We start from the raw sequence: 65,218 nt of genomic DNA on the forward strand, positions 1-65,218 counted from the left end.
GTCTGTGCTCTTTTGCCCATCTTAGTCTTTTATTTTTATTGGCCAGTCTGAGATATGGCTTTTGTTTGCAACTCTGCCTAGGAGGCCAGCATCCTGGTATTGCCTCTTCACTGTTGATGTTGAGACTGGTGTTTTGCGGGCACTATTTAATGAAGCTGCCAGGTTAATGAGAAGGGTGTGCTTGAAAGGATGCACATAGCTCTGCAATTGTGGGTTATATTGGAGAGAGTCTCAGTCTTAAATAATTTTCCTCACACAGTCTGTGCCTGTATTTAGTTGTCATGCTAGTGAGGGCCGAGAATTCACTCTCACATAGATACGTGGTGCGAAGGACATCAGTGTCTTAACAGCGCGATTTGCCAAGGCAGGATACTCTGAGCGCAGCCCTATCCAGAAATCTGGCAGTGACTTCTGATTAAATTACCACTTGTTGCAATTTCGATGAGGCTCTCTTATTCAGATATCGGTAAGTAGACTGGAGGCAGGGCATGAAAAGGATAACGAATCCAGTTGTTTGTGTCATCTGTTTTGGGAAAGTACCTGCGTAATTGCGCACCCAGCTAATCAGGTGCTTCGCTATGTCACATCTGACATTGTCCGTAAGCTTGAGTTCATTTGCACACAAAAAATCATACAATGATGGAAAGACCTGTGTATTGTCCTTGTTAATGCAGACAGAAAATAGCTCCAACTTCTTAATCATAGCCTCAATTCTGTCCCGCACATTGAATATAGTTGCGGAGAGTCCCTGTAATCCTAGATCCAGATCATTCAGGCGAGAAAAAACATCACACAGATAGGCCAGTCGTCATCATGCAAGCGGTCAGAAAAGTAAAAATGATGGTCAGTAAAGAAAACTTTAAGCTCGTCTCTCAATTCCTCTGTATGTTGCAAAAGCGTTACATGGTCTCTGTCCATATCATTGCATAATATAGAAAATACACGAGAGTTCAGGGGCCTTTCTTTAACAAAGCTAACCATTTTCACTGTAGTGTCAAAATCATATTTCCAGCTGTCAGGCATTCCCTTGGCAGCAAGAGCCTCTTGGTGGATGCTGCAGTGTACCCAAGTGGCGTCGGGAGCAACTGCTTGCGCGCGCGTTACCACCTCAATATGTCTCCCCGTCATGGTTTTTGCACCATCAGTACAGATACCAACACATCTTGACCACCAAAGTCCATTTGATGTCACAAAGCTGTCCAGTACTTTAAAAATATCCTCTCCTGTTGTCCTGGTTTCCAGTAGTTTGCAGAAGAGGATGTCTTCCTTAATTGACCCCCCCATAAACATAACAGACATATACCAGGAGCTGTGCCAGGCCCGCCACATCTGTTGACTCATCCAGCTGTAATGTATATAATTCACTGGCTTGTATGCGAAGTAATAATTGTTTCAAAACATCTCCTGCCATTTCACTGATGCGTTGTGAAACAGTGTTATTTGATGAAGACATTATCTGTATATGTTTTGGGGGCCTTTTCCCTCAGCATTGTCCCAGCCACATCCGTAGCAGCAGGAAAAATGAAGTCCTCCACAATGGTATGGGGCTTGCCTGTCCTAGCCACTCGGTAGCTCACCATATAAGACGCTTCTAGCCCCTTCTTATTAATGGTATCTGTTGCTTTTATACATGTCTTACTACTCGAAAGTCGTCTTTATTCTCGTTCAAAAAACTCCTGTGGCTTATTTTTTTAATTGTCATGTTGCGTTTCTAAATGTCTGCGCAAGAGTGAAGGTTTCCCTCCACAGAGTAACGGTTAATGTGATTGGATGTTAATTATTTGACTAGGCTACCTGTATTTGACATTATGCTGTTATTTCACTGAACACTAGAAGGCTAAATTTTATTTTTTGCCAGTGAAACGAGGCTACTCAGGCGAGAAAAAAACCTCACCCAAATGTATAGCCCTGTTGAAAAATATAAATGTACTGTTTGAAAATGTGAAGAAAATTATTATTATTATTATTTTTAATGTGAATCACATTTTTATTTGGCGTACCACCGACGGCATTGCAGGGGTACACATACCCCAGTTTGGGAATAACTGATCTACACTGATTGAAGTGGATTTAACAAGTGACATCAATAAGGGATCATAGCTTTCACCTGGTCAGACTATGTCATGGAAAGAGCAGGTGTTCCTAATGTTTTGTACACTCAGTGTGAACATGGGTGTCATGTTCTCAGAACATAATATATACATTAATGGGAATATTTATGTGTCCGAAGACAAATTCATTACACTTGTTCCTGAGTCAATCAAGGCCCTGATTGGTGAATAACGTATCCATTCATAGCTCTTTGTCTGTTGGCAAGGTGCTTTTAACTTACATATTTGACATACATGATTACATTTCTACAGTAGTTATTATTCAACATGTCCTCAACTTGGATTTGAACTCACAACCTCTTGGTTTATGCTACTCTGATCATCCTCGAACGCCACCATGCCCGTGTCAGATATCAGTTAATCTGATTATTCTCATCATTCATTTGATTTACTTACTTCAGCAACTGAAGGGCTTTCTGTATAGTTGTCTAATGTTAGTGGGGCATATTAACCTGTTTTAATGTTACTCCTGAATCACTATGATCAATGAAATATTTTAGTGTACTTTTAACAGAGAATCCCTGTGGAATGCTTGAAACCTTCTAAAACAATGCCCTGGTGAATTGAGGCTGTTCTGAGGGCAAAAGGGGGTGCAACTCAATATTAGGAAGGTGTTCCTAATGTGTTGTACACTCAGTGTATATTGCTAAGAATGTGAGTAGTGTGACTCCCCTAGTGGGTCTCTAACCCAGGTCACCAACACCAATGACCAACACCCGAACCACTGTACCAATAAGGGATATCACTAGGGCATGTGCTTATTGGCCCAGGATAGTTAGGCCCTGTCCAGCAGAAACCCTAATCCTCCTCCATCAGCATGTGTGTTGTTCTGAAACAACTTGATAGGTGTAAGCAATAGGGTGCATGCACTTTGAATTAAATCTCAGCTCTGTTAAAAGTACACTCAAAATGTATTTTTATTGACCATTGTGAATCAGAAGTATCATTAAAACAGGTTAACATGCCCCACCAACTATACAGAAAGCCCTTACATTTGATTTTAAATAAGTAAATTATTAAATCAATGATGAGAGAATAGTAAAATTATGCCAAATATGTACATTGAAAACACTGTATGTTAAAAGCACTTTGTGTGTGAGTATCCCTAACCTTGCCAACAGACAAAAAGGGCTGTGAATGGATCAGTGGTTCACCAATCAGGGCCTTGATGGGCTTGGCAACAGTAACACGGCGTAATGTTTAATTACATTTTTTTCTTTCTTCTTTGGGACCACCAGGCGACGCACTGAAAACTGATACACAGAAATGTTCTTGGAACGTTCCCATGAAACATTAATATCGACCATTAATATCATCTAGAACATTAATATCTTACATTCTGAGAACATGGCAACCATGTTTTGTGTGTGTTTGATGCATCGTTGATGGAATATTCTCCTAACCCACAGAAAACTGGACACAGGAAGGTTCTTGCAACTTTCTTTTAGAACCACCCATCCCGGATCCGGGAGAAGTGTCATCAACAACGCTGAATAGCATAGCGCCACAGTCAAATAATATTACTAGAAAATATTCATATTCATGAAATCACAAGTGCAATATAGGAAAACACAGTTTAGCCTTTTGTTAATCCACCTGTCGTCTCAGATTTTGAAATTATGCTTTACAGCGAAAGCAATACAAGCGTTTGTGTAAATTTATCGATTGCTCGACAAAATAATAAGTACACCTAGCATCAGGTAACTTGGTCACGAAAATCAGAAAAGCAATCAAATTAATCGTTTACCTTTGATGATCTTTGGATGTTATGCCCAGGAATCCACCAGAAAGAGCGGTCATGACAACGCAGACAAAAATTCCAAATTATATCCATAATGTCCACAGAAACATATCAAACATTTTTTATAATCAACCCTCAGGGTGTTTTTCAAATATCTATTCGATAATATATCAACCGGGACAGTTGGCTTTTCACTAGGACCGGGACTAACAATGGCCACCTCTCTCTTTTGCGCACAAATCACTCTGAGAGCGCCCACCTCTCCACTTACGCAATGTGGTCGTTCACACTCATTCTTCAAAATAAAAGCCTGAAACTATGTCTAAAGCCTGTTGACACCTTAGGGAAGCCATAGAAAAGGGAATCTGGTTGATATCACTTTCAATGGGCAATAGGGATGCATAGGAACACAGGGGTTTCAAAATAAGAGACACTTCCTGATTGGATTTTTCTCAGGCTTTCGCCTGCAATATCAGTTCTGTTATACTCACAGACAATATTTTTACAGTTTTGGAAACTTTAGAGAGTTTTCTATCCTAATCTGTCAATTACATGCATATTCTAGCATCTGGTCCTGAGAAATAGGCCGTTTACTTTGGGAACGTCATTTTTCCAAACATAAAAATAGTGCCCCCTAGCTTCAAGAGGTTTTAAATGTGTTTTGAACATTTATGTTGTATATTTTGAGAACATTGTAACCACGTTCTAGATAAGTTCAGCTTGACATTAAGCAAATGTTCTCCTAACTTTAAACACCAAAACATGCTTAAAAGGCTCTCAGAAGATTTTTGCTAACATAGATAGAATGTTCCACTAATGGAACACTGAACACTCAAACATTAGGGGAACATTACGGGTAAGACTACAAAAACGTTCTCTCTCTCCTTAGAATTGTTAGCTGGGTTGGGAGAACGGAGAGAATCTACTTAGTCACTGTCAGTGTGAATCTACTTAGTCACTGTCAGTGTGTTCAAACACTACTTTCACTCCGAGAGCTGGGAGGAGAAAGCAGGGTAGGGAAAACATCAAACTCCTAAACATGACAGAGCAGGAGAGGAAACCATTGATTTTTCCTCCATTTGGCCATGAATCTGCTGGAGAAGAGGTGGCTGTGGGTGCTCAGACAGCTGATGATGTGATTTGTAACACTGGACCACTGGTGAGCAGCAGAGAGAATTGCTCGACTCTCAACACATGGCAAAGTGGCTGCTGCGACTCCTTCACCATCCAGACAAGATTAACTAACAGCGGGGGACCTACAGTATCGATAAGCTCCACAACAATCCTACAGAGTTTTTCCTCTGTCACAGCAATCTAGGAGCCACTGTTCAATTAACAGTGACTAGAGCGATGGGCAGACTGGGGGGGTTTACAAATAGTTAGTCCTTCCTGTTGTGACAAACATGTCAGAGATCAATAATAAGGACAGAAAAGTGTCCAAATATGTTTTTCCGAACCAAGTGAATCATTTTGCTTCAGGTGAAAATGAATTCCCAGAGACATCATCCCAGATCCCAAACACTAAAATGCATGTATTGAACACACACAGTTACAGCCTTTGGGATAAATATATTTGAAAGGCATGGACATTGAGTATTGAAGACACACAGTGATAAAAATGCACATGGGTATATGATTAATGATTCATAATGTACTAATTTGTTTAACTTTCCTAATGTTAATTTAACATTAAATGAAATCATGGTATGGAAAGTTGGGCATAAATACTGTATACTATATTAAGTTTATCTAGCAACTACATAAATACTGTAATGTATTTCTGACATCAACAGAACGACAAACACACAGTGCAGGCTTTCTAAGGACAGAATAAAAATAATCCTCCTTAGATCATTTGCAAAGCAATTACGCAAATATAAACATAACAGCTTACAAGATAAGATGCTATTAGTCATATGGGATAGCTGCCTACGACAATAGTTTAAAATCCTTGTAATAAAACTACAAATATAATCAAGACAGTTTCGTCATTCTGTCTATCACGGTATATCTAGCACTTAGAAGTCATGAAGATGCCATAATAAATGCATATCTATATACCAGGATCTACATCTATGGATGGACCTTTCGTATTTTATATCATACAATATGAGTGCAATGTAATGAACACTATGTTTATGTTTAAGGTTTCATAGAGTATATCAACATTCTGACAATCCATGCAAAAAATATCAGTCTATTCAAGCAGCCAAGAAATACAGGACGGATAATGTACAATAGTATTGACCCTTGATAGTGCAGTACCATCATCACTAACTCAGAGATCCTGTGAACAGAGTGCTTGGAACTTATGGATAAGAGTGCCCAGACATACAGAAACAAAACATACAGTTGTTTTCTCATCTTTAACAGATCACCTCTGAATAGAACACTTCCTATTGACTGACTGGATCACTGATGTCATTGACAGAGGTTCTTTCACCAGAGCCAACCATTGTGACCCACAACATCTACATTTGTCAGCAGGGACTGAACTGCGGTAACCAGATACCACAGATGTGTTAGCAATCAACACATGCTGTATCTGTGTTTCTGCCATCAACCATCTACAAATGCAATTCATAACAACAACAAAAATATTAAAATAAAAAAGTGGCCCAAACAGCGAGTTCACAAATGACCTCTGACCTACAGGGATGGAGGAATGAGCCTTCCCTGCTTGTTCAGAGAGTAGGTTCATGCAGAGTTTATGACTACATTATGTCTCCTCATCCCCCCCATCCCGTCCCATCCCCTGTTCAGTGGACACGGCCTGGAAGCCTCCCACTGGAGGAGACGGACTGGGCATCACTCATTCACTCGCCTCCTAGGTGCCTTTGTCAGGTGATTGCTGCCGGAAAAAGGAAAACAGATCAATACATCTCCCGTGGGCCTGACAGGTAATCTTTACCCAGGATGAAATATGAGTGGTACCAGCCCGCTGGATTCCTTAACTGTAACAGGGCAATTGACTGGGTGCACGTAACGCTCTCTCTCCCCACTTCCTGTCTGCATGGCCATTGGAAATTCATTTTGGAGGGGGGCTGGCTGAGACATCACATCATGGTGAACACGAATTACTATGGAGGAAGCCAGGTAAGGCATTCCCCCTGCAATTGACGAAACTTGATCTGAACATTCCTTCCTATCTGTCAATTCCTTTGGCACCAAAACACAGAGTGAAGGATAAGTCATTAGGGAAAGGGACCTCTCCAGGAAAGACCAAGCACTTGTTAAAACAGAGCTGATCTAGCAAAAGCTCTGACTCACAATATCCTTTAACATTAGCATATTTTTGTATGACATGTAATATTCTTATCCAACAGTGCTGTGGTTCCTTGAGAAGCTGAGTAGCCTCTCTTGTGTTCAGGTACCCACTGATGTGTTCTCTTCAGGATGGAGCTGGCGGTCTGAGGGTGGAGGTTATTTCTGTCTGTCTGCAGACTGACAGATTCCTGTAGCAGGATGTCTTGGGAGAGGCATCCATTTAGATGAGTATACACACACAGCATTTCTAAAACGTCAGCTAGCACCTTCTCAAAAGGATCACTGCAGATCTATATCTCACACTAATTTATAAAACCGTGACTATTCCACAGAAGTGTTATCTGCACCTAATATTTTTTAAATATTGTTTCTAAAGCTTTGAAAATAGCTATGTATTTACTGTGCACAATGACCAATGAAAATGATCCAAGATTATAATCATACTGCATTAGTGACATAGTTATCTAGCCAAATATAGTTCATAAAGAGCGGTTTCCTAAATCATACCACTGATAAATCAATGTATCACTTGATTCCTTTGCCTAAAAATAAAATGTTCCACATAACTAACTACCTTGTCTCATCTCTGAAGAGCGTGCACAATGTTGGTTAGAGTGAGTGTGACTGGGCTCATGTGACTGGGCCGTGTGATATAAAACCACTGAGGGAGCGGAGTCAGTAGGGAAAGCTGTCCTCTCATTCTCTTACAGTTATTCATTATCACTGATCTCGCTGGCATCCAGGAGTAAACCCTCTGCTCTCTAATGCAGGGACTCCTGAGCCCTGTACTGGATGGTGAGTGTATGCTATCATGATGCTACCACACTGATCTCTCTGTGCCCCTGGCACTGCCCATTTATCTGCTGTGGGCGGGCGGCCAGGGAATGCCAGGTAATGTCAGGGCAGACAGTCACAGCCCAGCCTCACAGCTAGCTAGAGACACCAGGGTTCCTCTTTGTGTGCCACTTAAAACACGGTGGAGATTACTGTTATTTACCCTCCTCTCCTGTTCCCCCATCCCTCTCCACCTGACTTTCAACACACTCAACATTAGCCCAGTCAGTCACAAAACAACCGCTTTCCACAAAAAAACGGGGTTTTGAAAACGGATTGTGCGACTTGCCTTGAACTTGAATGTGTTATGAAATTTGAATAAGGAAGGTGAGCTGAAGAGAACAAAGAGGCCCCTCCGAGGAGCACAGCCACAGCCCCTCTCTGTTGTGCTAATGAGAGACGTTGTAGCCAGTGTAGCTTTTCCAATCCATGCTAATAGGAGACCTGTTCTTTGTGCCGCTCTCTCTCGGTGGTCACCTCTCTGAACCTTGTACCAGCATGAGGTAGCAGAACATTCTGATGCTCTCTATCTGTCAGCTGCTACATACGCTGCAGAGCAGACCTGTTGGTCCCACTTCTCCCAGGCTTTCAGCAGAGCAGACCCCAACCACTCAACCCTCCCTGACCATCATTTCAGTGTCCCTGCTGACAAATGCCAGGCAACTCAAAGAAGACATAATTGTTGGGCCTGAGTAATGGGCAGGTGGCCTGCAGACTGTGTATTGTAGAGACAGGAGGAGGTGCCTGGCTGGTGCTGCAGTCTGGAGTAGCAAGACGAGGAGGCTCTTCAAGGAAATGGCTGCCTACGGAGTGATTAACTGGGCTTGATTGCATTAACATTATTCATCTTTTAAATGCTAGATGGAAAGACTTGATCCAGCAGCACAATGCTGATTCAGAGAGCAATGGCGTGCTCTCCCTCTCTCTCCCTCTCTCTCTCCCCCTCCCTCCCTTCCCCTCAGTCCTGCTCCTGCTCCCTCTGGGGGCTAGGTCTGAATAAAGTCCCAGGCTTGATGAAGTCCTGCTTGTCAGACGTGGAGGGCCCAGGGCCTGCAGACTCCATGCTCAGAGAGGTGGAGGAGGTGGACGTGTCCTCTCCCAGGTCATCTTTATGGAAGGGGATGCATGCTGCAGAGAAGAAGGACACACAAATAAATGTTAACTTGTCTTTTGATTTTAGAACTCAAAGACGGTTCTTCATTTTATCTACATGAATGCATTATCACTATAAATCTACAGTTATCATATGGCCTAATAGTTAATTATGTATTGTTCAATCGATCTCAATCCTTTTTGGCCTCATATGCCTAGTGGCCACGGTTGTTAGAAGGGCAATCTGATTCTCCTATGGTTAAAACTCTCCCATTGAACATGATCTACTTCAGTGAGACATTGTGTGGCTGTTATGTAGTACCATTTTACTGAAAATCTTGACTCAAAACAACTTCATTCTCACCATCTTCATCCTCCTCACTTATTGAGCCATTCTGTCTCAATACGCTCAGAGTTGGAGGGAGGGGAAATATCTGAAACACTTCTCGAGCCAATTTACACTGTAGTAAAAAAGAACTCTAAAACAATTGCACTTTCTAATATCTGCTCTCCTTTCCTACTTTCCGTTAATAAATCAATCTGTGTTGGTCTCTCCAGAAGTTAGTGGCAGTCACACAGACTTTTTGTGAGGTAGAGTAGGAGCAGAGGACACAGGAACTAGAAGTGACATTGTGGCTCAGGGTTGTCTCAAAGGATTAGGCATTACAGCATTCACTGGCATGTGCTTTTGCTCTTTCCCATTATATCTGCTTGTGCCTCTTTCCAGATGACTTCTTCCCCAAACTCATCCGGCGGGCTAGATAATTGATTAATATTTCTGGAGGGAATGATGACTAAACTGTTGCTGTGGTTGAGCCCAAACACTTGGACATCTCAGGTTAAACACGGTCAAAGTTATGAATACAAATTCCGTAGTTTTTTTTCTTACTTGATAATGCCTTGGGAACAGACGACAGTGTATCCACCGCTGAAAGATTGATCATGCGGAATACAATAGTATTTAATTGTAACTTTTATCAGTAGTGATATTTCATCAATATTGTTTTTTCAGTATTGTTTATTTCATTAATAAAAACAAATCAGTGACTTTCCATGAATAAATGTCTCAGTCCCCCTGAAACATACACTGTGAAATATGTTACCTAGATAACAACATCTAATATGAGATCCTGTGGTGGTCAATAAAAATTATACAAAGCAAAGATTCTGAGTCCATGTGAGAATTACATGCATTTGTTTTGTGCAATAATGGGTGGAGTGAATGGAACCATCTTGGCATCTTAACAACCTCTCATGTGAGGCTGTTCAGAAACAATCATTACAGCACTTCCTGGAGCCATTCCCTCCCCTCCCCTCCCCTGTTTATTAATCAGCTAATTACACATTGACAGTAATGGGTCTGCTGATTCTCACAGTTAAATGAACAGCACTGAATGGGCCTTTAATCATTAGCCTTTGTGTGTTTCTCCCATACACTCCAGGCTCCATCCATTTCACTGGACCACAAGAGGACATTCAAATCAAATCCCTCAGAAGAGGGCTGGAACACTTAAACACTACTAGTACCTGACTGTTCAAACCAGCTACTCTGTAATAGTGCAGTGTGGTCCTGTAATGCAGAACTGAACATAGAAGAACCAGTAAAGGACAGCAGCTCAATGAAGAAAACAATCATCCATATGATCACATTTTGTTTTCTGTGATACATGTGAAGCAACAGGAAAATCAAGTCCCCCACCAAAACACCTTTAACCAAACTGTGAGGACTCATGCGTATTCACCCCCACACAGCAGCCAGCGACTCTACCCTGAAACTTTGGTGGAGCGGTGCTAGTGGCAGGGGCAGGTGGGTTTTTGAAGGACACGACAGGGTAACTGAGGGGAGCAGAGTGGAGCGGTAGAGGGCGAAATAGTGCGCTGGGCTGCATTTCTGTCAGCAGAAGTGATGGCTGAGTGCTGGCGTTATTTGTCTTGTGCTGCCATACGGCCGTCGCACCAACCTGGGCATTAATGAGAGGGGGCCGGACCGGCGGGCAGGAACATGCAGGGTCTCAGACGCAGGTGATCTGTCACACAACAGCCCTGCTCCGGCTCCACCAAGGAGACACACAGAGATGGAGAGGCAGGGAGGTGGGCGCCACACAGGGAGGTTGGGGGTTGGACCCACCATGGGCATCCACTTGGGTCCCATGATAGAATGTAAGGTTGCTAAGTTACATGCCAAGCAGCTGCCAAGGTTGAAGGAGGGTGATGTACACAAATGTTGGTTGCCGGCAAATGATGTAATAAATGGTTTGAGGAAACCAATAATTTACACAAATGTAAAATGGATAGAAAACTTCAGATCAAACTGTTACGTACACAGTCAGGACACATGTACTAGCTTCTTTAAAAAAGTGCACTGTATGAGTGTGTGAGTTAGTGCTTATTATCAGCCCTCGTCCCTAATTTCAAATGAAGGGCACTGTGCAATACAGTGGGGGAGGGGGACATTTGAATAATGAATTAGTCGGCATGTGAAACAAGCAGAGGGTATTAAAATCCATCAGGACCTTTACACTTGCTGATTTATCCCTGCCAATGCATACAATGAATTCTCTTTTACTCTGAATGTAGATTAACCAAATGAAACGTGCCCAACATAGGTATATTTCTTGGAATAGTGTACATTGAAACCTTTTCTTCATTTTCTTTTTCAAAATGTATGTAGTAAAAAGTCAATAAATGTCCCCCGCAATGATCAGATTTCTTAAATCTAGAATTGAGGTTGAGATCTGAACACAGTACGCAGCTTAAAGGAACAGTGTCTACATAATGTGAAAATGACACTTAACACATTCTGTAGAACGGATCCTAAGCAAATTACTCATGGTGATGTCATCGGTCACACATTGAAACCAGGTATTTGCATTTTCCGTTCAGTTTTTGTTGGCGGGATGTGGTCTTCTTCTATTGTTGGATTGATGGTAGTGAGAAGTGTATTTAATGGCCAATTTGAGCCTGACAAGTGGAGTGGTCGTCCTATACAAACAGATACCTGGGTTGATAAGTTCTTTCACAGCCAGCTTCAACACTTGAGCTGATAAGTGCTAAGCGTGTAAAGATGGAGGACACAGCAACAGCTAGGTACCATCTCAGCAATACCCTCAGGAACCCTGGGAGACACTTCCAGCTACAGGCCATGTTCACTACTTATTACAGAGTTTAAAATCAACCACAATACAAGAAACTCACTTCCCAAACTCTTCTACACCGGGGGAAAAAAAGACAAATAAAACTACACATATGTCTAAAGGAATTCTTGCAAATTCAAGGAAGAAAACGCATTTGAATGATAAACTATGAAAGAAAATAAATGTGTATGAAGAATAGTTCATTCCAGCTATAATGAGAATACCTATTACTATTTCTACAAATAAACTGCAAATGCATTTAGGAGCCGATGTGTATCTCCTGGCTTCTGTGATATGACAAAGTAGAGGCGTGGAATACTGTAGCAGGGCGCCAAGTAAAGATTTATACAGAGCAGTAGGAGCCGCAGAAACTGCCATTGGATGACCATTCCCTGCATGATAAATCACTCTGGTACGGGGGCATCAGACTCCAGAACCAGGAAAAACAACTTGGTACAGGGACATGGGGAAATACTGTAAACTTAAGCATTAAACTTCAAAAAGATTGTGAATATGGTAATAACTTTCATTAGGCCTATTAAGAGTTTGAAAAAAATCTGCCTCTTAATAATAGTTCTTATTTATTGAGAACGTTTTTCATTCCGGATCGAGTTGCCTGTTTTCACCAAATCTACTTCTTTATATTGAGTGGGAAATGTATCCTTTCGTGATTTTATTTGGCTTTTATGTTTACAATATTTGCTTCTGTTGAGCATAAACCCTATGTTTCAGTTCCAGCAGCTGGATGTGATGTTAACTGCATATCTCTCCTGGGGGGGGATGTTGAGGGATCCCCATGCCTGCCTCTACATGGTGAATAACACAGAGAATATGAGGGGTCTTTAAGGGCCAGGGGTGAATCTTTTTGAATCTTTTTTTAGTTTTATGGGAAGTGGCTGAGCGCTGGAGAGGTGAAGGACAGAGTCGCTGGCCGTTCCATCACTCAGTGCAATAAATGGATGCAATCTGTATCCCAGTAAAGCATTGGCTGGTTTTAAATTCCACCTCTTTTATCCAAATGAATGATGGATCCCGGTACAGTGCACTGTGCGGCAATATCAATATACATCAAAGGCCAGCGCCCCTCACTAAATCAGGAAACCACCGGCATTTGTTATTTAAATGACAAACAGCAGCTGCAGGAGCAGAGCAGGAAGAGGGGACTTTGGAGAAGAGGTGGACAAACCAATTCAAATTTCAATCCGGTAAAGACGCCAGGCCCGGAGCCATCAGTCTAATGAAAAAAGGCAGCTCTACGAGCCCAAACGGACGAGGGGGCTGCTGCAGGGTGCCGCCTCCAATACGGTCTGCTTCCCATCACACTTCCCTCAGACTCAGTCAGACCACTTCCACATGGGAGGACAGACAGGAGGCCCACAGAGCCCTGTTCTGCCAACAAAACAGCACACACTAGTCAAGACTGAACTCTTCGCTCAGCTAATAAACAGTAAATATGTTGCTGTCTCACAAATACTGGAGACACTATTTGTAAGAAACTCAAGAATTCACATGTATCCTATATTCCTATATTAATGGATGTGATTCACATGTTTCCTATATTCCTATATTAATAGATGTGATTCACATGTATCCTATATTCCTATATTAATGGATGTGATTCACATGCATCCTATATTGGTGGTTATAAAGGATCATCTAAAGTAAAAGTTAAAAAAATATATATATTCTAAACCATTTATTTGAACATAAATGTGATAAGCATTGTACATTTTTGTTGGGTAGTACAAGTAGCACAATGTTTTGGTCTGCTGTTTTAAAAAATATAAAAAACTCTGTTAACCTGAAAGTGGTCTTGGGGATTAGTTACTGTATTGTCAGCAGGATGTATAATAAAGTAAGCGCCCCGATGAGAGGTTAGGTGAATGTTAAACAGGTCAAAGGTGCAGTAGTCATGGCGACAGGTACCTGATGTTGTGGTGACAGAGACAGCAGTGGTCTTCCTCCTCCTCTTGATGTCCCCTGTGCACAGCAGTCCCAGATGGACGTTAGTCTGCCTAGGTCAGAGACACAGAGCTGTAACATTAATCTCAGACAAAATTATTCAAAGACCATCCTTTTCCAATTTCTATGGATCTGTATACTGAAATGTGAGGTCAAAATAAAATAAAAATACTTTGGTTGTTTCAAATCATTATTCATTTATCTTTTCTGTTTGAGTCTAAAAGAAAAATACGAGTGTTGAACCTTTCTGCTATGGCTTTTCCATGAGCAGTTAGAAGTTTCTAGAACACTGCTGCAAGGGAATATCCAACCCTGGACCCAAAAGAAGGTAAAAATACTACAAACTGTTTTTCTTTACTGGAGGGAATCACCAGAATTTTGTTCCATTTTGTTCAGAGTTTTGTTGAAACGTTAACAAAAAATATCAGCGGAGGAAGAAGGAGGTGTAGGGGTTGTGCGTCTGTCGCTGCCGGGTGCAGTTAAACAAAGTACCCCTGCTGTGGACCTCCCGTGTCATATGTCAGTAGCCTCCACAGCCCCTCCTAGCCCTGATTACTGGGATGTAAAGTTAAGGTCAAGGTCCCCGCCATGGCTGAGGGGGAGGGACTGACGTTACCAAGAGCCGGCAATGTGATGAGTTGACTCAGTGTGTGTGTGTGTGTGTGTGTGTGTGTGTGTGTGCCTGCGCTCATATAGTGCCAGTGCATGATATCGCCCACGAAATGGTGTATTATCTCACGTTTCACAACACTATATCCACTTTGACAACATTGTTTATTGGTTGAAAGCACCTGTAAAGACCCATCTGTAAAAAGAAGAAATCTCTGCAGTGCAAAACAACAAAGGAAGACATTAATACAGCAGACCCCTGTTAACCGTGGTGTCTCCTCCTGAGCAGTCAGCTACATAAACCTCCCTGGTCAAACATGTGCTGAGATAGGATAGGGTCCTGTCATGGCTGCCTTTTAACAGCCTGCATGTACCATCCATGACCTCAACACCCATTAATCACATGACGGCACTGCAGGAGAGGGTGCAGAAAGCTGTGTGTGGAACGCTTTGAGCCAAGTCTATGTTGTATAATCAATAGGTATAAAAATAAATGGCTTGACTGTTATTCCCTCCCTGCTACCCCACTCTAATAAAATCCCAGTAATGCATATTTCATTTACTTTTATACTTATTGATTACCTGTAGTCCAGTTAGTAAATCACGCGCCTATCGATCCCTCAATCGTACAATCCCTCTGTCGGACAGCACATAACCAGCCATTTGTGCCCCTGATAAAGAGCTCAGACATTGAACTCCCCACAGTAAATCTTTGCAAACTAACTTTTTAATTCCAAAATCGATCCGTGCTTAAACGTTGCATTATTTCACGAGGCACGCCCGCGGTATTAAAAGTAATACCCTGATGCATTTGGTCTTTATGCATAGAAGTCCATCCTTCCAATGCTCCCCTCATTACACAAAGTCCTGATCGGGCAGGTGCTCTGGGGCCCAGGCTGCAGCCTGGCGGGAGAGATCCTGTGGAGGGAAGGCTGTCTGGCCCCTCCCCTCCAAGGCCCAGACTACAGGCTGAGGAGCAGGGACCACTCAGGGGCCACATGGAGCCCACAGAGACACTCAGTCACATGCTAATAAAACATTAGAATACCATTAGCTGGCGCATTAGGGAAGGCTAAACGGGACAACTCGTTTAAAAAATGGAACCAAAAGGCCTCTGGTAACAGGCTTGTTATGCATCATTTGTAGCTGTTTGAGTAGCTCACTGCGGGATAACACAGCTACAATTTTACTCAAAGGTGTAATAAAAAGCTATTTTGGAAATTGGTTTGCAATAGAGTGGGTTTAAGATGTGTTTAAGAGAAGCAGTTTTACATTTCAATGTAATGTAACGGTAAACTAGAAGAGTCCCACAGAAAGAAGGGAAAGTCATTGAATTAGGGATCACCAACTAAGAATAGCAGAGCTGTGTTGAGCCATGGAAAAATAACCCAACATCCAATAAAGAAGACGAACAAGAACTCAATTCTCGCAAAGACACATCGAGGACATTCAAGAAAATGTCGGAGCGATACATTTTACATGTCATACAACGAAAAAGACACTCTTAAAAACAGCGTGGTCCCTTAGGTAAAGAATACAACAAAAGTGACACAGGGTCAATTGTAATTCAGGTGCCCACAACCAAAAGCAGATATATCAATTAAAAAGAACACCTCAAAAGAAGAGGGGCAGAAGTAACAAAATTGCCACCTATTTTCATTAGGGTACACAGTACTTCAGGTGTGAACAGGATCTCAAGATGAATAAAGGTGTTCAAATGAATCAGAAAGGATTAAAGTCTCCTGGGAAGCCGATCAATAGCCCCAAATCAATAATCAATAGGCCACTCACACCAATATACTTACTGCTGACACCGAGATCTCACAATTAAAATGAAAACTGGGAGAGGAGTGGCGTAAGACTATGATTTATCTTGCGCCTCAAATGTCATTTAGAAAAGAGAAAAAAAGTCAATAGATATAACCGAAGTGCGGCCGGCTCAGGTGGGAGGCAGTTATGCATTTTAACATGGCCACCATCCCAGAACGTTAGAGCCAAATCCTACTGTTCACTGTGCCCATTCACACGGCCATACTAGGACAAATAACATGGAGTCCTATACAGCCTAAAGCACTTCCTATCAAATCCCTGATGGTTGCCATCAACTCTACCAAAACAGGAGATGACAGGTTTTTATTAACGCAGTATTATTTCAACCTCTGCCAGATACAAGATGAATGTTTATACTTCCCTTACAGACCAAAACACTTTTCTTTCAAGGGTATTTTGAAGTAAATAAAAGGCATAGATACATGAGAGCTCAGTGATCATTTGAATAAGTTCCTCAAAATAAATGAAAATATAGTGAAGCCAATTATGTGGAGAGTAAACTTTGCGGTGAGCAAGGTGTTATTTAATACAGTTTCTGAATCTGAGTATCGATGCTCTGTGTTAGAGACACAGCACTATTGTCCCCACCCTGTCAGTACCATGCTGATGCCCTATATAAGAATATTGATGAAATGTATGTAAGGGAGTGCATGTGTGAGTGTGTGCATTAGCACATACACCAGTAAGAGTGTGTCATGTACAGTGCCTTCAGAAAGTATTTACACCCCTTTACTTTTCCAACATTTTGTTGTTTTACAACCTGAATTTAAAATGGATTACATTTAGATTTTGTGTCAATGATCTACACACAATGGCCCATAAGGTTAAAGTGGAATGATGTTTGATGATGTTTATTTTTTTTAATTTAAAACATTTTAAAGCTTAAATGTTTTCAGTCAATAAGCATTCAAACACTTTATTATGGCACGCCTAAATAAGTTCAGGAGTATATGCTTAACAAATCACATAATAAGATGCATGGACTCATTCTGAGTTCAATAATAGTGGTTACCATGATTTTTGAATAACTACCTCATCTCTGTACCCCACACATTGTGACGGCCCTGAATTTGACTGAACCGTCTCTGCTTCTCCTTCCAATAGGACACTTCCCCTTTAATTCCCAACTAAATAGCCAGTATCAGCTGCGCAAAAGTGGGTTAATGATGGTGGTGTGAATGAGGATGTGTTCAACCCTCAGTTCCGAAAGCTTCTTTACTCCATTTGTTTTGTTGTATTTAAAAGTGTGCTTTGTAGCTTTGTCTCAAGTTTAACCAGGATCGGATCCACTCATTTCTTCCTTTGGACAACACATCTCATTTGGTCTCCGCAGTTTTATCGTGACCTTTCTCCGCTGGAGATCTGTTGGCGGATTGGGTTGTATGACAACTTTTTTTGCATACGGTATTTCACTTGTTTGAGTGTGATTTATACCGTGTTGATTTGTGGTCAGTTGTAGTTGAAGACTACTGAGATTTGATACTGTTTATGGTTGTTTGGCAAAAGAGTTTGATATTTTGATTGTATGATTGAGACTGGGTTTACGCTACACTTTTATGAACGGACAAACATTGCGTGACTAAAGTCCCTTGAGTTCACTGAACTCCTTCACCGGGCTAGACTCTTTTAGGCCCGAGGTGCGGGACTTTTCTTGAGGAACCAGAGCTCATTGTTTGTTATATTGTAATGTGTGTGATCATTTACACTGCTCAAAAAAATAAAGGGAGCACTTAAACAACACACTGTAACTCCAAGTCAATCACACTTCTGTGAAATCAAACTGTCCACTTAGGAAGCGACACTGATTGACAATACATTTCACATGCTGTTGTGCAAATGGAATAGACAATGGGTGGAAATTATAGGCAATTAGCAAGACACCCCCCAAAAAGGAGTGGTTATAAAGATGGGTACCACAGACCACTTCTCAGTTCCTATGCTTCCTGGCTGAGGTTTTGGTAACTTTTGAATGCTGGCGGTGCTTTCACTCTAGTGGTTGCATGAGACGGAGTCTAGAACCCACACAAGTGGCTCAGGTAGTGCAGCTCATCCAGGATGGAACATCAATGCGAGCTGTGGCAAGAAGGTTTGCTGTGTGTCAGCGTAGTGTCCAGAGCATGGAGGCGCTACCAGGAGACAGGCCAGTACATCAGGAGACGTGGAGGAGGCCGTAGGAGGGCAACAACCCAGCAGCAGGACAGCTACCTCCGCCTTTATGCAAGGAGGAGCAGGAGGAGCACTGCCAGAGCCCTGCAAAATGACCTCCAGCAGGCCACAAATGTGCATGTGTCTGCTCAAACGGTCAGAAACAGACTCCATGAGGGTGGTATGAGGGCCCGACGTCCACAGGTGGGGGTTGTGCTTACAGCCCAACACCGTACAGGATGTTTGGCATTTGCCAGAGAACACCAAGATTGGCAAATTCGCCACTGGCGCCCTGTGCTCTTCACAGATGAAAGCAGGTACACACTGAGCATGTGACAGACGTGACAGAGTCTGTAGACACCGTGGAGAAAGTTCTGCTGCCTGCAACATCTTCCAGCATGACCGGTTTGGCGGTGGGTCAGTCATGGTGTGGGGTGGCATTTCTTTGGGGGGCCGCACAGCCCTCCATGTGCTCGCCAGAGGTAGCCTAACTGCCATTAGGTACCGAGATGAGATCCTCAGACCCCTTGTGAGACCATATGCTGGTGCGGTTGGCCCTGGGTTCCTCCTAACGCAAGACAATGCTAGACCTCATGTGGCTGGAGTGTGTCAGCAGTTCCTGCAAGAGGAAGGCATTGATGCTATGGACTGGCCCGCCCGTACCCTAGACTTGAATCCAATTGAGCACATCTGGGACATCATGTCTCGCTCCATCCACCAACGCCACGTTGCACCACAGACTGTCCAGGAGTTGGCGGATGCTTTAGTCCAGGTCTGGGAGGAGATCCCTCAGGAGACCATCCACCACCTCATCAGGAGCATGCCCAGGCGTTGTAGGGAGGTCATACAGGCACGTGGAGGCCACACACACACTACTGAGCCTCATTTTGACTTGTTTTAAGGACATTACATCAAAGTTGGATCAGCCTGTAGTGTGGTTTTCCACTTTAATTTTGAGTGTGACTCCAAATCCAGACTTCCATGGGTTGATACATTTGATTTCCATTGATCATTTTTGTGTGATTTTGTTGTCAGCACATTCAACTATGTAAAGAAAAAAGTATTTAATAAGAATATTTCATTCATTCAGATCTAGGATGTGTTATTTTAGTGTTCCCTTTATTTTTTTCAGCAGTGTATGTTGGTAATACAACCCACGCAAAATAACCGTTGTTTTTTTTGTTATTTCCAATGTTTTAAGGGTTTATGAAAAGTGTATGTCCATACTGACTTTTACATGAGTCCTTTGTATTGGTGTAGACTTGACGGACCAGACAGGACTCATTCCCTCCCAAACAAAAAGGCGAAATCAATATTTTCTCTGGTACCCCTACAAACAATAACTGCAAGTCAAAACTGTTACAACATACAGATAATTGTAAGGTCCCTCAATTGAGAAGTGAATTTCAAGCAAAGATTCAACCAAAAAGATGAGGGATGTTTTTCAATGCCTTGGAAAGAAGGGCACCTATTTGGAAAAAAAGCAGACATTGAATATCCCTTTGAGCATGATGAAGTTATTAATTAGGCTTTGGATGGTGTATCAATACACCCAGTCACTTCAAAGATACAGGTGTCCTTCCTAACTCAGTTGCCAGAGAGAAAGGAAACCACTCAGGGATTTCACCATGAGACTAATGGTGATAAAATCCTAGAGGAAAATCTGGTTCAGTCGTCTTTCCAACAGACAGTGGGCGATGAATTCACTTTTCAGCAGGACAATGACCTAAAACACAAGGCCAAATATACACTGGAGTTGCTTGCCAAGACGACAGTGAATGTTCCTGAGTGGCCTAGTTAAGTTACCGTTTTGACTTAAAAATCGGCTTGAACACCTATGGCAAGACTTGAAAATAGCTTTCTAGCAATGATCAACAACGAGCTTTAAGACTTTTTCAAAGAATAAATGGGCAAATATTGTACAACCCAGGTGTGCAAATCTCTTAGACTTACCCAAAAAGACTCACAGCTGTAATTGCTGCCAAAGATGATTCTTATCATATTTTGTCTCAGAGGTGAACATTTATCTTATCATTTGTAATAAATGTTAGAATTTATTTCCACTTCGACAGAGTATTTTGCGTAGATCGTTGACCAAATATGACAATTTAAATACATTTTAATCCCACTTTGAAACACAAAATATGAAAAAAGTAAAGGGGTGTGAATACTTTCTGAAGCTGGCTGGAGTGTTTACGAACATATTCAACCTTTCCCTATCTCAGTCGGCTGTCCCCACTTCCTGAACTAAATGACAAATGCCCCGTAGCACTCACTTCTGTCATGAAATGCTTTGAGAGGCTAGTTAAGGATCATATCACCTCTACCTTACCTGACACCCTAGAGCCACTTCAATTTGCTTACCACCCCAATAGATCCACAGACGATGCAATCGCCATTGCACCATCTGGACAAGAGGAATACCTACGTCAGAATCCTGTTCATTGACTATAGCTCAGCCTTCAACACCATAGTACCCTCCAAGCTCATCATGAAGCTCGGGCCCCTGGGTCTGAACCCCGCCCTGTGCAACTGGGTCCTGGACTTCCTGACGGGCCACCCCAAGGTAGTGGTAGGAAACAACACCTCCACTTCGCTGATCCTCAACACAGGGGCCCCACAAGGGTGTGTGCTCAGCCCACTCCTGTACTCCCTGTTCACCCATGACTGTGTGGCCACGCACGCCTCCAACTCAATCATCAAGTTTGCAGACGACAACAGTAGTAGGCCTGATTGGCAACAATGACGAGACAGCCTACAGGGAGGAGGTGAGGGCCCTGGCAGAGAGAGGCCAGGGAAATAACCTCTCTCAACGTCAACAAAACAAGGTAGCTGATCGTGGACTTCGGGAAACGGCAGAGGGAGCACGCCCCTATCCACATAGATGGGACCGCAGAGGAGAAGGTGGAAAGCTTCAAGTTCCTCAGCATACACATCATTGACAATCTGAAATGGTCCACCCACACAGACAGTGTGGTGAAGAAGGCGCAACAATGCCTCTACAACCTCAGGAGGCTGAAGAAATTTGCCCCCTAAGACCTTCTGAAACTTTTACAGATGCACAATTGAGAGCATCCTGTCAGGCTGTATCACCGACTGTTACGGCAACTGCACCGCCCGCCACCGCAGGGCTCTTCAGAGGGTGGTACGGTCTGCCCAACGCATTACTGAGGGCACACTGCCTGCCCTCCAGGACACCTACAGCACCCGATGTCACAGGAAGGCCAAAAAGATAATCAAGGATATCAACCGCCAGGGCCTGTTCACCCCGCTATCATCCAGAAGGCGAGGTCAATACAGGTGCATCAAAACTGGGGCTGAGAGATTGAAAAACAGCTTCTATTTCAAGGCCACCAGACTGTTAAATAGCCATCACTAGCCGGGTACAACCCGGCTACTCAACCCTGCACCTTAGAGGCTGCTGCCTTATAGACATGGAATCACTGGCCACTTTAAATAATGGAACACTAGTCACTTTAATAATGTTTACATACTGCTTTACTCATCTCATACAGTTGAAGTCGGAAATTTACATACACCTTAGCCAAATACACTTAATCTCAAATTCCTGACATATACTCCTAGTAAAAATTCCCTGTTTTAGGTCAGTTAGGATCACCACTTTTTATTTTAAGAATGTGAAATGTCAGAATAATAGTAGAGAGAATGACTTATTTCAGCTTTTATTTCTTTCATCACATTCCCAGTGGGTCAGAAGTTTACATACACTCAATTAGTATTTGGTAGCGTTGCCTTTAAATTGTTTAACTTGGGTCAAACATTTTGGGTAGCCTCCCACAAGCTTCCCACAATAAGTTGGGTGAATTTTGCCCATTTCTCCTGACAGAGCTGGTGTAACTGAGTCAAGTGTGTAGGCCTCCTCGCTCGCACACACTTTTTTAGTTCTGCCCACAAATTTTCTATAGGATTGAGGTCAGGGCTTTGTGATGGCCACTCCAATACCTTGACTTTGATGTCCTTAAGCCATTTTGCCACAACTTTGGAAGTATGCTTGGGGTCATTGTCCATTTGGAAGACCCATTTGCGACCAAGCTTTAACTTCCTGACTGATGTCTTGAGATGTTGCTTCAATATATACATTTTCCTCCTCAAGATGCCATCTATTTTGTGAAGTGCACCAGTCCCTCCTGCAGTAAAGCACCCCCACAACATCATGCTGCCACCCCTGTGCTTCACGGTTGGGATGGTGTTCTTCGGCTTGCAAGGCTCCCCCTTTTCCCTCCAAACATAACGATGGTCATTATGGCCAAACAGTTATATTTTTGTTTCATCAGACCAGAGGACATTTCTCCAAAAAGTACGATCTTTGACCTCATGTGCAGTTGCAAAACGTAGTTTGGCTTTTTTATGGCGGTTTTGGAGCAGTTGCTTCTTCCTTGCTGAGCGGCTTTTCAGGTTATGTCGATATAGGACTCATTTTACTGTGGAAATAGATACTTTTGTACCGGTTTCCTCCAGAATCTTGACAAGGTCCTTGCTGTTGTTCTGGGATTGATTTGCACTTTTTGCACCAAAGTAAGTTCATCTATAGGAGACAGAACGCGTCTCCTTCCTGAGCGGTATGACGGCTGCCTGGTAATATGGTGTTTATACTTGCGTACTATTGTTTGTACAGATGAACGTGGTACCTTCAGGCATTTGGAAATTGCTCCCAAGGATGAACCAGACTTGTGGAGGTCTATAATTTTCTTTCTGAGGTCTTGGCTAATTTCTTTTGATTTCCCATGATGTCAAGCAAAGAAGCACTGAGTTTGAAGGTCGGCCTTGAAATACATCCACAGATACACCTCCAATTGGCTCATGATGTCAATTAGCCTATCAGAAGCTTCTAAAGCCATGATGACATTTTCTGAAATTTTATAAGCTGTTTAAAGGCACAGTCAACGTAGCGTATAAACTTCTGACCCACTGGAATTGTGATACAGTGAAATAATCTGTCTGTAAACAATTGTTGGAAAAATGTAATGTAAATGTAAGTAGATGTCCTAACCGACTTGCCAAAACTATAGTTTGTTAACAAGAAATGTGTAGAGGGGTTGAAAAACGAGTATTAATGACTCCAACCTAAGTGCATGTAAACTTCCCACTTCAACTGTATGTATATACTGTATTTAGTCGATGCCACCCAACATTGTTCATCCTAATATTTAGATATTTCTTAATTCCATTCTTTTACTTTTAGATTTGTGTATTGTTGTGAATTGTTAGATACTACTGCACTGTTGGAGCTAGGAACACAAGCATTTCAACACACCTGCAATAACATTTGCTAAATATGTGGATGTGACCAATAAAATTTGATTTGGAGGCACTTTATGTGTTGGGTGACTTGTTTAGGGGTGTGACTGTGGAGGGGGGTGACCTCCAGTGACTGTCCAGGGTAAGTCTGGACAGTCACTAGAGGATGGATTTGAGCTGCTTGGGGAGATGGATTCAGGCTTGTGCCGTCCGACGGGACACATCTGAAGCACCACTCGTCAATCCCCCTCTCTCCCTCGTTCATTTGGGAGTATGATTTATACTTTTTGAAGTGAAGGGTCTTGAATCCCTCTATAAAGGAATTAAGAGGCTTCCCCTGAGACGGCATTCAAATGAGAGCATGGTAGGGATATGAGGGCTTTTTAATAGATAGAAATTAGTATTCACAATGCCTCAAACTGGAATCTGAAGGAACCTTTCAGGTGGAGAAGAAAGAGCCAGTTAAGAAAATAAATCTAAGAAGTTTAGCCTTTTCATTGCATTCGTGTTTTTGCCCATCAAGAAATGATGGAGGGCTTTCTGAACTAGCCCAGGAGAGAGAGCGAGAGAGCTTGAAACAGAATAAAAAATGCTCTGTAAATAGGCACTGTGGAACTGGAAACAATGCAAGGAAGAGTCTCAGACTGAGGGCTGTTCAGCTCCTCAACAATCCCCATGCAGATCCAGCAGTACAGGGGCTGACTTGGAGCTAGAGGCTTTGAGCAAAACTCTTTAGATAAACTTCTGCAATTATTTATATTTTTTTTGCGTTTTCAGAAACACTGGAAACCAAAGATTCTACATGAATATATTCTATGTTCGAGAAAGACAACCTTGGAAAAATACATCAGTTATTATTCAGCGGAGTCTTATATCCCAGTGAAGAGTTGTCTGTTGTATAGACCAGGGGTCAAGCTTGCCCCATATACAGTACCTGACTGTGCTAGCTAGTCTCATGGGGGACGTGGCTAATATCACACAAGTCTTTCTCCAGCCTTACCCATGTCCTCATCCTAACATGACCTTCTATGACACCACTCCTCTCATTCACTCTAAAGACCATGAATGCCCACGCCAATAGCACCAAAGCACAACTTTAACATGCTTGATGTGATGTCATCTGTATGCCCACCTGAGTTTGGAGGTCACGATGTCACACACGATGTCACACTTTGAGCTCCTGTCTCTGAGGAGTTGGTCAATGTTCTCACCCTCGCACATATTGAACATGTCTCTGAGGTACAAACTTTGATGTAGCATGCATCGGTTAAATCACGACTTGTGTTTAGCGACTGGTTCATTTAAGAGTTAACCACGTCTGTCAATATATTGAGCTTCAGAATGGAATGGGCTGAATGGCTCCAATAGGCCCAGGAGAGGTGGAGTTTAACCATGCCAACAATAATGAGTGCTGTGTGCATCCCCTACCTGGTTTTGCAGATGGAAGAGGAGCATCTCCGATGGGAGCTGTCTGGCACCATGTCAATGGGATAAACAGGTAACGGACACAGAGGGTTGAACTGGAACACATTTAGAAGATGTTAGGAGTTCACCCAGACGCATCAAAAATAGGGCTAGAGAGATGAAATGTCTTATTCAATAATTCAACACAAATATACCTGGCTCCGGTCTCTTTTTCCAATGGAAGGCAGCCATTGATAGGGGTCCTGAGAGAAATGCTTCATTCTCTCCATAGACACTGACATATTGTTGTCCTGCAACACATACAAAGTGCTATTTTAGAACATATCACATAACTTGTTAAATACATGCATTAAAAGCCTGGTATCCATTAATGTTGGTCAAGGAATGTGTTTCTAGTGTGCCACTCTGCCCTCACCTTACTGGGAAGCCTCCTCCGGCCTTTCCTGATGCAGCGGGCAGCCACGCCAGGCAACCGGTTCAGACGGGCATGGTAACCTGCAACACCAAACCACACTGTTACCCAATCAGAACCGGAGAGGGTGACATTTCTGTTGTTTTCTGTTATTTCACAATGTAAATGGGCTCCCGAGTGGCGTAGCGGTCTAAGGCACTGCATCTCAGTGCAAGAGGCGTCACTACAGTCCCATAGGGTGGCGCACAATTGTCCCAGCACCATCCGGGTTTGGCCGGGGTAGGCAGTCATTGTAAATAAGAATTTGTTCTTAAACTGACTTGCCTAGATAAAAAAGGTTAAATATTTATTTTTATGTATAGCATTTTGATTAGCTCATCACCTCTCTGAGTGGGCCGTGCAGGCTGTAGGAAGGTGGGTGGAGCTGAGTCTGGTACTTCGAGGACAGGAGGAGTATCTGGGTCCCAGCTGGGCAGCAGGCTGGGAATGCCCATCCCCCCCGCTCCACACTCCCCCTCAAAGAACCAGTCACTCTGCTCATCATCACCTACAGCACAGGCAGGAAATTCAACACTGTTAGTCACAATGTGTACATTGGGAAATTCCATAACTGCTCAATATGATTCTGCATGACATTTAAACAATGATACAAAAGTATTTTCACGGATGGGCTGCACCAATTTATAATTTAGTGCTGTACAATTAACCATGGAATGAAGTACTGACTGCATGAGGGCATCTTTCCTACTTGGCCTGCATCAATCCTCTCTCTATTTGTTGACAGCCTCTCCACCACCACACAGCAGACCACCCTGGTCCCCAGACACTGCTCTCTCCACAGACCTGTCAGTCAGCGGGGCGCATGCCTCTCACAGTCAAGGTGTAGTGACAACTGTTAAATCAGGGGCCGCCTCGCCCCACCACGGCTAATGAGATTAGCAGAGGCTTCAGCGCTCATTAACACGACATGACAACGCCTTATTAGAGCCGCCTGGGTGCCCGGCAACCAGCCTATTGTATCAGAACCTCTTTCTGTCTAGTCTTAGCATTCTGTTACACTTACAAAGAGCACAGGCATAGCTCCATCCTCTGAACATTCAGGTAATGCTAGAATTAAAAGGCTTATTACATGCTTTTTGTTTTCATTTTGCACCATTATTACCTTTGTCATCTTATTTAATTTGCATATACATATGTAAATGGCACAAACCACATTTTCATCCACAGTTTGTATGCGAGGAAAGTCATACCTTATAAAACAAAATCACAATAGCTGTGATGGAAACAGGAGGTTTTGGTGTAATTTTATAAATGCTGACAGAATTTGTTCCTTCGACATGGTGGGATATTATTGTGTCTGTAAAATGTATTATGCGGGAAATGACGGTGGAAACACATTTGTGTGCAAATACTCTGAACAAAAATATGAACGCAACATGCAACAATTTCAAAGATTTTACTGAGTTACAGTGCCTTGCGAAAGTATTCGGCCCCCTTGAACTTTGCGACCTTTTGCCACATTTCAGGCTTCAAACATAAATATATAAAACTGTATTTTTTTTGTGAAGAATCAACAACAAGTGGGACACAATCATGAAGTGGAACGACATTTATTGGATATTTAAAACTTTTTTAACAAATCAAAAACTGAAAAATTGGGCGTGCAAAATTATTCAGCCCCCTTAAGTGAATACTTTGTAGCGCCACCTTTTGCTGCGATTACAGCTGTAAGTCGCTTGGGGTATGTCTCTATCAGTTTTGCACATCGAGAGACTGAAATCTTTTCCCATTCCTCCTTGCAAAACAGCTCGAGCTCAGTGAGGTTGGATGGAGAGCATTTGTGAACAGCAGTTTTCAGTTCTTTCCACAGATTCTCGATTGGATTCAGGTCTGGACTTTGACTTGGCCATTCTAACACCTGGATATGTTTATTTTTGAACCATTCCATTGTAGATTTTGCTTTATGTTTTGGATCATTGTCTTGTTGGAAGACAAATCTCCGTCCCAGTCTCAGGTCTTTTGCAGACTCCATCAGGTTTTCTTCCAGAATGGTCCTGTATTTGGCTCCATCCATCTTCCCATCAATTTTAACCATCTTCCCTGTCCCTGCTGAAGAAAAGCAGGCCCAAACCATGATGCTGCCACCACCATGTTTGACAGTGGGGATGGTGTGTTCAGCTGTGTTGCTTTTACGCCAAACATAACGTTTTGCATTGTTGCCAAAAAGTTCAATTTTGGTTTCATCTGACCAGAGCACCTTCTTCCACATGTTTGGTGTGTCTCCCAGGTGGCTTGTGGCAAACTTTAAACAACACTTTTTATGGATATCTTTAAGAAATGGCTTTCTTCTTGCCACTCTTCCATAAAGGCCAGATTTGTGCAATATACGACTGATTGTTGTCCTATGGACAGAGTCTCCCACCTCAGCTTTAGATCTCTGCAGTTCATCCAGAGTGATCATGGGCCTCTTGGCTGCATCTCTGATCAGTCTTCTCCTTGTATGAGCTGAAAGTTTAGAGGGACGGCCAGGTCTTGGTAGATTTGCAGTGGTCTGATACTCCTTCCATTTCAATATTATCGCTTGCACAGTGCTCCTTGGGATGTTTAAAGCTTGGGAAATCTTTTTGTATCCAAATCCGGCTTTAAACTTCTTCACAACAGTATCTCGGACCTGCCTGGTGTGTTCCTTGTTCTTCATGATGCTCTCTGCGCTTTTGACGGACCTCTGAGACTATCACAGTGCAGGTGCATTTATACGGAGACTTGATTACACACAGGTGGATTGTATTTATCATCATTAGTCATTTAGGTCAACATTGGATCATTCAGAGATCCTCACTGAACTTCTGGAGAGAGTTTGCTGCACTGAAAGTAAAGGGGCTGAATAATTTTGCACGCCCAATTTTTCAGTTTTTGATTTGTTAAAAAAGTTTGAAATATCCAATAAATGTCGTTCCACTTCATGATTGTGTCCCACTTGTTGTTGATTCTTCACAAAAAAATACAGTTTTATATCTTTATGTTTGAAGCCTGAAATGTGGCAAAAGGTCGCAAAGTTCAAGGGGGCCGAATACTTTCGCAAGGCACTGTATATAAGGAAATCAGACAATTGAAATAAATTCATTAGGCCCTAATCTATTGATTTCACATGACTGGGAATACAGATACCTTTTAAAAAGAAAACCAGTCTGTATCTGGTGTGTGTACCATTTGCCTCATGCAGTGCGACATCTCCTTCACATAGAGTTGATCAGGCTGTTAATTGTGGCCTATGGAATGTTTTCCCACTCCTCTTCAGTGGCTGTGCGAAGTTGCTAGATATTGGCGGGAACTGGAACAAGCTGTCGTACATGTCAATCCAGAGTATCCCAAAAATGCTCAATGGGTGACATGTCTGGTGAGTATGCAAGCCATGGAAGAACTGGGACATTTTCAGCTTCCAGGAATAGTGTACAGATTCTTGCTGAAACATGAGGCGATGGCGGCGGATGAATGGCACGACAATGTGCCTCAGGATCTTGTCACGGGTATCTCTGTACATCCAAATTGACATAGATAAAAAACAATTGTGTTCATTGGCCGTAGTTTATGCCTGCTCATACAATAACCCCACCACCACTTCGGGCACTCTGTTCACAATGTTGACATCAGCAAAATGCTTGCCCACACGACACATCTGCCCGGTACAGTTGAAACCGGGATTAATCCGTGGAGAGAACACTTCTCCATCGTGCCAGCGGCCATCGAAGGAGAGTATTTGCCCACTGGTCGGTTACGACGCCAAACTGCAGACAGGTCAAGACCCCGGTGAGGAGGACGAACACGCAGATGAGCTTCCCTGGGACGGTTTCTGACAGTGTGTGCAGAAATTCTTCAGTTGTGCAAACCCACAGTTTCATCAGCTGTCCGGGTGGCTGGTCTCAGACGATCCTGCAGGTGAAGAAGCCAGATATGGAGGTCCTGGGCTGGCGTGGTTACACTTAGTCTGCGGTTGTGAGGACTTTTGAACATACTGCCAAAAATATTTAAAACAACATAGGCTTACGGTAGATAAATTAATATTCAATTCTCTGGCAACAGCTCTGGTGGACATTCTTGCAGTCAGCATGCCAATTGCATGCTCCCTCAAAACTTGAGACATCTGTGGTATTGTATTGTGACAAAACTGCACATTTTAGAGTGGCCTTTATTGTCCCCAGCAGAAGGTGCACCTGTGTAATGATAATGCAGTTTAAGTTATTTGGGACTGGGGGGCAGTATTGAGTAGCTTGGATGAATAAGGTGCCCAGAGTAAACTGCCTGCTACTCAGGCCCAAAAGCTAGAATACGCATATAATTAGTAGATTTGGATAGAAAACACCCTGCAGTTTCTAAAACTGTTTGAATGATGTATGTGAGTATAACAGAACTCATATGGCAGGCAAAAACCTGAGAAAAAATCCAACCAGGAAGTGGGAAATCTGAGGTTTGTTGGTTTTCAAGTCTTTGCCTATCCAATATACAGTGTAAATGGGGTCAGATTGCACTTCCTAAGGCTTCCGCTAGATGTCAACCGTCTTTAGAACCTTGTTTCAGGCTTCTACTATGAAGGGGGAGCGAATAAGAGTTGTTGCCTGGACACCAGGTGTCTGGCAGAATGCCATGAGCTAAGTCTCACGCGCGAGCTGCGTTCCCTTTCATTTCTAAAGACAAAGGAATTGTCCGGTTGGAATATTATTGAAGATTTATGATAAAAAAAAATCCTAAATTTTGATTCTATACATCGTTTGACATGTTTCTACGAACTGTAATGTAACTTTGACTTTTCGTCTGGACTTGCTCGTGCGTTGTGAATTTGGATTACTGGACTAAAAGAGCGAACAAAAAGGAGGTATTTGTACATAAATGATGGACTTTATCGAACAAAATGAACATTTATTGTTGAACTGGGATGCCTGGGAGTGCACTCCGATGAAGATCATCAAAGGTAAGTGAATATTTATAACGCTATTTCTGAGTTTTGTGACGCCTCTCCTCGGTTGGAAAATGGCGGTATGTTTTTCTGGCTTGGCGCTGACCTAACATAATTGCATGGTGTGCTTTTACCATAAAGTTTTTTTGAAATCTGACACAGCAGTTGCATTAAGGAGAGGTTTATCTATAATCGTATGTATAACACTTGTATCTTAGATCAATGTTTATGATGAGTATTTCTGTAATTTGACGTGGCTCTCTGCACTTTCACCGGATGTTTGTTTGAGACAATGCATTTCTGAACATAACGCACCAATTTCAAATTAGGTTTTTGGATATAAAGATGAACTTTATCGAACAAAACACACATTTATTGTCAAACATGGAGTCCTGGGAGTGCCATCCGGTGAAGATCATCAAAGTTCAGTGATTAATATTAACGCTATTTCTGTCTTTTGTGACACCTCTCCTTCTTTGGAAAATGGCTGTATGGTTTTCTGTGACTAGGCGCTGACCTAACATAGTAAAGCCTTTTTGAAATCAGACACTGTGGCAGGATTAACAAGAAGTTTATCTTTAAAATGGTGTATAATACTTGTATGTTTGAAGAATTATAATTATGAGATTTCTGTTGTTTGAATTTGGCGCCCTGCAATTTCACTGGCTGTTGGCGAGGCGTCCCACATATCCCAGAGAGGTTAATCAGCTTCTTGATATGCCACACCTGTCAAGTGGATGGATTATCTTGGCAAAGGACACATGCTCACTAACAAGGATGTAAACAAATTTGTGCACAAAATTGGAGAAAAATAAGCTTTTTGTGCATATGGAACATTTCTGGGATTTTTTATTTCAGCTCATGAAACCGACACTTGTACATGTTGCGTTTATATTTTTGCTCAGTATAATAATCAACATATCGAACAAAACTTGGAGTCACACAATGATATGGTGTGTGGTTCTCCCACTACAATTCAGAAAACCATACATTTTATTAGTCTACAGATTAAATAACTTATGATGAACTTCACAGGGGGCTCTTGATGCTCCTTTCCAATAAATATTGACGGTCTTACTCTGGTGACATGAGGATCGATGCTTGACTGCCATTTGACAAATAACAATTATCCATAATAATCTTATCATGTAGACTAGCCTACATCTGCGAGCTGTTGGCTACAGAGACCAGAGTAGGCACATTTGCTATTTAAGGCAACGGTTTGTGATAAAACTATCGGTAGAGTTTAAAATGCGATGGAAACATATTGAACTTTACATTTTTATTCAGTACATGAAAAATTGATTTTGTGTGCACTACGTCATTACACACTCACTTTTATCTGCAATAAGTCAATTTATTGGAAACACACCACTGGTGAGAGAATGCACACATTTTCTTTATGCAAATTCTACAATATCTGCATGAAAATCTGTTGCCAACTGGATGGAAACCTAGCTAGTGAGAAATAAATATTATGCTGAACATTAATACCTTGTCTTCCCTCATCGTTAGTGAAGAGGCCAGGATCACTGCTGCATATGCTGCTAGTTTCACTGCAAACAGAGGAAGAAGAATACAATTGTCAGTATGCATGTTGAACTTAGCAGTCTTTTTGTAGTGATAATACTGATGTGTAAAAAGAAAAATAAATATGTTGTGATGGATCATTTTAAAATGGGTGCATTTTAGGGTCAAAGAAGGTTGTGCCTTTGAAAATAGAACAATGTGAAGCAAAAACGTGCAAGCTCACTCTAAAAATGTTAACATGCAACATTCAATAACAAAATAATGAATCAGTCCCGAGCTAGAGGTCAACATAAATATAAAATGACACAAAAAGAGGAGGGGCGCTCTCCCCACTGGTTGCCATCCCCAACACAAAGGCATGGGGAAGGACTCTGGTCGAAGCCACTGAGTGACATGCACAATCTAATTGAATATCCTCCGCTGTCAGCTCCAATCTAATCTGTGCTGCGTTCTGGAGGATGACAGGAGTGCGGCAGATTCCCCTGCCTTCTCAGTCTGTGAGCAGGACCCGCGGACGTGCCTCCACACAACAACTGGCCAGCATCTGCTCTGAAGGCTGGTCCAGCCCAGGCTGCTCCATGGCTGGCCCTCTCCATGCCCCCAGGCGTCCCCGTGTCACCCCCCTCTGCCCCGGCCCATACCCCACCCTGGGCCTCTCTGCCTCTGTCACACCTCTGCCACTTTGGGCTGGGAGCTAAATAGACCCGCCAAGGTCACACAGGAGTCAGGACTATTTGTTTAACACAAAAAAATATTAAAACAAAATATTGTCTTAATGAAGTGGACATTAGTGGAGTAAATTTTAGAACTGTGTTCTGTGAATTTTAAGAATGAATATGTGTGTACGTATTTCGTTTTTTGTTGTGTATCACTTTTTTAGATTATTACAATCAAACTGCCATGGATGGTCACTGATTTAGTCTTAAATTCTCTCACAGCATGCCAAGTAGCAACTGTAACACAAACATCCATGCTCAGTCCTTTGAGGCCATTTGTCCACTGGGTCAGAGGAAGTCTGAGGGTCTTGTTTGCATTGCATTTTGCTTTGTGGTGATCAGCGTTGACCTTGGTGACGAGGGAGAGAGACTGGCGGGGTCAGATACACGCTGATATGGTTCTTTGCCATATTGCACAGGCGTGGCGGTGACGGCAGGCTCAGACTAGGCTGCTGCCAGATGGTCCAGCACCATCTCCCTTCACACACCCAAGAAGCAGATGTGAGAGGGACCAGGCCTCTCCTGGGAATGTGGAAGACGTCTGGCCTAGCCAAGAACTCCAGGATCATCCCTCCCTCCCCACCCCCTTCCCCAGACCCTGGTTCCCCAGGCCTCTACTCAGCTGTCCTCCACCTCTGGACACACGGCTGAGCATCTGGAGCAGGGCTCTCTGTTCGACAGCAGTAGAGGACATATCTCCTCACCATGCATCCTCCTGGCTATAGGCAGCAGCCCCTATAATAAACACTAGTAGCCCTTTCAGGATGATTGTTACTCATCCTATAGCTCTTTCAGTTATCTGTCTCTGTCTCGCTATTATATACAGTACATTCGGAAAATATTCAGACCCCTTCCCTTTTTCCACATTTTGTTAAGGTACAGCCTTATTCTAAAATGTTATTTTTTAAATTCCCCTTTATTCCCCTCATCACTCATAATGACAGAGCGAAAACAAGCTAATTTATTAAAAATAAAAATAGAAATACCTTATTTACATAAGTATTCAGATCCTTTTCTACGAGACTTGCTATGAAAGTTGAGCACAGAATTGTTTCCATTGATCATCATTGAGATGTTTTTACAACCATGGACAGTGCCTGTCAGAGCAAAAACCAAGCCATGAGATCAAAGGAATTGTCCATAGAGCTCCGAGACAGGATTGTGTCGGGGCACAGATCTGGGGAAGGGTAACAAAACATTTCTGCAGCATTGAAGGTCCCCAAGAACACAGTGGTCTCCATCATTCTTAAATGGAAGAAGTTTGGAACCACCAAGAGTCTTCCTTGGGCTGGCCACCCGGCCAAACTGAGCAATCGGGGGAGAGGAGCCATGATCAGGAAGGTGACCAAGAACCCGATGGTAACTCTGACACAACTCCAGAGTTCCTCTGTGGAGATGGGAGAACCTTCCAGAAGGACAACCATCTCTGCAGCCCTCTACCAATCAGGCCTTTATGGTAGAGTGGCCAGACGGAAGGTACTCCTCAGTAAAAGGCACATGACAGCCTGCTTGGAGTTTAGCAAAAGGCACCTAAAGACTCTCAAACCATGAGAAACAACATTCTCTGGTCTGAAACGAAATCAAATTTCATTAGTCACATGCACCGAATATAACACAGTGAAATGCTTACTTACGAGCCCCTAACCAACAGTGCAGTTTCCAAAAAATATGGATAAGAATAAGAGTAATAAGAGTAAGAGTAAGTAATTTAAGAGCAGCAGTAAAAAATATATACACTGCTCAAAAAAATAAAGGGAACACTAAAATAACACATCCTAGATCTGAATGAATGAAATATTCTTATTAAATACTTTTTTCTTTACATAGTTGAATGTGCTGACAACAAAATCACACAAAAATTATCAATGGAAATCAAATTTATCAACCCATGGAGGTCTGGATTTGGACTCACATTTAAAATTAAAGTGGAAAACCACACTACAGGCTGATCCAACTTTGATGTAATGTCCTTAAAACAAGTCAAAATGAGGCTCAGTAGTGTGTGTGGCCTCCAAGTGCCTGTATGACCTCCGTACAACGCCTGGGCATGCTCCTGATGAGGTGGCGGATGGTCTCCTGAGGGATCTCCTCCTAGACCTGGACTAAAGCATCCGCCAACTCCTGGACAGTCTGTGGTACAACGTGGCGTTGGTGGGTGGAGCGAGACATGATGTCCCAGATGTGCTCAATTGGATTCAGGTCTGGGGAACGGGCGTGCCGGTCCATAGCATCAATGTATTCCTCTTTCAAGAACTGCTTACACACTCCAGCCACATGAGGTCTAGCATTGTCTTGCATTAGGAGGAACCCAGGGCCAACCGCACCAGCATATGGTCTCACAAGGGGTCTGAGGATCTCATCTCGGTACCTAATGGCAGTCAGGCTACCTCTGGCGAGCACATGGAGGGCTGTGCGGCCCCCCAAAGAAATGCCACCCCACACCATGACTGACCCAACGCCAAACCGGTCATGCTGGAGGATGTTGCAGGCAGCAGAACGTTCTCGTCTGTCACATGTTCACGTCTGTCACATGTGCTCAGTGTGAACCTGCTTTCATCTGTGAAGAGCACAGGGTGCCAGTGGCGAATTTGCCAATCTTGGTGTTCTCTGGCAAATGCCAAACGTCCTGCAGGGTGTTGGGCTGTAAGCACCACCTGCAGAACCACTCCTTTATTGGGGGTGTCTTGCTAATTGCCTATAATTTCCACCTGTTGTCTATTCCATTTGCACAACAGCATGTGCAATTTATTGTCAATCAGTGCTGCTTCCTAAGTGGACAGTTTGATTTCACAGAAGTGTGATTGACTTGGAGTTACATTGTGTTGTTTAAGTGTTCCCTTTATTTTTTTGAGCAGTATATATATATACAGTGCCTTGCGAAAGTATTCGGCCCCCTTGAACTTTGCGACCTTTTGCCACATTTCAGGCTTCAAACATAAAGATATAAAACTGTATTTTTTTGTGAAGAATCAACAACAAGTGGGACACAATCATGAAGTGGAACGACATTTATTGGATATTTCAAACTTTTTTAACAAATCAAAAACTGAAAAATTGGGCGTGCAAAATTATTCAGCCCCTTTACTTTCAGTGCAGCAAACTCTCTCCAGAAGTTCAGTGAGGATCTCTGAATGATCCAATGTTGACCTAAATGACTAATGATGATAAATACAATCCACCTGTGTGTAATCAAGTCTCCGTATAAATGCACTTGCACTGTGATAGTCTCAGAGGTCCGTTAAAAGCGCAGAGAGCATCATGAAGAACAAGGAACACACCAGGCAGGTCCGAGATACTGTTGTGAAGAAGTTTGAAGCCGGATTTGGATACAAAAAGATTTCCCAAGCTTTAAACATCCCAAGGAGCACTGTGCAAGCGATAATATTGAAATGGAAGGAGTATCAGACCACTGCAAATCTACCAAGACCTGGCCGTCCCTCTAAACTTTCAGCTCATACAAGGAGAAGACTGATCAGAGATGCAGCCAAGAGGCCCATGATCACTCTGGATGAACTGCAGAGATCTAAAGCTGAGGTGGGAGACTCTGTCCATAGGACAACAATCAGTCGTATATTGCACAAATCTGGCCTTTATGGAAGAGTGGCAAGAAGAAAGCCATTTCTTAAAGATATCCATAAAAAGTGTTGTTTAAAGTTTGCCACAAGCCACCTGGGAGACACACCAAACATGTGGAAGAAGGTGCTCTGGTCAGATGAAACCAAAATTGAACTTTTTGGCAACAATGCAAAACGTTATGTTTGGCGTAAAAGCAACACAGCTGAACACACCATCCCCACTGTCAAACATGGTGGTGGCAGCATCATGGTTTGGGCCTGCTTTTCTTCAGCAGGGACAGGGAAGATGGTTAAAATTGATGGGAAGATGGATGGAGCCAAATACAGGACCATTCTGGAAGAAAACCTGATGGAGTCTGCAAAAGACCTGAGACTGGGACGGAGATTTGTCTTCCAACAAGACAATGATCCAAAACATAAAGCAAAATCTACAATGGAATGGTTCAAAAATAAACATATCCAGGTGTTAGAATGGCCAAGTCAAAGTCCAGACCTGAATCCAATCGAGAATCTGTGGAAAGAACTGAAAACTGCTGTTCACAAATGCTCTCCATCCAACCTCACTGAGCTCGAGCTGTTTTGCAAGGAGGAATGGGAAAAGATTTCAGTCTCTCGATGTGCAAAACTGATAGAGACATACCCCAAGCGACTTACAGCTGTAATCGCAGCAAAAGGTGGCGCTACAAAGTATTAACTTAAGGGGGCTGAATAATTTTGCACGCCCAATTTTTCAGTTTTTGATTTGTTAAAGTTTGAAATATCCAATAAATGTCGTTCCACTTCATGATTGTGTCCCACTTGTTGTTGATTCTTCACAAAAATAATACAGTTTTATATATTTATGTTTGAAGCCTGAAATGTGGCAAAAGGTCGCAAAGTTCAAGGGGGCCGAATACTTTCGCAAGGCACTGTATATATATATACACACTAGCAAGATTTCTGGCTCTCACAGACCTGTAACTTCTTCTTTAAGAGGCTCCTCTGTCCTCCACTCGTTACCTGTATTAATGGCACCTGTTTGAACTTGTTATCAGTATAAAAGACACCTGTCCACAACCTCAAACAGTCACACTCCAAACTCTACTATGGCCAAGACCAAAGAGCTGTCAAAGGACACCAGAAACAAAATTGTAGACCTGCACCAGGCTGGGAAGACTGAATCTGCAATAGGTAAGCAGCTTGGTTTGAAGAATTCAACTGTGGGAGCAATTATTAGGAAATGGAAGACATACAAGACCACTGATAATCTCCCTCGATCTGGGGCTCCACGCAAGATCTCACCCCGTGGGGTCAAAATGATCACAAGAACGGTGAGCAAAAATCTCAGAACCACACGGAGGGACCTAGTGAGTAACACACTACGCCGCCAGGGACTCAAATCCTGCAGTGCCAGACGTGTCCCCCTGCTTAAGCCAGTACATGTCCAGGCCCGTCTGAAGTTTGCTGGAGAGCATTTGGATGATCCAGAAGAAGATTGGGAGAATGTCATATGGTCAGATGATTTTTTTACAGTGGGCTGCCGATATAGAGTCGATGTGCGGGGGCACCGGTTAGTTGAGGTAGTATGTACATGTAGGAGTTGTGGTTGGAGGCCGAGCAGTTACCATACCATGCAGTCATGCAACCAGTCAGGATGCTCTCGATGGTGCAGCTGTAGAACCTTTTGAGGATCTGAGGACCCAAGCCAAATCTTTTCAGTCTCCTGAGGGGGAATAGGTTTTGTAGTGCCCGCTTCCCGAATGTCTTGGTGTGCTTGGCCCATGTTAGTTTGTTGGTGATGTTTGTTGTCCTGGCACTACACAAGCGTCACGTCCTTTGGCACTATCCCTACGATGAATCATGTTGGTGGCAGCATCATGCTGTGGGGATGTTTTTCAGCGGCAGGGACTGGGAGACTAGTCAGGATCGAGGGAAAGATTAACGGAGCAAAGTACAGAGAGATACTTGATGAAAACCTGCTCCAGAGCGCTCAGGACCTCAGACTGGGACGAAGGTTCACCTTCCAACAGGACAATGACCCTAAGCACACAGCCAAGACAACGCAGGAGTGGCTTCGGGACAAGTCTCTGAATATCCTTGAGTTGACTAGCCAGACCCCGGACTTGACCCCAATCAAACATCTCTGGAGAGACCTGAATATAGCTGTGCAGCAACGCTCCCCATCCAACCTGACAGAGCTTGAGAGGAACTGCAGAGAAGAATAGAAGAAACCCCAAATACAGGTGTGCCAAGCTGCTTCAACAAGTGCTTCAACAAAGTACTGAGTAAAGGGTCTGAATAATTATGTAAATGTGATATTTCAGTTTTTATATTTTAAATAAATTAGCAAAAATGTCAACTTTTTTCTTTGAGGGGGAAAAAACTATTCAATCCATTTTAGAATAAGGCTGTACCGTAACAGAATGTGGAGAAAAAGTCAAGGGGTCTGAATACTTTCCAAATGGTCTTAAGGAGAATATTTTGAGTACAGGTTACACATGTACAATAATTATCTTTCTCTATAATAGAGGACCATTTCGAAATATGCACCCTTATCAAAAACAAGTTATGGCTCACAGATGGCAGCGGTACAACAGTTTCTTCCATTTCTGCGTTTAAAAAAATGGGTTTGTTTCCTATAGGGGGATTTGGAGCAAAGTTTGAAAAAGATCACAGGTATAAACAATTAATTAGAGCCACACATTAACTATTTATCCGTATTAAAGGTGTAATGTGATGTCGCTGGGAGCAGCCCTGAGCCAATGTGAAACCGTTTCCATTAAGTACTGCCTAATTAATTCCATGAATAATTGAGGCTGCCATTTTTCTTGGGACCAGTAGAAACACCTCTCTCTTTCATCTCCTCCCATGACCTTTGTCAGGAAAAGTTGACAGACCTTTTAGTCAAACTTAGCCTGTTTCAAATGCACTTGCGAGAACAAGGATCATTCCTGTGTTAGTATCAATTACAGGTAAAGCTCATCAAAACACTTGCCTGATGACTTAAACTTGTTTTCTTCCACTGCTCAGTCTGAGATTGACATCATTGAAGTCGTTTGTGGTGACGTCAAAATAAAGGGTGTTGTACAAAACAAAGTCATCAGCGATTGGATCATCTCTAACCAATCAGAGTATCAAAGCCAATTTCTAAATGCAGCTTTACCCACGTGTGTTCTGGCCCAACCCATCAGTTTATGGGACTAATCAGAATGGTTAGAATGTTTGCGTTCTAGAAATCGTTGGATAGGTACTCAAATCTAGACTCATTGCGGAGAAGAAACTAACGTCCGTGGGTCTGGTGTAGCGTTTGGCCAGATCAAGGAGTTTGGGTAGCCAAGCAATCAAAACACACGCCTCCCATTTCTTCTTCCCAGAGAAATACTCTCACGTACTTTGCATCAGGCTCCATATCACTAAATAAGCCTTGACACTGATGTTCCCTTCAACCATGGTGGCACTCAATTAAGACAAGGACAGTTCCGTGTTCGAAGACACAACTGCATTCCAGTGTGGAATAAAAGCTCCCTTCTGACAAACCTCAGTCATTTCTGGTTGAACTAATCTGTTCCCCACACGGCCCCATTGTCTGCAGACAAGCCAGTGAGGTGAAGCAAAAACACAGTATCCAGATTAGGACTAATCATTAGGATATAATCCCTGGCTCCTGGGAGAGGCAGACCAGTTTGCGCAGAGATTACCGGTCGGCCGCCATTTATTGAGCCTGGGCTAATTCAGCAGAGGGGGGACAGAGACAGAGGGGGGCAAAGCGCAGATAACAATGGCTCCGTTGGCTCTTCAAACAAGCCGCCCCAATCCAAATCCATGCCCTCTTCCATGGGCGTCTTGAATATAAGGTTATCCCACTCTCCCTGAGCTCCTGTAATTGGATTAGTCTCAGAGATTTATGAAAATGAACTTCAGCAAATGGAATACAGCTCTAAACCAAAACTCTTCGTAGAGTTTTCAAAAAATCCAAATTAGAAAGTGAATGTGTGGAGTGTGACAAACGCACGCACAATGGTTTGTGCTTTCCGGTGGAAAGGTTGTCCTTGTTGAACACACCACCAACAGTACCAACACCACAGCTGTAGACAAAGGCCGTGTCCCTGTTTGCCTCCACCCACAGGTGAGGCCTGCTCTCTGGGCCAGACTGGGCACCAGGTGGCCATCCTGCCAGCAGGCCAACGCTGCTCTAATCAAGGATGTGGAGCCCAGCTGGAGTTGCCAACATCTGCTCCCAATGCACTTGGGCGGCTAACGGCAGGCTATGGTCTGTGCATATACTGCATGAGCTGTGACCTTAAGGCAAAGGACATTTAAGAGATCAAACACAGAATATGAAGAGGTTAATGGAACGAACAGAGAGAGACTACTGAAACCTAAAAGGGTTCAAATACATTTTAAGAAGTAACTGAAGTCTAAAACATCAGATGGATGGAGCATAGCTTTTCCTGGTGTCTAAATATGGCTGTTGTACCACTGTCAACACCCCATCACTTGCTACCATTTTCCCATTTCCTTGGACTCCAGCAGGACTTAACCCAGAGATTGTTTAGTCCTCAGTACAGAGCGGCAGTCTACTGAGCAGCAATCAGCAACCTTCTGTTGTGTAAGTGAGAAATGATTGACAGCGTGCCACGGTGTTCCCATTTATTTCTTCTCCCGAGCTGTTTTCTGTCAGAACGGCTATTGATTTTTCCATAAAGTAAGAAAACAAGTACCGTTGAGGGGCCAGGGAGGTCAGGACAAATTAAACCAGAAGATGTAAAGCCCTCTGTCTCCCTATTATTGGTTACCACAGACTTCTTCTCCATGTTTTTTATATGGGCCAACAGATAATGAGATCATCAAGGGGAATACCCAGTGGAGGCAGGTGTCTAGCAGTGGGAGGGACATTGGGGAGAAGAGACCAACCAGCTTTACACACAGGCAGCACTATGCCCTTCTTTGGGACGTCTATGGAACTAGCCTATTCCTCCACGGTCCACGTTTCTATTTTCTTACTAGTGTAGTATACAGACACCGATGATTTCCACTCCGTTGAGGATAGCAGAGGTTAGGTTAGATTATTCACTGTGTATTTTTATGTCAAACTGGCTCAGCCCTAAAGTGTCCAGGCAGGACTGAATAGGCCTATTTAGTAAACCCATTATTGTAATTAATATGACAGCATGGTAATTGATTGGTTCCAATGTCACTTATAGGCAGTCACAGTAGTATGTCTAATTTAGATTTATTTTTATTTTTATGCACACATTGGAATGCACTCAATTGAACTCAGGACAGACATAGCTTCAAATATTAAGAATAATATAGACATTTATTTTGAAACGAATCAATACCTCACCAAGCGACTTATTTACTTGAGACAATTTCTCCCAGCAAAGTAATGAGCTGAGTGATGCCTTGCGGCCACAGTATCAACGATCCCTCCCCACTTATCACCTCAGAGAGAGAGCAGATGAGCAGGAGAAGGGAATATCATTCATTTTTTATGTCAATGAAATACTTGAAGGTGCAGAAGCATCAATGTGATGCACTTTTTGTTTTAGATGGGGCCACATTGAATATTGACAACTAGATGTAGACAGGCAGTATAGATCATTTTAAATGTCGCTGTGTTTAATTGCCTCTGTCAGATAGTAGTTATGCCCATGACTTTTATATTACGGCCCAAACTGCCTCAGTAACTTCACCACCCAAAGGGTAAATGGAACGTGATATTTAGGGGTGATTTGTAGTTTGACTAGGTCTGTGTCAACAAAGGCCAGCAATAACATATTTTACAATTGTAGGCTATATTGTAAATATTGCAAAGGTTGCAAATGTTATGTCATATTTAGGAAATGCCAAATGAAAACACTTTAAAAAAAAAAAAATCACTATCCTAAAATATTATATCCTTTTAGATGTTATATTATTGTCCTGCCAAACTTGATATTTTCTCACACAAAAATAAAATGTATGTTTGGAACATTACCCTTCAGACATATTCTCATCAGAAGCCTCTCGTTGCTCCTTGGCCTCCAGGACCAATGGGATCTTATCCTTCCAGCACTCCTCTGCCCTGAGGCCCACTCCATCAGCCTCCCTGTCCACTCCCACCCAGCCTCCAGCGCCCTTCTTCAGCCTGGACAGACGCTGCTTTTTGGACAACCTGTGGTTTCCGCCCCGCTCGCCATCCACCCCTGACACCGTCAACTTCTGCTGCAGGCTGACCGTCACATCAGAGGTCATGCGTTTGACCTTCCGCCTCCTCCTGAGTGGCCGTCCCGGGGTGTTCTCTGTGAAGGAGTCTGACTCAGGCCAGGAGTGCTGCTTGGTCTTGATGGCGTAGCTGTTGCTGGAGCAGGAGGGCCAGCGCTTGGCCATTACCATGTCGTCTGAGTCGCTGTAGTTGGCGGCGGAGGGGGGCGGGGCAGCATTCTCCCGGCAATCCTTGGCTGCTTCGTCCAGGCTGGACTCGGAGGCCTCACTGAGGCAACGGCTGTGCTCCAAGGGGTGGAGAGAGGAGTCACAACGGCGTTTACGTCCCCGGCGCCGTCGGATCTGCCTGCGCTGTTGCAGAGGACTCAGAACCATCTCCTCCCAGAGCTCCTCTAGCTTGGTCTGCTCGGAGGTCTGCTCCAGGGCTGACACCAGGTCGTGCACCAGCTCATCCATCATGCTGCTGGGGGACAGGGGGAGAGGAATAATGGTAAGCTGGAGCTGTATACTGTAGATGTGATTGGCACATGAATAGAATGAGTATAGTGTAAGTTGACACTAGCTTATGGTGCGTCTAGGATAAGAGGACAGTGTATGCTGCTGCTGCTGCTGCCAACTACAACACTACTGAAGCTACTGTTAAAGCTTAATGCACATGACTATGAAGATGTTTTGTTCAACTAATTGTTAGTCTTAATACAGCCTTCATAAACCCTTCATAGGGCCAATGTAGATGCTATACAACTTATTTATAGCATACTGTATAAAACAAACTTGCAGGTCTGGCATCTGGCACTTTGCCAGAAGTATCACAGACATGTGCTTAGGTTTTCTATAAAATGCTTACTGATCGTTTAAAGTGGAACCTAGGATTTTTTTCAGTTTAAAAAAAAAGTAATAACTATCATTTTCTCTTCTAGTGCAGTTTGCTTTCTGTCAGGCAACCTACAGCGTTCCAAGACCCACTACCCAGGCATAGTAACAGCAGTGACTACATAGCCTACAGAATGAATCTACTCACAACTCATTCTTTATTTCAGCACTGCTTCTACTGAAACACTTTTGAATAGAACATGAAGACAGAGTGAAAGAGATAATTTGATCATTAGGCTATAATCAGGACTGAATATGACCAATTGGACAGGGGAATTAAACTATTATGTAAAATATATTGTGTGTAGCCTTCAGCACTTCGGCAGACTCCAAATAACTAGAAAGTTCATATCGTTCATCAATCAGTTTCTTCTATCGTTCTAAAACTGACCATGATAATTAGATAACAATAGGCCTAGCCTGGGGAGCGAGATGTGCTAAGAAAACCACAAACCAAAACATTATCGTTGCGAAACCTTGATATCGCTTACAACGGTATCGTGACACAATTGTTGTTACTGCACTTAAAATGAGAACGCTGTTTGAGATTACATGCTCCGTTTCTCAATGAAATTATATCCTTACGTTATGTAACGATGCTGTTGTTTCCACTCACCAGTCGCAGTTCCTGCTTGTTTTGTTTTCACAGCTGTAAACATGAGACGTACTTCCGCCCCGCTGCCAAACGAATGAAGTAATTTCCGCCCCGCTGTCTTTTTCGGTCTGTGCTCTCTTTATCAAGGCGGAGTATTGATAACTGGTCGCGCTAAATGTGTCCTGAACAACTGCGGTGCTGCCCAGGGGTGATGAAATTCATACTTTAAAAAAACACTTTTATCCAAAACAGCCACGGATGTTTTCCTCATTTGTGTTGCTCAACTCGCTTCTGTCAATTGAATCTCGGAGGTCAGTATGTCTCCAGTTCAGCAACACAAATTAGGAAAACATCGGTGGCTGTATTCCTTAAAATTATGAATTTAAGCAAATCGCGGGAGGACCACAGTTGTACAGTGCAGTCATGCATTTTTTAAATGTACATTTTACAAGTATCGACTCATGTTGCTAGCAAATCGCGCGACTAGTTATCAATACTAAACTCTGCCTCGATATAACGTATGCTTGGATATAACGGTTCTTGGATATAACGGATCCTCGGATCCTATCTGGGATCCTTGGAGCGTTTCTATCCCATTGAAGTTTACATTTTAAACGATAAGGTTCCAAGGATCCCACAACCCAGATATGATCTTTATCCCACCCATAAAAAAAGCTACCTTAGTTGAGCTCTCTGCACTATGCTTAAAGGGGCAGTGCAGTTAAAAACGTATTCTTTCACATTAAGAGGTCTAAATAACACTGAAATTGTGAACATGGTAATAATGCCCTTTTTGTGTAGGAGCTGTTTGAAAAAAATGCCTGGAATTTCAGGCTGTTCAGGTGGGATGGAATTTTTAGCCACAAAGTGTCACAAAGTGATCTGATTATAATAGACCAATGACTGTTCATCTGGGTAAGGAGGTTGGCTCTTAACCATCCTAACAGCCATTCAGAAGATATGTAAATATCTTCAAATTTGCTTCCGAACACCCACACAATCAGACTGAGCATTTCAAGGGCCAATGGAGGCTCAGGGAAATAAATGAGAACAAATATATTTTTGAGTTAGTTTCATTAAATATATACACACACACACACACACACACAGATTTATCAGACATACCATGATGACTTAAAAAATGCATTACAAAGACTGCATGGGGGCTTGAAGCACATAGGCTACCAGAGTCTAGTTATATATAGACATATATATATAGACATATAACAAGGGAATATAATTAATATCTTTATTTTGTATATATTTTTTAAGGAAACTTCCCAGAGGGCAATATAACAGTACATCATGTCAGGTCAACTGTTTTCTTGACCAGGCAAGCAATAGATGGGCCTATAATACAGCTAGTATGAAAACAGTATTCCTAGTGGTTTGCAGAATAGTTCCCTCAAAGTGACATTGTTCCTTGTGTGTTGAGAAAGACCCATTCTAAATGTATTAGATAAGTTCATACTTTTTTTAAACAATATAAATAAGTGTTTTTAGACAATGTCTGACAAGTGCCAATAATGGAAGTTTTCCTCAAAGTGAACGTGTGGCTGAATGAAAAGTCATTTACCACTCCTTTCAACTCTCAAATGAAGCCAGGCTAAGTAAAATAAAACATTTAATTTTCTGAGAAAATTAGCACAAAAGCCATTTAATCTCTCTCATCTTACTCTTAATAACTGCACATTTCCCCTTGGGCCCATGGGAAAGGGCCTCTCTGTGCCGCTGCCACCTTATCGGTCCTCTCCATATGTCAGCATGCTGAGCGGCTCCCTCAGTACCCAGCCCCCGGCCTCCTCTCACCGGGCCTGTGGGAGAGCTGGGCTCCAGGGCCCGCCATTGTTCTGGCCTGGGAGGCAGTCCGGGGAGAGGCCTGAAAGCCGGAGAGGGGGAATAAAAAAAACTCAGCCACTGCTTCATTAAATGCCAGCCTTTCACAAGCAAACATATCAGAAACAACCCCCTTTCAGAGGTGGTAATTAGCAATTTGGAAACCTTGCCCCCTCAGGATATACAGTTTCAATTTAGTCGGCAGGACAGCTTTAGATTCTAAGGCACTTAATATTCATTGTTTCTCCCATCTTCCCAATTTCTCAACGTACATTGTCTATCCTTTCACTGGTGATAAAGTTTTTTTTTTATCTGTCATGTAATTCTTCTTTTCAATGAGCCTTCTGCAAGAGAATAAAACTTTTCTAGATCATTTTCAAAGGGATTTGTCAAGAATGTGTGGGATATGATAGCAAAGTGCTTTTCAAGAAGCGCCAAGCCGGAAATCCTGTAGAGTTGTGCATGCTTGATTAAGTTGAGAAGTAAATAGTCTGTTAAGAAAACTTGGGGCAACTCTGCCACAGAGGAGACTCTCCCCTCCACAGGAAAGGGCATTTGGGTCTTTGAAAGTCAGGCCAACAAAAGCCTAAACAGACATGCAAGAAACTTGCATCACATGTTAAATATGACTGTGATGACCAATGGAGATTGTCTTCAGACAGCTATTCTAGCACGGCTTAGACATCCTTATGCTGTAGCACTTGCTGTTGCACCCGGCATGCACAGCTCTACAGGATGTCCGGCTTTGCGCTTCTCGAAAAGCACTTGCTATCATATCCCACACATTCTTGACAAATCCCTTTGAAAATTATTTATAAACAGTATAGCTGAAATGATTACCGTTACTTTTTTGACCATTGTTTGGTGGTGCTATAATACTTATTTTGCTGCCTGGATGAGAGGGAAAATGTTTGCAAAGTGTTTAATAACCCAAGCCACACGCTTTACCTCAGGGGGCAAGAATAACACTTATCAGGCCCTCTCCGGATCCTTTGTTTCTTAATGCAACCCATTCCATTCATTTGCATTCTGCTTTGTCTAATAAAAATAATTGATTTTGCCTCTTTCACATAAATGAAAAAGGAATGTGATTAAGAATTTTGTCCCCTCCCCCCCAAAAAAATCTAAATTCCAAGATCTCATCAAAAATGGAAAAATACATAACTCATTAAAGCCAAAAAGAAATAGCTTAAATTGTAAAAAGAGGGACAGGGAATGAAATAATGAATGGAGTCCGAGTGAGCTATCTTTCCCAGGCAGAGCGTCACTAGGGAAGCAAACTCCCAGCCAGCAGAAATGAGCTACCTATCTGTGAAAAGAGTGACTGCTCCATCCTATTTGATTTGGCTTCCCTATCATCTCTTAAGAAGATGTCAGCCTTGCTTCGTCTATTGCTCTGAGCCTTTATCAACCCATGGACGCTTCGCTGCAAAAGGGGGAGCCTCATTTCAATGCCTTTCAAGGAGCAACACTAAAGAATAAGTGTTATGTGATAAAAAGAGGGTTGTTAAATAGATCTGTCTATTTGTATGGTAATAATGATCGCTTAAGGACCTGGGGCTCCGTGACTTGTAGAACAAGGAAACAAATCTGTATTCAGGTGTTGGGTTAACATGGCTCTCAAAACGACCTTGTGAAACTTTTACACAGTAACAAATGAGTTGCATGCTACGTTTTTTCATTATTTCCTCTGCAGCTTGGTATTGGAGCATCCTGTGGCCGCTCAACACAACTCACTGATTTGCTATAAAATGGGGCCCTTGATACCAATGTTTCCCACAATCATATCATTGTTTGTTTTGGTCACATTCAGGGCTTGAAGGCCCCTGATTTCATTGACAAGGTCAGAACCATTTTCATCAAAGAAATACATCCTGATGTTTCCCATTCCTTCAAAATAAAGGAAACATTGTTGATCGTTATTGTTGATCCAGTCACTGCTAGCTACAACACCCACTGTAAGACCAGAAACACCAACATAAACAACATGACAAAAGCCAAAACACATCTCTCATTAGGATTCAAAGGATTGTTTTTCTGGCCCCACATGATTAACAACACAGACCTCAGGAGCATTGTTTTTGTTGTCAAGGAAATGAAACAGTGGTGAGTGTGTTTGTCTTGTCTCTGTACCTGGAGACCTTATTGTAGCACATTGTTCCAGTTGTGTTGTTTCCTACAGTTAGTGATGTCAGCTTGTCCCAATGAAGGCAGGGTTGACATGTCAATTTGGCAGAGGGGCGGGCCAGGGTTCACCGCAGTCATTTGATCCTTTATCTCCCATTTTGATATCTCAGTCTTGTGTCAGTACAAACAACAACAGTCTGCCAGAGAGAGGCTGATGAACATGATTGATTCTTCAGACAGACCAGGGGATGAGTAGGGACCCTCCACAGATACAACAATGACATGAGCACTTGATGGAAAAGCTCCCCTCTATCCTCAGAGTAGCTGGAGTGAGTCAGGGTGTACTCTTTGTTGCCATCCCCCAATAGAAATTACATAATAAATAGAAATACACAATAAAGTTCAAGTCCATTTATTCAAATGTCAATACACCTTGTGACATTCTTCACTGAAAAGCAATGGGTTATTTATTTATTCTGTGTGGCCCTTACATGTCTCCAAAGAGTGAATTGGTAATGGAAGGGCTGGGGGTAAAATAACTAATTTCTCCATTAGCAGCCCCTGGTTGACCTGTGAGTATTCACAGCAGGCAGTCATGTTGGCCAACTCAGCTCTGCACCCCATGCCTGGCTCCATTATGGCCTTCCCCAGCCTGGTCACCCGCTTCCATTTATCTGGTGGGATAACTATAGAAATCTGTCAGGAGGCAGGGGGAGGTTTTTTCGCTCTGCTCCAGCCGAGCTGGCAGATTGAGAGCCTCCCGTAATGCACAAGTCTGTTTTTATTATTCTTGCTGGGGGAACACTATTTCATCAAGCGCATGATTCCACAGAAGAGAGGAGATAGCCCCAGCCGGCTATATTTCTTCCAATCAAACATTCCAAGGGGAAAAAATGAGTGGGTGCCATCAAATCACAGAATAATGCTGCCAGATTTTATGTAAAAAAGAAGGACTGATGGACAAATACAGGAAGGCAAGACAAGTTAAATGATGTGTGTTCAGGAGCTGAGATTGGAAAACTGACAGAGAAAAGCAGCCTCTTTGCTGGAATATAAATTGTTGTGCGCTGTAAAAAGGCTTTTATCTGGAGTGAATATGGGACGTAATACAAAGGTCAGGGTTAAGTCATTTTCTACGGCAAGTTAAGCGAATAATGAAGGCGAGCCCGCCTGGAGAAGGAGCAGTGCTACTGCCAGTTTGTCTTCATTTATTATGCCAAATCTCATGATTTTGGCGTTGCCACGGTGGGTGCTCTGGCGCGCACCAGTGGACGACATATCGCTTAATTTACACAAGGTAATGAAAGCAGGGAATGGGAGGACAAAACAATTTACCTGCTGACACAGGAAGAAGTGATTTGCGAACATGGGGGTGAACGGAAGAGCAGGCAGAGGGCCAAGGCAGAGGGGTGGAAGAGAAAGGGAGAGAGGGAGGGGGTGAGGAGGAGAGAGAGAGAGGCGTAGAGGATGAAAGAGGGGGGGACAAAGAAAAAAACAATAGAATGGGGGTTGGGAGGATAAAGGAGATAGTTGGGTGTTAATAGTTGGAAAGCGAGAGAGAGAGAGATGGAAGAGGGTGTCGGTGGGGGGCTGGGCTCTTTTGATCACACCACTATTCTGATCACAGGCATGATGATGGCTCTGGTAACTCCAGTTTAAACACACACACACACACACACCTTCAAACCTGATAGAGAGTCTGTTTTGAAAAGGCCCTTGTTTTACTCCTTCCCAATTTGAATCATTTCAACTACGCCACTGCAGTGGAGGGGGTGGGGAGGGGGTGGGGAGGGTGGGGAGGGTGGGGAGGGGGTGGGGAGGGGGTGGGGAGGGTGGGGAGGGGGTGGGGAGGGTGGGGAGGGGGTGGGGAGGGGGTGGGGAGGGTGGGGAGGGTAACAATAATCATCACACTGGCAACACAACAGGTATTTCTACCCACAGACATCATACGTTTGTAAGACTGCTATCTCAAGCTACCCTGTTTGACAACCACATTACGGTAGTTTAACACATTCACGTTATGTAAAGTTTGCCGCACACATTTTGAATCTTGTGTGAATGTTGGCACAGATTGACATGTGGTCCCTGTAAAATGAGCTGTTCACTTACAGAGGAGCTGAAACCTTCAGACTTGCGCTGATGTTTCGTAACATTCTCCTATAGAGTTTACAGACATACACAAAGCGTCCTAGAATTGCCAGATGGATGGCGACAAAGATCAAAATTGAATGAATTGCGACCATTCAGCTGATGTTCGTTCACTTGAGCAGATAAGAGTCTGACTTGTGACAATGCTTGAGGAGAAGCCCTGTAATTTTCCAATCACTACCATTCAGGCCAGGCCACTCTTTAGGGCCGTAAGATCAGATGAGACTCAGCATTGGCTTTTGTAAGAAACTACAGTCTATTTTCCTGCACACTGTAACAAAAACAATCAGACAGAGAATCAGGCTTTTTTAGTCTCCCTGGAGTGGGACCATAGGGAGGGGAGGAGAAGAGGAGAAGGAGGAGTGAGAGATAGAGAGGCGTCTGAGTCTCGTCCCACTGGCCGCCCACAGTGGGTGGTTGTGGTGATGATAAACGGAGTGGCGGCACAGCACTGAGGCTCTGCTGGCACGGCGCGCTGCAGGACCAGACACTGAGAGGAAGTGTCACTCTCCACAGGCCTGCTGGGTCAACCTGGAATCTGCTGTGTCCTGCTGTTTGAGTCTTCACAACAAATCAAACACCATAACACCACCTCCCTGAACACAGCTGGAGGCCCTCCGCTGTCTGGAAGAATGTGCTAACAAACTCTGGTGCTCATCCAGAATGAATTGAGCAGCACAGCACTGCTCACTGAATATCTGAATGAAACATAACCATTCAACTGCTTACAGCTGGGAGCCCTGTTCTCCCTAGGAGGGTAACTGATCTTTGGGCCCTGGGCCTGAGGGTGCTCCTCCCACAGGCTCCCCTCTACTCCACCCTCCCCTGCCCTGGCCCCCTCCGTAGGCTTTCCTCTCTTCACCCTACCCTGCCCTGGCCCCCTCCGTAGGCTCTCCTCTCTTCCACCCTCCCCTACTCTGGCCTCGTCCACAGGCCCTCCTCTCCTCCACCCTCCCCTCCCCTGGCCCCCTCTGTAGGCTCTCCTCTTCTCCACCCTCCCATGCCCTGGCCCCCTCCGTAGGCTCTCCTCCACCCTCTCCTCCCCTGGGTCCCCTCCGTAGGCTCTCCTCTCCTCCACCCTCTCCTCCCCTGGGTCCCCTCCGTAGGCTCTCCTCTCCTCCACCTTCCCCTCCCCTGGGTCCCCTCCGTAGGCTCTCCTCTCCTCCACCTTCCCCTCCACTGGGTCCCCTCCGTAGGCTCTCCTCTCCTCCACCCCCACCTCCCCTGGGTCCCCTCTGTAGGCTCTCCTCTCCTCCACCCTCCCCTCCCCTGGGTCCCCTCCGTAGGCTCTCCTCTCCTCCACCTTCCCCTCCCCTGGGTCCCCTCCGTAGGCTCTCCTCTCTTCCACCCTACCCTCCCCTGGGTCCCCTCTGTAGGCTCTCCTCTCCTCCACCCTACCCTCCCCTGGGTCCCCTCCGTAGGCTCTCCTCACCTCCACCCTACCCTCCCCTGGGACCCCTCTGTGGGCTCTCCTCTCCTCCAGCATCCCCTCCCCTGGGTCCCCTCCGTAGGCTCTCCTCTCCTCCACCCTCCCCTCCCCTGGGTCCCCTCCGTAGGCTCTCCTCTCCTCCACCTTCCCCTCCCCTGGGTCCCCTCCGTAGGCTCTCCTCTCTTCCACCCTCCCCTCCCCTGGGTCCCCTCCGTAGGCTCTCCTCTCCTCCACCCTACCCTCCCCTGGGTCCCCTCCGTAGGCTCTCCTCACCTCCACCCTACCCTCCCCTGGGACCCCTCCGTGGGCTCTCCTCTCCTCCAGCATCCCCTCCCCTGGGTCCCCTCCGTAGGCTCTCCTCCACCCTCCCCTCCCCTGGGTCCCCTCCGTAGGCTCTCCTCTCCTCCACCCTCCCTTCCCCTGGGCCCCCTCCGTAGGCTCTCCTCTCCTCCACCTTCCCCTCCCCTGGGTCCCCTCCATAGGCTCTCCTCTCCTCCACCTTCCCCTCCCCTGGATCAACTCCGTAGGCTCTCCTCTCCTCTCCTCCACTCTCCCCTCCCCTGTGTCCCCTCCGTAGGCTCTCCTCTCTTCCACCCTCCCCTCCCATGGGTCCCCTCCGTAGGCTCTCCTCTCCTCCACCCTCCCCTCCCCTGGGTCCCCTCCATAGGCTCTCCTCTCCTCCACCCTCCCCTCCCCTAGGTCCCCTCCGTAGGCTCTCTTCTCCTCCACCCTCCCCTCCCCTAGGTCCCCTCCGTGAGCTCTCCTCTCCTCCGCCTTCCCCTCCCCTGGGTCCCCTCTGTAGGCTCTCCTCTCCTCCACCTTCCCCTCCCCTGGGTCCCCTCCGTAGGCTCTCCTCTCCTCCACCCTCCCCTCCCCTGGGCTCTCCTCTCCTCCACCTTCCCCTCCCCTGGGTCCCCTCCGTAGGCTCTCCTCTCCTCCACCCTCCCCTCCCCTGGGTCCCCTCCGTAGGCTCTCCTCTCCTCCACCCTCCCCTCCCCTGGGTCCCCTCCGTAGGCTCTCCTCTCCTCCACCTTCCCCTGGGTCCCCTTCGTAGGCTCTCCTCTCCTCCACCCTCCCCTGGGTCCCCTCCGTAGGCTCTCCTCTCCTCCACCCTCCCCTGGGTCCCCTCCGTAGGCTCTCCTCTCCTCCACCCTCCCCTGGGTCCCCTTCCTAGGCTCTCCTCCCTCCACCCTTCCCTGGGTCCCCTCCGTAGGCTCTCCTCTCCTCCACCCTCCCCTCCCCTGGGTCCCCTCCGTAGGCTCTTCTCTCCTCCACCCTCCCCTCCCCTGGGTCCCCTCCGTAGGCTCTCCTCTCCTCCACCCTCTCCTCCCCTGGGTCCCCTCCGTAGGCTCTCCTCTCCTCCACCCTCCCCTAGGCTCTCATCTCCTCCACCTTCCCCTGGCCACGGCTCTCCTCCACTGGCTCCACTCCTCTCACAATGAGAGGTGACAGTGAACAGCGGAACTCGTCAGTGTGAATAACACACAGTCACGCTCTGCGAAACCCTATCTGGCGGTGTGCACACACACACACATGTGAGTGTCACAGGGGGCTGGGGGGCCTGGTGCAGAGCAGCACAGCGGCAGGCAGGCTGTCAGCCCCACTCCGACCCCTCCATTACAGCTTAACCAGGGACAAATTGAGCGATTTGACGTGTTACTGTATATCGTTTGACTCACTTTGTTGTCTTACAATGAAGTAGTGCAATTATAGACTAGTGTTAAAGATGAAATACCTTCTTCTGGATGGAAGGGTGTCATCAATACAAAAGTGCAGTGTCTCAGCTTTATACCAAGGGCATGCCAGTCATCTTTGGTTCAAACTTTACAGAAATAGCTAAGCTCACATTACTGTAAATTCCCATAGTTGCATGCTCTCAGTCTCTTCAGTCTTCCTATGTCCTTCTGTGACAGACAGCCAGGAGCTGCTATAAGACAACCACTAGTCTGGCTTAATGTAACAACATTCTTACTCCTCTTCTGAGGAGGAGAAGCGAGAAGGAGAGGAGGACCAATTCGCAGCGTGGCAAGTATCCATAACGTTTATTTTAAGACATAAACTGAACACTATGAAATACAAAACAATTAACGTGACCATGAACGAAACCGAAACAGTACCGTGTGGCAACAAATACTCACACGGAAACAAACACCCACCACTCAAAAGTGAAACCCAGGCTACCTAAGTATGATTCTCAATCAGAGACAACTAACGACACCTGCCTCTGATTGAGAACCATACTAGGCTGAACTCAAAACCCCAACATAGAAAAACACACACAGACTGCCCACCCCAACTCACGCCCTGACCATACTAAATAAAGACCAAACAAAGGAAATAAAGGTCAGAACGTGACACTTAATTTAACCACTTTCCCTGTCCACTGTCACATCAGTATTACATAACTGCTAATGGGCTAATAGCGAGAGAAAGAGAGAAAGATAGTTAGTTAGTTAGTTAGTTAGAAATGGAGTTCAGGTTCATCCAAACATTTAATACTTTATCCAATCTGGAGCATACACCTCTTACTGGGCTAATTATATAATTTAACTGGCCTGGATGAGTGGCCAATGCAGCCACTCTCTCTTACACTGTCACCACATAATTATGACTTATGCCAGCACAACCTAGCAACCTGAATGAAGTCAGCATGCAATAAATTGTAATCATCACTTAGACGATACGGACATTCACGCGGCTTCCACCACATTAACAGGAAAATATGGATGCCATCAAAGTCAGACAAGAGACCAGAGACAGGAGGAGAGATGAGATGTGGGAGACAAACAGGGGAGACGTGACAGAAGCCCTGTTTATACCTGTCGTTAACATGAGTCCTTTGTCCTGATCTTGACCTGATCTTGTCTGTTTCACAATCAGAGCACATTTCATCTTTTAATCGTCCACACTTGTCTAAAAAGGTGAGCACAATCACAATGTGGAAAAGATTAGGACAAAGGCTCCATGTCAGAACCAGGTATAAACAGGACTATAGGGACAACTAGGCCAGCTGATACGGGGCAGATACATTTTCCTGCATCTGTGGGATAGGTTTCTGTCTGTGGTCACTGCTCGGCCTGGTTGGGGAGTGACAGAGCTGGTGTGGCGTCAGTTCAGGCCTGTCAGAGAGGTAGACACTGGTTCAGGAACCAGAGCTGCTGTTGCTGTGGTGTGGTGTGGTGTGGTGTGGTGCGACTTGTCCCATCCAGCAGTAATGGAAAAACAGCAGCTGACACTCTACTCCTGAGGCGCTGCTGGTGACCTCATTTAGAACATGGGCTTTTGGAGGAGGGGTGGAGAGGAGGTGGGCGACTGTATATGGTGGACAGGGAACGCTGCCTTTCACGTTCCAAACCTCAAAGCACTCGCACAAAGTTTCAAATAACTTTCAAAGGTTGAAATAAAGAGAAATGTAATAATGAACAATGGTGATATAAAAATAGATTGGACATAATGAAAAGGGTTGCATGTCTTTTTAATAGCTGTAAAATGGCTAATTACCCCACTATGATTGATCATTGGAGAGGCACATTGGGACATTTGAGACCCCTGAGATTTTCTACTGAAATAATTCAACATTTCTCATGTAATTAAGAGATGTTATATGACTTTAATGACCTTAAATGACTGTGAAATAAGTAATGTAAAAACACAGATACAACAGAAAGGAATAGGCCTCTCAGATAGAAAGGGACTTGACAGTGGTAGATGGCCTGTCTAGAGAGAGAGAGAGAGAGATGAGCTCTGTGCTGTAGCTGTTTTTGTGGCTATCCTATTTCATGACCGCGCCTCGCCGTGGAGCGATTGAATGACAGAGATGACCTGTTTGGAAAGCACCAGTCTGACCACTTGATTTATGCATGTTTTTGTTTTCTTTCCTGGCTTTGTGAACTCTGTTGTTTTTCTGCTGTAACTTGACTAACTAAACCTGAGGAGGGTGATTCTGAGTCTTGTTGGCTTGTAGCTTTTCTGGACCAGGGGTTCACCACAGTCACCCCGTGAGCCTCGCATTGACTTAAAGGGGGTGAAACAATATATATTTTTAAAATCTCCCCACCACCACAATCCCATTCTTTCCCAATATTAAATGAGATTGAAAGTTCCACTGCACACTTTCCCGGGGCTGTCAAATGAGCTGTCAGTCATGTGTCAGAACAGTCCGATGCTCATCTGCTCTAATACATCACAGCCTTTTATATGGACCAGGATCAGGGAGGCTCCCCTCCCCTCACCAGCCCCCCCTGGGACCCAGCGTGATTGATAACAACATCCAGGCAGGGACTGATTCATACTGGTGCCCATTTGGAGAATGGGGTGAGGCAGAGACCACTTCCTCCTGTACTGGTGCCTACCACAGCCCCACTGGAGAACATGACATTAGCCTGTTAAATACACAGCAGCAGCATGCTGAACACCTGGAGCGTTCTGGAGACAAACTCAACAAGGTCTTCATTCATAAAGTGTGCTTTGACAACCATTGATAAATCGTATTCACCAGATGCTGATATGATTTTCATTGTTTATGTTTAGTATAAGGTAATCATCTTAGAACACAGACACCATGACATGCCCACTTTAAAATCCAGAGGGGCGGCAGGTAGGCTAGTGGTTAGAGTGTTGGACTAGTAACTGAAAGGCTGCAAGATCAAATCCCTGTGCTGACAAGGTAAAAATCTGTTGTTCTGCCCCTGAACAAGACAGTTAACCCACTGTTCCTAGGCTGTCATTGTAAATAAGAATATGTTCTTAACTGACTTGCCTAGTTAAATAAAAGGTCAAAAATAAATATTCCTGTGTCCATGCTCCACTCTAAATTAAATGCAGACATCTAAACTATTCTCCCTGATTAGCTGCTCTCTTTCCTTTGGAAGGAGGTTCAGTGCTAGGATTTGTATTGAGGGGAAGTTTTGAGCATGTGGTGGTGCTGCCAAGCTAATGACCACTTGGCACATAGACAGCTATCCATCCCAATCTCAGGTCACACTAATCCAATTCATGCGACCTGCTTGGCATCAGAGAGACTCATCTGTCTTTACTGTTCATTAACAGACCTCCTCTTGGACTAAACGCATTCACATTCCTCCTCTGGATTTCCTGAAAGGGAACACTAGCATATAACCCCCGATCTAATCTGAAGAGTCAATAGAAGGGATGGATACACAGCATCAGAGATTCTACATAAAGCTAAAAACCACATTCACCAAAGGGATATGTTTTTGGGTAAAACTGAAACTCGTTTCTGGACTGTTACAGTACATGTTCCTTCAGACCAGTGTAGGAAGATCTTCACTCAAACAAATCTAATCCCTCCGTGTGATGAGCAGCAGGAGCAGCAGTGGAGGGGTATGTCAGGGAGTCTGGAAGTGATAAGTACATCAGTTGCGGCTGTCGTGAGTAAAAGTGTGTGAAGCGATGTAATCACGGCAGTCACAGCGCTGAGGACCTAATCCTGGCCTAGCATCACAGCTATTGACCATGCTATGATAGGACGCTGTGGGTAAACAGACCTGTCTTGATAATCTCACACACACACACTAGTTCCATCATACATTACATCAATCCCTGAATCCAGAGCCGGATGACAGGGAATTCATGCTTTTGACAGGTAATCATGCTCACTTTCTCTCTATATCTCTCTCCAACTGTTTCTCTAGTCCTAGACACTGTCGCACATCCAACTGTCTCTTTGAATATGCTCCATTCAAATTGCATGAAAAAGCTCTTTTGTAGATTTCCCCCATATCCTATTCAAAAATATATCAGAGTACTTGTATTCACGTCAAATCCAATGCGTTTATTCCACACCATCTCAGTGTTGTCACAAGCTGAGTGGCTACATGGGATCCCCCTCTCTTCTCTCCTCTCTCTCAGGCTGTGACAGGGACTTTATGTCTGGGGGTGGAATGATAATAATGTTTCTAATCTTGTTACATTGCACACAGAATTGTGTTCCATGTTAATGAACTGGCCCCCTCCCGGCCCTGCCGATCTGCTTACTTTCAATTTGTGTACTGTCATCTCCCCGCGACGCTGCTGAAATTGATGCACCCTCTTCCTTTTAATTAAATCAAACCCAGTCGGGGGCCGGGCAGGTGGGGGGCCTGCGCCCGTACATACGTCAAAAAGACCTGCCTGACTTCACGCCAAACCTGAGTGCTGGTAAAACTCTGGTTTGGGTTTGGTAATCCATTAGCTAGTGTGTACTTCACTGTTCTCTCTAAGTGTATGTTGCATGGCAGTGTCTTTGAGGCAGACAGGACATCCAGCACACTGTAGTTTACCATAGAGGTGTAACCCACTGATTCCATGAAAATGTATTCAAAACATAGACAGTTGACATCCCGTGCCCATGCTAACATGTAAAGATTTAACACAAAAATGACCTTTCTTGGTCTTTCCCAATCAGCCAAAATAAGTAATACGATGTCAGTAGGGTAATGAAAATCTAGACTTTCTTTAATCTTGAATTATGTAGGCTGCATCACAATACAATATAATAGTCATGGAATAATTGATGGCAGCTGAAACAATCCAGTTTCCTAATCTTAATTCACACATTTTGGAGTTCTATGGACACTGCTCCTAATCTACAAAATCTCTGCTAGAAAAATAGTCCCTCCAACCTGCCTTGTAGCTTGCACAGGTACAGTGGAATATTGGAGCCAGCCAGAGCATAAAAAGGGAAGCGTAAAATTCCCACAAATTACAGGGAGGATAATTGGATTCCGAGCTTTGTCCTGTATGGTGGGCTGTGGGCGGTGGCACTCCTGAAGCTGTGACATTATCAATGTAACATAACCTGAAGGCTGCAGTGCTGTGGCGCAGGGCTGCCCGGTATGGCCCGTCCTCCAGGTTCCACATCACTGCCTGCTTGGCTATTCATCCTGTGGACCCTGCAAATGAAATTATGGGAGGAAGAGCAAAGGACATTCTTTGGGAATTAATCCTATTTATGCCTAAACTCACTTCAAAATGTTATAGTGAGGTACTCTTAAGATGTAAGGCACATTTACAATTAGACAAGGCACTGGGAGGATGGGTCACACAGTATGGCTGTTTCTTGGTAAGTAGGGCAGATGTGAGAGATATAGCAGAGTGTCTGGAAATAATCAAACAGATGGCTAAACACTGAACAAATAAAGACATTCAACATACTGATTTCACACTCAAACAATCTGAAAGAAAGATTCTCACCAGGTGTCCACTAGACCAGGGTTTCCAGTCCAGGGGTCCCCCATTGGTACAGGTTTTGGTTTTTGCCCTGCACTACACAGCTGATTCAAATAATCAAAGGGGAGTTTAGGAAACCCTGCTGTCGGTAACCTTCATTCTGGACTGTATCTGCACCTGTTTGAACCGTTAGAAATGTATGTTTTGTCTTCTCCAAATCTAGGCCTACACCAAATGAAATGAAACATGTTTTTTCAAAGGATAGTCATCTCAAATATTTTGTCACTGTCATTTCCCACACACACACCTCAGTTCTGCCAGAGCAAAATATTGCCCTCTACAATTATAAAAATGTTGTTTTTGTTTTTATATCTAGGCCTACCTTAAACTCCAATAATCTTCTTCCTTGATCAGAAAAGGTGTGAGAATTGTTGTCGGTATTTATGAGGATTTTTAATTCAATGGATTAAATTCATTAGATCTAGTCTACAGTAGAGGCACTTTGATGTGAAGGCACGCCAAAGTAATCAAAATGACCCCGCAACACATCAACAAGCACTGGCTCGACACCGTGCTACGTTTTAGCGTCTGAAATAGAACGCTGTTTTGAATTAAATAATGTAAGAAAAAATACATACATAGATTTTATTTGTTTGGCCTAGGCATTTGATTTGTTTAGCCCATAGGTCTATAATTTTATTTTTATATAAAGTTTTCATGTATACATTTGTTCAAACTTCTGTCATTCTAAGAATAACATTGTTGTTTTGGTGAAAATAAAACGATTATTCTAAAAAAAGTTCCTCAGTCTCGATGGGCCTGTAGTTTGCAACCGTTTTTATAACGGATCCGTTTTACAGCGCATAGCAGTAGCCATACACATTCCACCTGGCTGTCACTACGAAACAGCGCGTGCTGTATATAGGCAATATCAATGCATGGACTTTCTTGCATTCAAATGAAACACTGTCAAAAGCAGTAGAGCCTAAACGGTCACAATTGTTCCATTTGTTGAAATTATATACCTAATTGTATTTAGGCCAGCTGTGGAAATCTGACAAAATATTCCATTTTGAATAAAGGCTACCGAACATAAGTAAATGTCTACTGTTTCGCCATTCTTTTTGAATACATTTGGCCATGCAAAATATACAATTACAATAATATGACTATTACATTAGGGCCTAATAATTTAAATATGAATGAAGCATAAGAGCAATGTTAGGCTTATTGAGACTGCTGCAATTTTGAAATAAAGTTGCAGGATTACCTGTCATTTAACAAAGAAAACCCAAATCTAACCTGTAATTATGTGATCAGAATGTATTAAATCCTAATCAGCCAATTTACGTCAAAACACAATATACTGTTACAACAAAACGATTAAACTGAAGCCACAAATAGGCTACGGATTTTGACATGCCACTGCGTTATATGAAGTGAACCAAACTGGAGTGTTTCGACCCTCTCGGAATTGCAGAGAAACACTGCCCCCTGCTGATCAATACAAATACAATGACGATTCAAAAATGCCTTTAAAAAATCTGAAAATTGCACATTATTTTATTCAAACATAATTGCACACATTATTATATTTCCATACACAGCAGCTTTGAAAGCATTCGGTTAGGAAACACATAAATCGAGCCTATATACCCCGTATGACTTTCACTATAAATCTCATTGTTGTTTGTAACAATGACATGACTACAACATACATTTCTGCCTGTCCAAAAGAGTAAAACATTATTTGATGGGGCTTATATACTGACAAATTACTATTACCTGTCCCACAAACATGGAGGTGTATATTGTAAAATATAAGATGAGGTATAAGCCTATTGTCAGCAGTGAGAGGTTTAATATCAGGTATCCTTGTGTTTAGTTAATTTTATTCCAAAACATTTATATATTCTATATATTTAAATAAAAATGATGTTAGACTACAAAAGAGGACAACAACATAAACACAGATATACTATACACATGTTCCAGGGAGGGCAGTGGCCATAATGGTTCTATAGCCTAATTACCTGATAGGTCCTTTACCCTTCTCATCAGGAGCAGCACAGACCCCAGCCAGAGCGAAGAGGCCACACCACAGAGCCTGTCTCTTCTCCCTGGTTACACGCTATCTCCCCCACCCACCGCAAACACACACACAAGATGCACAGGAAAGAGGATACCGACACATACACACATGCAGATGTACACATGCACTTGTACAAACAAACAATAAAACACACACACACACCAGAGGAGGCTGGTGGGGGGAGCTATAGGAGGACAGGCTCATTGCAAAGGCTGGAATGGAATCAATGGAATGGTGTCAAACATATGGAAACCACACATTTAACTCCATTTATTCCATCCAGCCATTACAATGAACCTGTCCTCCTATAGCTCCTCCCACCAGCCTCCTCTGACACACACACACACACACACACACACACACACACACTTGAACACTCAGTCAGACCCACAACTACTGCTTCACCCTGCCATTATCCCCTCCTCTACCCCAAACACACCGTTTTAATTTCAAAGCTCTGATTAGCTGATGATTGCATGACAGCCGCCGAACAGGTTCCCTTTTCGCCTGGCTCCCAGACTGCAACTCAATCATGCCCAATTAGTGGGTCCCCAAACACTCTCTCTTATTAGAGGACTCATAATCGACTCATTGTGTCCTGATTTGGCAAATAAATCACTCTGGGGGCTTCTCTCACTCTCGCTCTCATTCCCCCACCTCTCCCACTATGTCTCTCACTGTGCCCCCTCTTTACCTTGTCCAGGGGTACAGTGAACGTTTTCAAGCAAGCTTTTCAGTGGAGCTGACAGTTTGAGCTCCTCTGCTGGAATCCTTTTTTATTCCCCCAGAAGAATAAATAATCATTTAGCAGCGAAGGCAGCCAGCATGCGGGTGTCCTTGTCCTACAAGGTTAAGAATCCATTCCGTCTGAGCAAGGAAGGAGTGAATTAAAATAAATGACGGCCAGATATTTATTGCGAGTTTGTAGATGAAGCTACGTCACTCCAGCGGACCAGCGGGGGCTGGGCTGCCAATGGCTCTGCCTCACTGCATGACCTGCTTGCTCTTTTTGCGTGGGACAAGGGAATAACACTCAATGTCACATTACGCCTTTCCTGCTTTTAGATATTTCTGTTTATTTATATATATATATAAATGCATGTGTTACTGCGGACGTTAGGGGGTAGACATCAAACGAGATAGTAAGGCAAACGTAAGGATCTAGTGCTGGATGCTAAACATATTTGTCATTTGATCGAAAGAGAAGATCGTGAGAGATGTAAGCTTGGTAGAAAGACAGCACTGGCGGCTGGCATAGACAACGAGATATAGAGTGAAGGGGATGGATGGGATAAAAGAGGACAACGTTTCCTTGGTATTGTCATGGAATGTGGAGACACCAAACTCAAAGCCACTGCTTTCGTCCAGTATCTGTAATTGATATAAATAGGATAAATGTTAATGTTCAGGAACAAGGAGACAGGTTGGTTGGGAGGGGGTGTGGCCCCTTGACACTGTCCATTCATATAACATTCCAGAGACTCCCAGCAGACATCTGTATACAACATGTTAGCCCCAGATCTCAGCACAAAGGTATAACAGCCTAATTAATTAAGTGGACCGAGACGAAGTAGCTTCGTCATAGTAAAAATACCTCCTGTGCCGAGGATTAAAATAAGGTTTTCAGTGTTTCCACACAGTGATCATGTGCCATGTTCATAGATAGTTGTGTTCTGCACGTCGCTGAGCTTCACAGGCTCTGTGGGGTGTACTGGGTTGAGCTCCAAGGGCTTGAGGAGGAGACAGGAGGCCTATGAAGTGACAGACAGAGGGAACCCGTCGGACTCTGATGTAGTGGACTCAGAACCCCATCTTACAGAGTGGAGTCAGCTGTCTCCTACTGTGATTCTGAGCCTGGCTATTGGGCTCAAATGGCTTCTGCCAGTAGGGAGGATTTGAGCATGCTTAGTGGGCTCTCAGAGGGGTGTGTGAAGTAAACTCTGGAATGTACGTACCTGCTCAGAGAGACAGACAGTACAGTAGTCCCCAACAGGGTGTAGCTGGGGGGCTGTGCAAGTTCAGATGTCCCTCGCATACCTTAACATGATGATTGTGTGAGTGGCCTTTACTGTCACAAGCCTCATGCTCTCTACTGTGTCCATATCACACAGCAGAACACAATCCTCATCATACTCTTTACTTTAACCACTTGACCCTTTGGCATGTGTGTCTCCCTTAACTCTGAACCAACTAATTTCCCCTTAACTCTCTCTCACACTTTACCTAGTAGTGTATGTGGACTGAGGCTGTGTATTTGTGTGTGGTGGTCATTAGTCTCTGCCTTTAAGGTAAAAGGAACCATCCTGGCCAGCTGGCGTGGTGTGGGGTGCAGCGTGGGGTGGTCTGCCACTGTGAGACTCCCACGGCAGAACCACTGAGGCTTGGTGCCCCCCGCCCACCGACGGACCGCTGTGACCACCATAGGCGCTCAGCAGATGGAGCCTCCTGCTCTCCTCTCTCTCCTCTCTTCCACAGGAAGGCAAGGAGATTTGGGCTAGGACTGGCCTAACTAACCTCCGTCACAGATGCCAGAAGAAGCCTGGGCCTCCAGTGGAGCCCTGCTGGGGAGATGCTGGGCTGCAGCAGGTGTGATCTCAGCCCCTCTCTCTCCCCCCTGTCAGCACCTCAGTGGTGGAGCCCACACTCTGCACTCTCTTCCTGCCCTCGCTCTTCCTCACTTAGACACCGTCTGTGCTGAGGTAACAGGACCACATCCTCCCCCTCACTAACCAAAGACATGTCCACTACAGTACATTTCACATCTCTTTAGATCCAGATATTCTGACAAACTAGGCTTTATCATTCACTAACACGATGAACGGGGGCGAACTGGGATCAGAAATTGGCTCTGGCATTTCTAACACCCTGGCAAATTTCTTCCCTGAGGCCCCCACAACGGTCAAATGTTTTTGCAAAAAAATCATTTTATAATTATCACTTTTGCCAAAAAAAAAAAAAGTTACAGGTCCACTTGGCAAAAAGTTGACCACCCTTTTGGCATTTGCAAGATATGTCAGATGGCCGCCCCAACGATGAAAGATGAGAGGTTACTGACAGATGACTGACTGACTCTGGCTGTGGACTGAATTGGATTTAACACATGAAGCATGAGGTATGGCAAATGATATGAAGTACCAAGATCAAAGTACAATAACCAAAGTAGATGTTTTTGCCCCTTTGAGGGCAAACTGTCTGCCTGTTGACTCAAGTGTTTTCCACTGCTGGTGATGATAAGCTCTCCTTCTGACCTCGCCACCGCCACGGGGCCCAGCCCACACTACCACTCTGCCTTCCATCAGCCCCTTCTCTATCGCCAGCAGCTACAAGACAAACAGGTTCTGCTGCAGGTCACACACTGCTGCGGCCAGTGTTCTCTGTGATGGAGAGGGTTTACATGGGGGTGCCGTCGCACCACGCGGCTGAGTCCCCCACCTTGACCTGTCCCTGTCTACAAGGCCTCGGTGAACGCTGTCCCCTGCCCCCCCGGTCCCCCCAGCCTCTCTGACCGCCACTGAGTTATTATCATAATTTCCCAGAGAGGAATTGCGGGGCCTCTACAGCGTGAGTCGCCCGTGTTTTACAGAATGTTTTGTGTTTTATTGCCTTTAAGTCACTCGTAGGCCAGTGGAGAGGGCCCACAATGATAAGAAAACCACTCATGTGAAAAATGAAGGGCCTCATGTCCTGGACTGAGAGGAGAAGAGAGGAAATAATCAAATCCATGGCAAATGTGGACCCTGAATGTAATTCATGTTCACACCTCCCCTCCAACCCACACCAATTCCCCAAAATTGTAGAAGAACGAGGAAATAAGCATAATTAATTCAGCCAATCTCTGTGTTACAAAAAGAACAGCGGCTTTATTCTCGTTTGGTTTGTACTTGAAAAAAACTCCTATAAAACACCACCCGCCCCTCTCATTCCCCCTCCCGACGCCCAAGCCCTTGACAACATGACACCTGTAAAATGCCCAGGGGCATTCCAAGCTGCCACCGTCCCAGTCATTTCATGTCCAAGCCCACCTGGGGTAAACAAAAAAGGACCAAGAGCGATAGAATATTAACAAAAGAGGGGGGGAAAAAAATCACTGTCGAAACTGAAAACACAAACTCACACAACTTTGGGCTCTTAAATATAAAGCCTTTGTCTCTAATGTGGTCAGGAGAGCC

The 65,218-nt window shown here is 44.0% G+C and overlaps 1 protein-coding gene across 8 annotated transcripts; it reads right to left on the reverse strand.

Annotated features, from left to right (window-relative positions):
- Positions 1–5,401: 5,401 nt before the first annotated feature.
- On the reverse strand, positions 5,402–44,944 carry LOC110505542 (G patch domain-containing protein 2-like). 8 transcript variants are annotated; one of them, XM_090220796.1, is made up of 9 exons: positions 44,269–44,944; positions 42,553–43,242; positions 32,267–32,328; positions 26,204–26,368; positions 25,825–25,904; positions 25,604–25,699; positions 25,413–25,504; positions 14,106–14,190; positions 5,402–9,081 (listed from the first exon to the last, which is right to left on the reverse strand). In XM_090220796.1, exons 2-9 carry the CDS (start codon positions 43,236–43,238, stop codon positions 9,019–9,021), a joined length of 1,329 nt encoding a protein of 442 aa, XP_090076922.1. In that variant the 5' UTR covers positions 43,239–43,242; positions 44,269–44,944; the 3' UTR covers positions 5,402–9,018. The 8 variants fall into 8 exon arrangements, with proteins under 8 accessions (XP_090076922.1, XP_021440507.2, XP_021440508.2 ...); XM_021584832.3 differs by having other exon boundaries at positions 14,106–14,194; positions 44,269–44,913; XM_021584833.3 differs by having other exon boundaries at positions 14,106–14,194; positions 42,553–43,239; positions 44,269–44,890.
- Between the last annotated feature and the right edge of the window lie 20,274 nt (positions 44,945–65,218).

This window comes from Oncorhynchus mykiss, chromosome 25 (genome assembly GCF_057628025.1).
Source record: "Oncorhynchus mykiss isolate SJ-2025 chromosome 25, ASM5762802v1, whole genome shotgun sequence".
In the NCBI taxonomy this organism is placed as follows: Eukaryota; Metazoa; Chordata; class Actinopteri; order Salmoniformes; family Salmonidae; genus Oncorhynchus; species Oncorhynchus mykiss.

Bases quoted from the DNA above. Each gene is read 5' to 3' on its own strand.
- LOC110505542 (XM_021584829.3), bottom strand. From the start codon at position 44,311: ATGTTTACAGCTGTGAAAACAAAACAAGCAGGAACTGCGACTGGTGAG. The intron at 26,369-32,266 runs GTATTAATGTTC...CCTGTGCTGTAG, and splicing joins TAACGATGAGGGAAGACAAG to GTGATGATGAGCAGAGTGAC. The intron at 25,505-25,603 runs GTATATTTGTGT...AATGTGTTCCAG, and splicing joins GAAAAAGAGACCGGAGCCAG to TTCAACCCTCTGTGTCCGTT.